This window comes from Erpetoichthys calabaricus, chromosome 13 (genome assembly GCF_900747795.2).
Source record: "Erpetoichthys calabaricus chromosome 13, fErpCal1.3, whole genome shotgun sequence".
In the NCBI taxonomy this organism is placed as follows: Eukaryota; Metazoa; Chordata; class Cladistia; order Polypteriformes; family Polypteridae; genus Erpetoichthys; species Erpetoichthys calabaricus.
In genome coordinates, this window is record NC_041406.2 from 83,610,553 (window position 1) to 83,673,278 (window position 62,726).

At 37.9% G+C, this 62,726-nt stretch overlaps 1 protein-coding gene across 3 annotated transcripts; it reads right to left on the reverse strand.

Moving 5' to 3' along the window:
- Positions 1–5,133: 5,133 nt before the first annotated feature.
- On the reverse strand, positions 5,134–41,462 carry adnp2b (ADNP homeobox 2b). Of its 3 annotated transcripts, none has more exons than XM_028817180.2 (4): positions 41,127–41,462; positions 33,764–33,880; positions 17,012–17,104; positions 5,134–8,497 (listed from the first exon to the last, which is right to left on the reverse strand). In XM_028817180.2, exons 2-4 carry the CDS (start codon positions 33,869–33,871, stop codon positions 5,516–5,518), a joined length of 3,183 nt encoding a protein of 1,060 aa, XP_028673013.1. In that variant the 5' UTR covers positions 33,872–33,880; positions 41,127–41,462; the 3' UTR covers positions 5,134–5,515. The 3 variants fall into 3 exon arrangements, with proteins under 3 accessions (XP_028673013.1, XP_028673015.1, XP_028673016.1); XM_028817182.2 differs by having other exon boundaries at positions 41,383–41,456; XM_028817183.2 differs by having other exon boundaries at positions 41,394–41,453.
- Between the last annotated feature and the right edge of the window lie 21,264 nt (positions 41,463–62,726).

Below are 62,726 nucleotides of genomic sequence, written 5' to 3' on the forward strand. Positions count from 1 at the left end.
TTTTCAAAGTATTAATTGGTGGAGATTTTACATTTTTGCTAAAGACATATGTAAAAATTCTTGGCTACATCTGAACTAGACAGACAGAACAAACTTATTTTTTGTCCCCTGAAGGGAATTTGGCTTTTTACAGAGGATCTTTAGAAAAAATAAATAGGCAGTTAAGTAAATAAATAGCAGATAACTGTGGCATTTTGCTAATAGTGTCAAGAGAAATACTCGGTCGTTATAATGAGCTGATAATGAAGCTATGAGATTATTTTTAGTGAAATTCTGATTATAAGTTTAGTTACTGCAGCATAAAAAGCCATACTGCCATATTTCATACAATTCAACCTATTTTTGTTTTTTAATGGATATCATCATGTCACTTACCCGCTACCAATTCAAAGAGCAGGGGATTTGAGTAGCTGCAACTGAAGTTCATGCAAGATGCTGCATGGCCACAGAGTCAAGGGTGAGATGAGACGAAGGCAGGCTATTAGCATAAAGTGAGACCTGCTGCTTCATTAGTACAGCAAGGAACAGTGATGAATAAGCAATTACTTCCATATTGAATAAAGAATATCATTATTAGTAAATTGAATAAATACATATCTAACACCATACCTTTCTAATATAATACTAGGTAGGTCATCTAACCCCACCTAGATCTGCCTCTTCCCCCATTATGTGCACTGCCGCGAGATGCACTTACTTCAGCTTGCACAACTGCAGATATTTCATTGTTTTTCTGTCAGAAGCATCTGTTGAACGAGTAAAAGAAAAAATATAAAAAGTTATTTCAACTGTTTAACCATTTTCAAGATAGAAATGAAACAGTAAAATAAGTCACACAATGTTTCTCTGTTTGAAGACAGAAGGGTTAGCAAGTTCGCCATTGCTTTTCAAAGGGAGATTTTGACATTTTAAAAATGGGGTTATTTATTAGAGATATTTCAATGAAAACTGAACAGCAAATTTCAACAAAAATTAATCCACAGTTAGTTGAGTTTTTCCATACAGACAGATAGGACTATTACAGCAGCATTTCTCCCCTAAAAATGGACAGACGGGCCCTACTTGAGAAGGATGCTATTAAACATGTGCCTCTATCATAGCAATGGGCATTTTGATCCACTTTACTGATTACAGGAGATGAATTCATTTGAACTACCTGTTTAAGTGAATCGGGCCCAGCGTATATTAGAAATCTGGAAGGTTGGGTTTGGTAGTTCCCTCTGATCACATCACAAATATATAATAATTTTTACATTAACTTGATGTACGTGTGTATATAAATATTTATTAATTTATATAATTACACAATTAACTCACAGTATACCATTGTCTTCTTTTTTTACACAAAGCAAAACACATTTGGTGCATAATTAAAGCAACATGTTTCGTTACAGAAACATGAATGAATGAGAATTGTGCAACTTGTAATGATTTAAACAAATAAAAATCAGACAGGTTCTCAGGTAGTGACTCATTTCCGAATCAAATGAATGAGAATCATTAGGCCAGATTTTGGGGTGACTCCACACTACTCTATCAGTCACATATTTGACAAGGCCCTCTGCTTACACTGAACTGATCGAATATTTAACTTACAAATCAGATCTCTGTGTCTTTACAAGAGTTTCATCCTTTTATTACTTCCATGTAAATTGAAGTTTGGTGACAAGGTCTACAATTCGCTACTGTGCTAAAGTCTGCCTCTGATTCTACAATGTTCATCATATCTTACAATTGCAATATTTGTCAGAAAATTGGTGTGTTCTTTGCCACTGCGTGGATCACCTGGATGACTACATCCTAGCAAAGGTAAATTAAAATTTAGAATGAGTTGTTTCCGAGATATCAATCCTGAACTACTGAAGCAGTCGGAAGTTTTAAATTATACCATGATATTGATTTTTGGCCATACCACTCATTCCTACATCTATCCACTTTCTAATCCAGGTTATTGGTGTAGGGAGAAGATACTAACACTCGAGTACAGTAAAGGAACCAACCCTAGACGAGATGTTAGTCCACATTTCCCACACACACTGGGTACAATTTGCTTTAATAATTAATACATGTATATTTTTTTAGATATGAGAGGGAAAAAAAAAATCCAAACACACAGAAATTGCCAACACTTGGAGTGACTACACTACCACCCCAGCCCTTCCTCGATATCACTGGACAACAAATAATTTGCTTTTGTGTGCATCTCATGGATTTTGGCCTGCTGATAACAAGTGTCACCTTTAATGTTCCTATTACATACCATTTAACTGCAGTCACCTATTTTTGTTGATTTCCTCTCATTTTTAGTATACATATATAGTACAACAACTAAAACTGGAACATCTGTGGTAATGGAAAAACAGTTGCACTGCCACGAGGAATTCAACTTGAAATCAAAGTACTATTTTTTTACTTGTGAATGGGACAGCCATGCTAAAGAGTTACATTAAAAAGAACTGGCCGCTCAGTGAGCATTTGGTCAAAGGGCCAAAAAATGTAGCACATAAACCACTTGTCGATCTAACAAAGATATTTTTGCTTCATCTTCATAAAACAGACTGAAGAAACATTGTGAAACCAATGAACAAAGTGAAGTGTTTTGATATATGAGACAAATGTTTCCGTAACAACTGATGGCAAGATTAAGGAAGACATTTTTGTTTGTTTATAAAAAAAATCATACACATCCCTGACTAATGGTTTAAAGACCTTAGTACGGCCAGGGAAAAACCAGATGGAAAGCATTCAAGGATGTTTTTGAGAATTGTGTTGAAAACTACAGAGCACCAAACTGGTTGAAGATACACTTCAAGTACACACAACCATGAAGTGCAACATGTTGCTAAAATTAATTTTCTGCATTCACACTTTGACTTGTTCCTCCTAATCTCTGTGCATTCAGTGATGAATATAGAGTAAGAGTCACCAGGAGATTGCTATTATGAAAAAGTAATGTCAGGGCAAATGGAATCTATCAATGCTGGCTGACTATTGTTGGTCACTGAAATGAGAAGCATCATTGGGAATGAATTAAAAAAATCAGCAAAAAACATCTGTAGCTCAACTCACAATATAGGTTACATTTCATATTTCTTCAAACCCCTGCATGCTACACTCCACATGAAATTACATTCCTTTTCAACAGTACCCAAAGTGTTTTGAGAAGCAAAAATGTGTTGTCCAGTGTTAATGATTCATTATAACATGCTAATTGGTAAAGCATAAATAGCATTTCTTAAAAGCAAAAACTGCTCTCCGCTTTAAAGCAACCGATTTAAAGTGTATATGACCCACTTGCCTAATAGGGTATACATACCAATTAATAGCTCGTAATTTGAGAAAGAAACAAATAGGACTTCAGTTTCAAAAGCAAAAAAAAATCTAGTTAAGATTTTAATAGTAAAATTAAGGTAAAAACAACAAGTCATTTAATGTACTTTAATGAAAAATCAGGACAAGCATTTGACTTAACTGCAAATGACCTACAAAAATTTTATTTAAACTGCATCAGCAGCAATATATTGCATTTAACTGAGGAGTAAACAAAACAAGTAACATAGTCTTAAAACATCTGTATAATCAAGATTTACCATATAAATACAGCAAATACTTATTTTGTTTAAGATGTATTTATTAAGCAATTACAACACAATGGCATGAATGAGATATACAGAACGGCAGACTGATTGAAACAGTCAAACAATTGATGCAGAAATTAACGATAAACAGATAAACATTTTAGTGTACAACGTGTTCAACTTTAAACCTACAACTGCGTCCTAACATGGTCCAAGTATATGCAGAAGGAAAACAAATACTGGTGGAGTGTTACAAACTACTATTTTGTTAATGGCAATACAGAAGAAAGCCAATACTAAATCTGTATTTTCAACAACACTCTTGCTACCAGCTGCTTTCCAAGGAGAAAAAAAACCCACTATCATGGGCTGAAATGTCTGAAATATTATAACAGGTTATTTCCTAAATAAAAGCATCTTCACCATCTACAAAGGACGTTTACCATTCACATAAATAAAAAAAAATCTGTACAATGGTTATGTGACAAATGATTTCTGAGAAATCAACTCTGTCCTACTACAGCAAAAATAATGTTCAGCCTCTACATAATGTAATATAAATAATATTGGTTCTATGCATTCATAAAGCCATAAGCAAATGTATTCTAATACTTCAGTTTTTCTTAAGCTTTAATCTTTCAGCGAAGTATATGTTGTAAGGCCTTCAATGGTTAAAATGGAGGAAAGGAGCAGGACATATAAACCAAATACAAAATCCTCTCTCTCTTCTACTCAACGCACTGAAACACAAATATCCAGAGAAGTGGAAAGTGAGGCACACATATTTTAAAGACAAGCAAGTTGTCTTTTGGAGAGTCCAGGAGGGGCAAAATCCAATGCACAGAAATACAATTCAGTGAGACAGGCAAGGCCTCCAACAAGGGATTCGGGACTTTCAAAAAAATGAAAATGCACGGCAGTGCAAACAACTGCACACCCACATTGTAGTATAACAATGGTCCACACACTGAACAAATTTACAGATTGGCAATTTTCCCCCCACTAACTAACACCCTGCAAACCTGAAAAAGTGCAACTCCAAAAACTGGTCACACTCTTCAAAGAACAGTCTTAAATTATCTGTTCATAGTATAGTTACTATTTATTTTTTATAGTTATATATATATTTTTCCCAATCATCTAAGTATTTCCTGTCAAAAATAGAATTAGGGATATTTTACTATAATCAAGAAACCATTTGAAAAACTTTAAAACTAACAGGTTAAAAAAATTTTACTAGTTCTAATACAAAATAAATTTAAAATCCACATTGTAACTTTAAATATAGCCTGTTTAACAATACTCAAAAAAAAGAAACAAGTCAAACATTGGCACACCAATGAACATCTCTAGACAAGACCATGTAGAAACAGAGCACCCTTTCTAGAGAACCTTTCCCTTCTCACTTGAAAACTAATTATAGAAAAGAAAAAAAAAACAATACAGGAAAAACAATTGCTGCAGTTTACACCAACATATGTGTTAAAGCAAAACATGGGGCAGTGATTTATAACTTGCATTAGTCAATAATAAATATGCAATGAACCACAAAGTGTTTAATTTTTTTTTTTTTTAAAGAAAATTCTAAAGGACAGCTTGCTCTATTTTTAGTTAGTAGTTTTTGTTTTTTTTTTTTTCTTGTGCAATGTAACTGCTGTGAAACAAAACGCTTATAGAGCAAGGACAAGCACTTAAGAGCTTAAGCAAAATTTTAACAGTCAACTTTTGAGTTTGCCCTCATGTTCTCACACACACACACACACACACATATATATATTGGTCTTCAGTGGCGCTACGGAAAACATCTCTGCAGCTTGACTTTGGGTAATTTCTTTCTATACAGTGGATATGTAATTAGAAATAGTACCTAGCATAGTTTATCATCTTAATTTGGAAGAGATAATATTTAACACATAATTACAGTTTTTTTATTCTTTTCAGTCAATTGTGACTTCACTGATTTCCATGTTATGTTTTATTTTTTTCAGTTCAGACATATTAAAGCCTAAGAGTACAGCTGCTTGCTTTTTCTGCATTGCTTTCATGCATCTGGTACGCTTTGAGCCAAAATGGCAAGCAACATCAGGTTTGTTGAGCCACAAACGTGATGCTAGCACTTCAATTTCTTTTTTGGAGAGGTATGGCTTTTTGTTGAAATAAGCATTGAGAAACTCCTTACGGGCTTCATTTGAACGCACCGACACACTGGTAGGATCTAGTGCTAGAATGACTTGGGGTTTTTCTACAGCAGAGCTTACGGGGTCATTTTCAGAATCAATTTTTCGTTTTTTTGCAGCAAGAAATTCTTTTTCACTGTTACTGGATTCTAAGCTTCTCATTATACTTTCAATCCTTAAAGTATTCTGAATAATTGGATTGACAGTCTGTGAGTTGATAACTACTGGGGGATTATGTGGGTTAGCTGGTAGCATGGTGAACTTCGGAGGTCCACCATTCACTGACATGAGTGTGGAAATACTGCTGTCCGGATATATAGTTTTCTCCATTTCCTTGTTGTTCCTGGGAGCACATCTGCAGCGCTGTACGTGAACAGATATCGCTTTTGCTGTTGTCTTGCCTGTGTATACTCCACAGCAATAGATGCATTTGAAAGCTGGCATTTTTAAAATTGCATGAATTGTAGGCATAATATAATGCTTGCTCTTCAAGTGCAGCTCATAATCATGGACACTCTCAAACTTTTCAAGGCAAAAAGGGCAATCCTTAGACGGGAACCTTGGAGTTACCTTGCAAATCGTTTGACCAATTGCAAGATGCACTTTAATATAAATCAATTCAAGAGATCCAGTCACTAGTGCCAAATTAATTTCTCTATCGCCAACTTGTTCTTTGGGTGCAGCTGTATTCATATCAAAATAAGGGAAAATTATTTCCCCTTGGTCATCAGTGTATAGACGATATTCTCGTTCCATAAATGCTGAATTCACTTTCTGCCTAGGGCTATGTTCCATAGTTGTGTGTTCAAGCAGCTGTTTAATAGAACTAAACATTGCTGGACAAAATAAGCAGTTCAAACCATGTAACAAATGTTCACACAGACCTTTTTCAGAAAGTAACACTTTGCACGCTAAACATTTGATGGTCTTTTCCTTAATCTTCTTCAAAAATGGGGCTCTGGCAGCCAGTCCTCGCACCACATTTGTGGGCTTAGGAGGGGCCTGCTTATGAGCTACTTCAATATGAACTTGATACACATTGGAAGGGAAAAGCTCATTGCAGACAGGGCACGAAATCCACTGCTTGGCCTGTTTTGATCCATCAGAAGAATCAAGGCTAGGAGGGACCACAGATAATGCACTGGGTTTAACTGGTACTTGTTGGGCAATTTGTGTAACAGGATTTCCTTGTGGGATCTGCACTGGTACTGGTAAAGTGGGAAGGCTTTGAACATTTCCAGAATGGACAGGCAATGCCACTTGAACTGGTGCCAGTGTGTATGTTGGTAATCCATTTACTTTATTTCCTGTTGGAATCAGTTGACTTAACACAGACTGTGACGCTAACATAGCACCTTTAGAAGCATTTACAGCAGACACAGGCTGATTAAGTGGAAGTCTTTGAGAAACCAAGAGTGACTGAGGGGCCGCAGCTCGAAGTCCTACTTTATTTTGGAAATTAAGAGTTGTTTGCATCAAGGTTAGGCCCTGCTGTTGCTGCTGTGGTAGAGGTGGCAGCAGCTGCTGCTGCTGGTGCTGTAGTGGGAGTCGAAGAGACCCTGGCATTTGCTTAGGAGCATTATTAGTTATTGTTGGCACTGAAATATTCATTGGGCCCTTCTGCTGGCCCCCAACAACAACACCACCATGGATCAAAGTGGTTGCAACAGTGGTAGCAGCAGGCAGAGCAGATGGTGTCACTCTAGAGGGCTGAGAACTGATTAGTGAAGTCACTGGTGATGTGGGAGGAAGAGAGTTTCTAGGAGTGGTTGGGGACATTTGTACAAGAGAAGGAGATGGCCCTTGTGGGAGAAATCCTTGATTGCTGCAAGGGGCTCGTACTATAGGAGGCATACATCCTGGAGCTCCGTGCATGACAGCAGGTGGTACCAATGATGGGCGCATGTGATTTAGTGATGGAACCGGAGGACTCATAAGCCGAGGTCCTGAAGAAGTGGCTGTAGTCCTTGGCACATTGGGGGCCATGATTGGACTATTAATAGGAGAACATTCAGGGGGTCTTGGTGGTCCCATTAGTCCATGTGTAATATTCTGAGGAAGTGGAACCATATTCATTGGTTGCTGTCCATTAGTACCAGGCAACATGGGTACATTTAAAATTTGAGAAGATGCTTTAACCTTTGGTGCAATGCTTGCGAGTTTTGCCAGCTGATTTCTTTTTCCCTGTTTTCCATGTTCATAGATTAAGGCTTTTAAGTGAACCTCGAGTTCTCTGTGCTTATCAGATGTCAGGATGTGATATAGTAAATGGTCAGAACTCTCAGCAGGTAAATTGCACATCTTACAGTAAAACCGAAGTGGAGAAAATCCAGTTTCCTGACATGAAGTAAGTTCAGATTCCGCTCGTTGGCCAAAATAACTGCTCAAAAGCGATGGATAATGCATAACCAAAATGTGCTTCTTCATGCAGTAATACAAGGAATCCTGATAGAAGCATTTTCGACAGGAAAACCTATCAGAAGAAGACATGGCAGCTGGAGCAGACCCAACAATGGCATGTGAGGAAGAAAGCTGACTTTTCCGTGGCATAGTATGAAAAAACTTAAAGTGCTGATTGATGACTTTAGGGTGAGCAGTGAATGGACAGACAGGACACCCAGAAATTGTCTCAATATCTTGTTCCTCTTCATGGCACCTCTGAACATGCAGCCGGAAGGAATAAATAGTCTTAGTAGAAAACTTGCACAGACTGCAGCAGAAAGTCTTGGTGCGGTACAGAGGCTGAAAGATTAAAAAAAGAAACAAAAATAAGAATACATAGCATTTAAAAAATATATTTTAAAAGTGTAGTTATATCCCTTTACATGAACAAGTCAGTGTTATGTTAACTTCTTACAACAATGTACACACAGAAATAAAATATGTTAAAGATTTAACTTTCCTGTTTTTATATTTATTTCTGAATACCTTTTTTAAATTATGGCCTGCATCAAATTTTAATTAAATGTACTACTGTAGGACTAATTTTTCTCATTTTAGTTTGTTTTTGATAAAAATCACATGGATCTTTGGGGATGTGAGAAGTACTAAATTTATGAACTTGAAATTTCTTTTATTTTTTATTTATTTTTTATATATATATATATATATATATATATATATATATATATATATATATATATATATATATGTTCCGCATATGACTAAAACTTGTGCTAATAATATTAGGCTTCAGAAGCATATATAAAAATCCCAAGTATTACTAATATAACAATTGGATTTATGGTGTACAAAACATATAAACTGCATAGACAATACAATGTATACCACAAATATGTTACTAACTTTGAAAAAATTATGTCAGTAAATGGGGATATTTAATTAAGTTCCTATTCAACATTTTACAAGAAAAAGTATCAGACAAAAATCAAGTTGTGTTAAACAAAGATGGCAATAGTTGGGTGTGCAGTGGGGATCACAGAGGGATATACCCATACTACCCATTAGTAGTGTGACGAGATCTCATGGTACGAGATCTCGCGAGATCAGATTTGTCTTGTGAGATGCGTCTGGTCTCACGAGAACGTGACGATATCCTTGCGTTATTGGCATGATGGAGTGTGAGGGAGAAGTAAGGATAGAAGATGTGCCCGCGACATTTAAATCGTTGGTGTGGCAACATTTTGGATTCCTTGTGGAAATAAGAAACGGCGAAAAAATGACAGACAAGACAAAGACAATTTGCAAACACTGTAAGAAATTAATACCATATACCTCTGCTAACACAAGCACTATGCAAAAGCATTTAGAAAACAACCACAGCTCGTTACTAAAAGCTGCGCCTGTGAAGAAAACGGAAAGCAATTCAGTTCGCATGAAAGGGCAAACAACCATAACAAATGCCTTTGCAGCTAAACTTCCACCATCCAATGCAAGAGCCACGGCAATAACAAGAGACATCGGCGTTTTCATTGCAGCCGATATGAGACCATTTTCTGTGGTGGAAAATCTGGGATTTCGGCGACTCATCCACACACTGGAACCAAAGTATGCCATCCCGTCACGCGCACATTTTACTCGCACGGTGGTCCCGACCCTCTACAGGGAGTGCAAGGTAAACGTTGTACAGGCTCTGAAAGAGGCAGAAACCATCGCCATAACAACTGACGGTTGGACTTCTAGGTGTACACAGAGCTATATCACAATTTCAGCCCACATTATCAACAGTAATTGGGAAATGGTACATTTTGTACAGCAGACGCGCCCACTTTTTGAATCACACAGGGGCAAACGTCGCTGAAGTTTTACAAGAAGCTGTCACACAGTGGGGTCTTAAAAAGCCAAACCATTGCATCGCTATTGTAACAGACAATGCGCGTAATATGGATGTGGCTCTGCGCAAGGCAGGATTTGAGCCGCACATCAAATGCTTCGCGCACACAATAAATCTCGCTACACAGGCTGGCCTCGGTGTTGCGCGTGTCGCTCGGGCGGGTGAGACGTGTAACTGCTTTTTTTCACCGGAGTTCGACAGCTGCCGCGGTACTGACGTCTAAGCAGAAGCTGCTACGACTGCCACCGCACAAATTAATAATGGACGTCACCACGCGATGGAATTCATCATTGGATATGCTGGTTCGTTACCTGGAGCAGCAGGCTGCTATAGCAGCAGCGCTCACCAGCCCAGAAATAAGACAAAATGCCTGAAACATTGACACACTGGATACCTGCGACATTTCTTGTGAAAAAATGTAGACATGCTTATATTCTTAAAAAAAGAACATGACCATATCTTAGGCTGTTCTGTATAGGTCATTACCTCATTACCTTGGTCTTAGCTCTTTTTCCATGCTTAAGAAAATTTTGTTCATTGTTTTACACTCCGAGTTTTAAGACAGCACTACTTTGATAGTTACACTAATTATGGTTAATTGCACGTAAAGGGATATTTGTGTTTTTATTATTTATTTTTATTTATACTATTTAATTTTATTGTGCAATTAATTGCCTGTCAGTTTGTGGCAAAATATTTTGCAGTGTTTACATGTTATTACTGCATATCATTCATCAAAATAGAAGTTTTATTTCATAAAGTTGATTTCAAAATGGACATGCATTTTTTGCATTTTCTGTTTTTCAGTTAAATAAAAGGCTATTTTTGCTATGTATTTAAACATTGAGGATTTCTTTAAAAAAAATGTCTAAAAGTCTTGTCTCGTTCTCGTGAACCCAGTCTCGTGTCTTGTCTCGTCTTGTGGGAAAAGCATCTCGTCACACCCCTACTACCCATATATTACCTCTAATCCATATTCCCTTCCTAAAAACACTAAGCATCCAAGCGTGAAAAGTTATGTAATATAAGAACGTGGGGAAAACCAATCACAATTGCTGCCCTGGATATGTGACTTGAAAGAACAAAGTTAAAATACGGCATTTTATTTTTAGTCAATAGGATGATTAAAAAGGAAAGAAAAACACAGCTATTCAAATCAAACAACTGAAACATAAGTTCCAAACATAATCAAATATTGACCTGGTAATTTCTTCCATTTTGCCCTATAATAATACATGGCTTAAAAAAAATCTTCTGATTTTAGGAATAGCTAAAAATATGTTTGAACAGGGTAATCAAAACAATAATATTACACCACTTAATCCAATCCAAATCACGGCGAATCAGACCCTAACAGTTTTATACATAGCTACAGGAAAGAAACTGCCTAGGACAGGGCATTAGTTCATCATTTTGTAAGAGAAATAGTCATAGCTGTACCTTTTCGGAATTAATAGAATGAACAAAGGGACCGCAGGCAAAATTAACAGTTTTATTAATGCCTTAGCATCCCACAGCATGACAAGCAGAAACACAAGCTTTTCTCATATGTGCATCTAAGGTTCTATATAAGGTATTCAAATAAAAAAAATCAATGGCTTCTTCCACCTGCCACCATGATCTCCTATTTATAAGTCCAAGTATAGAGGTGGACATTCAGATGCAATGCTAAGTTCTACTCTCTGAGATCATGCTTTACTCATAACTCTGATTTGACCTGCAGAATACTCCCAGCACGCCTCTATACAAATTCTAGAACTGGTTAGGCCCAGTCAACTGCTTTACGGAAGCCAGAAGTAGGAGTGTGACATATGCATCATCTACGACAATATCTTAATTGTTGTGTTAACGATGTGCAAGCTAAAATCATCTTGTATGTCACTTACTTTGCAAAAAAATAATCAAAAACACACCTTGAGTCCACACATTCACTGTCTTGTAACCCAACAGAGTACTGTGCATGCATGCATGGTTAGCGCACCATAAGTGAGGCAGTGTGGCTGCCTAAAACTGAGTAGGCAAACAGCGCCAGGGCATAAACAGCCTCAAAATCTACGTCATTAAATTAAACTGCAAGACAGATCATGCTCACTCGCATGGATGTGATTCGGCTTTTAAAAAAACTGATATTAGATGGCAATCTGCAAACTATGCTGGAAATTGTTTGACGTTAAAGACAGCTTGACAACTAAATTGTTTCACCATCTGTGAAGTGAGATTGATCTAGTATGGAGCCCAGTAGGTGTCAGGCAAAAAAAAAAAAAAAAAATTGAAACAAATTATGTAATTCGTTTGAACGGATTATTTTTATTTCCTTTAAGAGGCAAATGCCTATTGGGCGCGTTTTATTTCACAAGCCGTCTTGGTTGGGGGTCCTTGATTCCAAAGCACGTTTTTTTATCCTTTCATTATTTAAAAACACTCATACAGATCCCTACCTCCTCACCCTGCTCCATCCTGCCCCTACGGCTGCAGAAGTTGGAGTAGGTGATGACATACAGTGGTGTGAAAAACTATTTGCCCCCTTCCTGATTTCTTATTCTTTTGCAAGTTTGTCACACAAAATGTTTCTGATCATCAAACACATTTAACCATTAGTCAAATATAACACAAGTAAACACAAAATGCAGTTTGTAAATGGTGGTTTTTATTATTTAGGGAGAAAAAAAAATCCAAACCTACATGGCCCTGTGTGAAAAAGTAATTGCCCCCTAAACCTAATAACTGGTTGGGCCACCCTTAGCAGCAATAACTGCAATCAAGCGTTTGCGATAACTTGCAATGAGTCTATTACAGCGCTCTGGAGGAATTTTGGCCCACTCATCTTTGCAAAATTGTTGTAATTCAGCTTTATTTGAGGGTTTTCTAGAATGAACCGCCTTTTTAAGGTCATGCCATAGCATCTCAATTGAATTCAGGTCAGGACTTTGACTAGGCCACTCCAAAGTCTTCATTTTGTTTTTCTTCAGCATTCAGAGGTGGATTTGCTGGTGTGTTTTGGGTCATTGTCCTGTTGCAGCACCCAAGATCGCTTCAGCTTGAGTTGACGAACAGATGGCCGGACATTCTCCTTCAGGATTTTTTGGTAGACAGTAGAATTCATGGTTCCATCTATCACAGCAAGCCTTCCAGGTCCTGAAGCAGCAAAACAACCCCAGACCATCACACTACCACCACCATATTTTACTGTTGGTATGATGTTCTTTTTCTGAAATGCTGTGTTCCTTTTACGCCAGATGTAACGGGACATTTGCCTTCCAAAAAGTTCAACTTTTGTCTCATCAGTCCACAAGGTATTTTCCCAAAAGTCTTGGCAATCATTGAGATGTTTCTTAGCAAAATTGAGACGAGCCCTAATGTTCTTTTTGCTTAACAGTGGTTTGCGTCTTGGAAATCTGCCATGCAGGCCGTTTTTGCCCAGTCTCTTTCTTATGGTGGAGTCGTGAACACTGACCTTAATTGAGGCAAGTGAGGACTGCAGTTCTTTAGACGTTGTCCTGGGGTCTTTTGTGACCTCTCGGATGAGTCGTCTCTGCGCTCTTGGGGTAATTTTGGTCGGCCGGCCACTCCTGGGAAGGTTCACCACTGTTCCATGTTTTTGCCATTTGTGGATAATGGCTCTCACTGTGGTTCGCTGGAGTCCCAAAGCTTTAGAAATGGCTTTATAACCTTTACCAGACTGATAGATCTCAATTACTTCTGTTCTCATTTGTTCCTGAATTTCTTTGGATCTTGGCATGATGTCTAGCTTTTGAGGTGCTTTTGGTCTACTTCTCTGTGTCAGGCAGTTCCTATTTAAGTGATTTCTTGATTGAAACAGGTGTGGCAGTAATCAGGCCTGGGGGTGGCTACGGAAATTGAACTCAGGTGTGATACACCACAGTTAGGTTATTTTTTAACAAGGGGGCAATTACTTTTTCACACAGGGCCATGTAGGTTTGGATTTTTTTTCTCCCTAAATAATAAAAACCATCATTTAAAAACTGCATTTTGTGTTTACTTGTGTTATATTTGACTAATGGTTAAATGTGTTTGATGATCAGAAACATTTTGTGTGACAAACATGCAAAAGAATAAGAAATCAGGAAGGGGGCAAATAGTTTTTCACACCACTGTAAGGGAGGAAACAAAAAAAAGAAAAAAAAAAAAGCCTTTTAGCAGTTATTTAAAAAACACACAGGAATTTAAAGAAGGCGAGTCTCTGCACAGTGCCATTGAAAGAGAGATCAAGAGCTACTTGATACCGGAGGTGGACAGTGAAGAAAATTTGAGTGGTGGAAAACAAAACAAGTAAATTTCCCCAAATTTGGGGGGGGGGGGGGGAGACAAAAAAAAACCTGTGCATCCCTGCCTCAAGCAGCACTTCTGACAGGGCTTTCAGCATCAGAGGAAATGTTGCAACATAAAACCGTGCTCTGAAGTCTGATGCTGTGGACAGACTGGTGTTTGTCACACTACTTGAGGTTTTCTCAGTATAACTTTACAATTGCTTTATATATCCCCCCCCCCCCCGGATATCTTTGTGCAATATTGGAGAGAACTTAAAGTTAGTAACTTGTTTAAAAATGTTACAGGTTTGGTTATTTTTTGTATCTTTGTGCAACATATGAAAGGACTTGTTTACAAATGCTATTGTTTTTTTTCCATTGCAGTATTTGACAGAACTTTGGATTGTTACACTACAATACGTTAGATTTTTTTGTTCTTGCTTGCATGCTGCACAGTCCACCTTACAGCAGAGCAGTTTGTTTTTCCAGACTAACATTTATGCCCTGCACTTCAATTATACAGTAATCCCTCCTCGATCTCGGGGGTTGCGTTCCAGAACCCCCGGCGAAAGGTGAAAACCTGCAAAGTAGAAACCATATGTTTATATGGTTATTTTTATACTGGCATGCTTGGGACACAGATTTACACAGAAAGTTGTAGAGCGACAGGAACGTTATTCAAACACTGCAAACAAACATTTGTCTCTTTTTCAAAAGTTTAAACTGTGCTCCATGACAAGACTGAGATGACAGTTCTGTCTCACAATTAAAAGAATGCAAACATATCGTCCTCTTCAAAGGAGTGCGCGTCAGGAGCAGAGAATGACAGAGAGAGAGAGAGAGAGAGAGAGAGAGAGAGAGAGAGAGAGAGAGAGAGAGAGAGAGAGAGAGAGAGAGAGAGAGAGAGAGAGAGAGAGAGAGAGAGAGAGAGAGAGAGAGAGAGAGAGAGAGAGAGAGAGAGAGAGAGAGGAGAGAGAGAGAGAGAGAGAGAGAGAGAGAGAGAGAGAGAGAGAGAGAGAGAGAGAGAGAGAGAAGCAAACAATCAAAAATCAATATGTTGTTCAAGCTTTGAAGTATGCGAAGCACCGTGCGGAAAGCATGTCGCTTGACAAAGCCGGAAGGAAGCAATTTGAAGATAATCTTTCAGCATTTTTAGACGAGCGTCCATATTGTCTAGGGGTGCGAACAGCCCCCCTGCTCACACCCCCTCCGTCAGGAGCAGAGAATGTCAGAGCAAGAGAGAGAGAAAAGTAAACAATCAAAAATCAATACGTGCTGTTTGATCTTTTAAGTATGCGAAGCACCATGCAGGAAGCATATCGCTTGACAAAGCAGCCACATAAGCCCAGGAAGGATGACAGCAATGTGAAGGTAATCTTTCAGCGTTTTTTGAGCAGCAGCCGTATCCTCTAAGGGTGCAAACAGCCCCCGTGCTCACAATATATTTGAGGAGTTTTTTTAATACGTAATACGCGCTCTGTTTGGGTAGCTTCTCAGCCATCTGCCAATAGCGTCCCTTGTATGAAATCAACTGGGCAAACCAACTGAGGAAGCATGTACCAGAAATTAAAAGGCCCATTGTTCGCAGAAATCCGCGAACCAACAAAATATCCGCGATATATATTTAAATATGCTTACATATTAAATCCGCGATAGAGTGAAGCCGCGAAAGTCGAAGCGCGATATAGCGAGGGATTGCTGTAATTCAAATTTTATTCCCTGTGGATTCATATCTTGTTTACATTGAGAGTCTGTTTAAAATGCTCTCATAATAGTTTTGTTGGTCTTATTGTAATTTTTTGTGTAAATCCTGTAGGACACTTTAAACGAATTACTCACACTTGCACTGCTTCATCTCAGTAATACTTTGATTGGTGATTTTAACGTTTGTGTTATTTTACTTCAGTTTTAAGTAAATAAATAAAACCTCTTTTCCTTAATTATTGCTTCCATTAATCTTATTAGTAAGCTACAATTAACATTTGATTATCAAGGCCGACCTACATCAATTAAGACTTTACAAACCCGTTTTTAAAGGAGGCAAAATATTGTCTAACTATTGTTGTCATTGAAGTCCCCAAAAATATTGAGACAATTTTTTGCCAGTATTGCACACCTAGTTAGAAGTCATAAAATTCAAAACAGTGCACTCACAACATACTGTATGTAAACCATGGTTTTTTGATTCTGGCTAAAGTATAATGCAATGAAACTTGATATCCATACCACCAACCCTCATTTAAACATTTTAGAATTACCAAGACATTCTTTTCTTTCTAAAATTACATTTCTTTCAGGTCAGTTTATTTATGATAGGCAGAGAAAGGCTCAATCACTGTAAAAGGCATACTCTAAACAACTTCACATTATTTTTATCTTTTTACACTACATTTATCACATTTTTCTGATTAATTCTCTCTCTCATTGTCAGCATTCAGCCAGATTGGCTGGTTGCTCCCCTAAAAGGAGATAATGGAAAAGAAATTTTTATAGCTGAATGTCCTTCCTAATGTCAACTATTGACACATGGACAGGAGAAAACAGTGACCTTATTCTAACTCCAGGTAGGTTAGAGATGCTTTCTGATTAAATAAGAACCATTATAAATTACCGATTTATGCTTTAATTGAAACTTCACAGCTTTGTTGTTCACTTCTAATGAGGTGAAACATTTAAAAACTGTAGGAAACATACCTTTTTTTTCCTTCTATACGAATCCCATTCACAAACATCTGACCATTCCGTATTATAGAAATACTTATCTCCAGCATCGAAGCTCTTGAGCTCCTGGTGAACACAAAGCATAAAATAAATAAACCTGTCATATACCTTAACTCTTACTTTACATTTAACCAGTAAGTCTAAACAGATATATTGTACTGAAGTTATGTCTCCAGGCACTGTAGATGTATAAAGCTATAAAACTCACAATAACCATGGACAATCTAAACGATAAACACAGAGTGCTTGATTTTGCAATAATGTAGGAAATGCATTTGTAATAATTCATTCAACTGATTTTAAGCACCATACTTCATTTTATTACATTAATTTCAAAGCAAACAATAGCATATTTCAAAAGCAACAAGACCAAATTTGTTTATCTAACTACTTAAACTCAGGATGTTAAAGAGAAAATCCCACAGACAACCTTTGCTGCCATGCTAATAAATTTATCTCTGATAAATTTAACCTACCAGAAACCTCTGGTTGATATGTCCTTTTTATTATACAGAACACAATTTAACTTGAATGATAATCAGAAAGTTTGAACTAAGAGTATGGCCCATTCTTTTTAAAAAAACAAGTCACATTTTTTAAGTCAGTTATTTTCCACAATACATTCAATTACAGCTTAAGTTCATTCGCAGATTATGTACAGTATGTTTTCCATCAGCTTACAATTGTGGGGAATAGTGCTCCAAAAGAAACAAAAACCTTAAAAAGTAACAAATATGTTACATTAGCATTAGACAATCTACATATGGACAGACTTAGATAACCTTCGGGATTACAATGGATTTAGGAATCAACAATTCTACCAAATACTAGGGGGCTCTGCCCCCTGCTCGCTTCGCTCGCCAACCCCTGGTGTTGTGAATTTACAAAGAGCGTGATGTATGAATGAGATATAGCATAGTGTGAAGGTGTAGATGACGCATATAGGAAGCAAATAAAGTTGTCCATGTCCAAAAACGGGCTCAGAGAGGTAGATGCTAACTTTGTCTATGGTTTGTCCTTGTGTTTTTTTGATGGTCATGGTCAAGGCAGGTCTAATGGGGAACTGTCGCCGTTTAAGTGTAAAAGGTAATTCCAGGTCAGAAGTTGTAAGGTAATTGTAGGAATTAGAACAGTATTGTTAGCATGTGATTCTGTAAGAAGTTTTGCTTTAATAACATTGTGTGGCATGGTGTTGACGACTAAACGTGTACCATTGCATAAACCTTGTTTAGTGTTAAGGTTTCTTAATAGCATGATTATTGTTCCATTTTAAGGCTAAGATTGTGTTGTGGTAATCCGGCTGGGTTAATAGTGTTCAAATATTCTAAGGGGAAATTAAGATGGTCATTGTCGTCATCAGAGTGAACTTTGTCAGAGCTTTGAAAGAGCTGTGCCACTCGAGGAAGTAATGAAATGACCTGGTTATTAATGTGATCAACATTAATATTTTTTGGACAGAATATAGTTTGTTGTGTTAAAAGGGGTATTTGGTGTAATGAGATTGTTGTTCCAAATATCTCCGTAACTCTTTTGAAAGCAATGCCAATTGTCTGCGTATTTTAAGGTGGACTGAAGAATAGCCGAGCGCATGACATGTGAAACAATAGCTAAGCAGTGTGTAAAATCTCCTCCTAATAAAAGTACCTTTCCTCCAAAGGGAATATTATTAATCATCAACGTTTGTAGAAGTTTATCAATGGTGATGAGTAAGTGAGTGGATGCCATTAGATGCAAAAGCAAATGAACTATTGTAGGATGTAATGCAGTTCATAAAGTTTTTACTTTCAGGTACCTCGTCAGTTAGAAGCTTCTGTAGATATGTAGGATATGAATGTAAAGGAGGCAGTCAAATTTGACCCTTTTGACAATAACGTGTAAATTCATTACTTGTATTGCCAGTTGTTTCTTCAGGGAAGTTAAGTGAATGACAATGATTGCAAATGACATTCATTAATCCCAATGAATTTTCATGAATAGTGGACTCATTATTGAACGCGTTGTCAGCAAACTGGCGCAATCGTTTAGCAGGTGTCTGTTGTTGATGTCCTTGATGTGAATGTTTTGTCTGTGCCGTTTGAGAGGCGTGTCGTTGTATGTGCAGGAATTGGGACGTGCTATTCTGGAGCCGTAATCGATTTGCCTGTACTGTGTGAGAAGCCCATTGCAGTTTTTACGGCGGTCATTGTTTGTATTGAGCCTTGCCTGTTTTTGTATGTTGGTTAGTCGTCCGACATGTATTGTTTTTTTTCATGCGGGTTCATGTGTTTGGTCCCGTCACTCGAGCCATATCGTTTTGTACCCGTGAGCATGAATTCATGACTTGTTTGTTCTTCAGCGTTAGAAATATGGATAAGTAATAAGGAGGATCGTACTCACTGTTAATATTGAGCCTTTTCTGTGGTTGAACGGTTAATAGTGCATCAGTGTAATGAGATCGACATATGCTGCATAATTTGAATGTGTTCCGATGACGTATATTTAATACGGACGGTTCGTTCAGTAATGGTGCTTTGTGTCTCATTTCTTATTTATGTTAGTGTGGTCGTGGGTCCGAGCTGTGCCACTCCAGGAAGTAATGAAATGACCTGGTTATTAATGTGATCAACATTAATATTTTTTGGACAGAATATAGTTCGTTGTGTTAAAAGGGGTATTTGGTGTAATGAGATTGTTGTTCCAAATATCACCGTAACTGTTTTGAAAGCAATGCCAATTGTCTGCATATTTTAAGGTGGACTGAAGAATAGCCGAGCGCATGGCATGTGAAACAATAGCTAAGCACTGTGTCAAATCTCCTCCTAATAATATTCCCTTTGGAGGCAAGGTACTTTTATTAATCATTAACGTTTGTAGAAGTTTATCAATGGTGTTGAGTGAGTGGATGCCATTAGATGCAAAAGCAAATGAACTATTGTAGGATGTAATGCAGTTCATAAAGTTTTTACTTTCAGGTACTTCGTCAGTTAGAAGCTTCTGTAGATATGCAGGATATGAATGTAAAGGAGGCAGTCAAATTTGACCCTTTTGACAATAACGTGTAAATTCATTCCTTGTATTGCCAGTTGTTTCTTCAGGGAAGTTAAGTGAATGACAATGATTGCAAATGACATTCATTAATCCCAATGAATTTTCATGAATAGTGGACTCATTATTGAACGCGTTGTCAGCTAACTGGCGCAATCGTTTAGCAGGTGTCTGTTGTTGATGTCCTTGATGTGAATGTTTTGTCTGTGCCATTTGAGAGGCGCGTCGTTGTATGTGCAGGAATTGGGACGTGCTATTCTGGAGCCGTAATCGATTTGCCTGTGCTGTGTGAGAAGCCCGTTGCAGTTTACGGCGGTCATTGTTTGTATTGAGCCTTGCCCGTTTTTGTATGTCGGTTAGTCGACCGACATGTATTGTTTTTTTCATGCGGGTTCGTGTTTGGTCCCGTCACTCGAGCCGTATCATTTTGTACCCGTGAGCGTGAATTCATGACTTGTTTGTTCTTCAGCGTTATAAATATGGATAAGTAATAAGGAGGATCGCACTCACTGTTAATATGGAGCCTTTTCTGTGGTTGAACGGTTAATAGTGCATCAGTGTAATGAGATCGACCTATGCTGCATAATTTGAATGTGTTCAGATGACGTATATTTAATACGGACGGTTCGTTTAGTAATGGTGCTTTGTGTCTCATTTCTTATTTATGTTAATGTGGTCATGGGTCCGAATCCTGCTTTTTGTGTATGTTTCATGTGCTATGTCCGTAGTCTGTCCCGTTTTGTGTCCAATGGGTTTGTGTGGCGCTCGCGTCTGACTTCTTTTTTTTTTGTGCTAGGGGGCGTTGCCTCATTTGTGTGTCGTGGGTCTCAATTCTCTTCTTTGTGTGTGTTTCGTTTCGCGTCTGTCTCCTTTTTTCTGTGTGCTATGGGCGCCTCATTTCTTATTTTATGTTGCTTTGCATCCGGTTTCCGTTGCTTGGAAGGGGGATTTTGTGGGGGCGCTTGCGCAGTACGTCTTTTGCAGCTACGGCCCATGGCCGGATGTCCCTGCGTCCATCCGGTTTACCATTCTCGGTTAGTAATATGGATATGTTAGTACTCAGAAAGTTCTAACTATGTTAGGTTCAAAAAATACAAATGATCAACACAAGAATAACTGTTGAAATGTATAGTTACCATTAACATTTACTTATTTGGTTGTCGCCACACTGTTTTGACGCTTAAAAGTGTATCAACTTTATAAGCACAAATGGTTTCAGGTTTATAAAATGCATTAAGGTTCTCCTTCACAAAAGAAACAATCCAAAAAACAGTTTACAAAAGCCTAATCCTAACCTTCTCATATTTGAAAAGTTTTGTTTAATTTGAACAAAGCAAGGCAACACTTGTCAATCTTTTTGTGTAGTATTCCTCTTTAGTGCCCTATTTACATTAAAATTATGAAATGCTCCTCATGATACATTATTCACTGACAGGTAATAATGCAATCTAACTCTTGATAGAGGTTCCTTAATTGAAATATTTTATGAAAAGATCTTCATGTATGATGTGTTAGTTATTTCTTGGGAGTCTCATGAGCAAAGTGATAGCACAAGCACTTCTGCAGAATGAATCCTCACAAAAGAAAACTCAGCTTACATGAGTACCAAATTTTTAACAAACTCACAATTGAAATACAGGCTGCGATTTTTTTTTTTTTTTTTTTTTTTTTTTTTGAGAGTGCTCTCTCTAGGTTTTCATTTTTGACAGCTTCTTCAGATGGTTGGATAGGAGATAAAGGTTTTTGTCTGACTACCTGCTAATAACTATGATTCTGTCATTACCAGATATTGTGCTGCTTCTTATAGCAGGTTATCCCAAGAATCAAATTTCATATCCAAGACAGATCTTCAAGTTTGGTTGAACTTGTGTAGTGTTAATATTTGGAGTTCAAACGCTATTTGTTAATTGGTCGATAAAACATATGCTCTACCAAAAAGGCACTTCTTTATTATGTGATGCTGCCATTAACAAGCAAATGTTATGCTAAGGTTAAAATACTGAATTTCACGGACACAATGTTTGCAAGACTTTTAAGATACAGTAGCTCAGTCAAATAATTTTAAATGTAGTAAATGGAGACATGTTAATTTATATCTGTTTTATCATTTAATTTTCCAGTATGGTCAGGTAATGAAGCAAACAAAATGTAGTTCTTATCGAAATGTTTTTATTGTACAAGACACTTCAGTTCATATGATCAGTTTTTTGTTTGCATCGATTACACCAGAAATTAATAGAACTATAAAAATGTATACTTTCAAATAGGTAAATATCATGTGGGCAGGCTTTGTAACTGAAGAGTTGTGTGATTTCAAATGCCAACAGAACTGCCTGTTTCTGTGCATCATTCCTTTACCCACCAAAACATTCTTCCATTCAAAGCAGTTTCATTACTCAAATTTCAAGAAATAACATATCACCTAACCCCGGCCCCTCATGTGCAGCTAGTTGCTTAAAAAAATTATTGTACATTTCTGTCTCTCTCTGTATGTATATGTAGATGTGTGTATAATAATGGAGGGGGGGGGTTAAATTAATGTCATAATATGATGCATCCCATCCTTGCAATGGCAGACAACAGTATTTAAGTGTATCTGCAATTTAATTATTTCAATTATTTACAGAAAAGCAACTCAGAGTTTTGGTCTGGTCTAATACATAATGCAAAGTATCAATTTGAATCAAAAGATACATTTCACAGGTACCAAAAGGAAATATTTTCAAACAGGAAAGCAACTTGCTTACATAAATGTAACCCTAGTGATTTTAAAATTTAATTTGCCACATTAACTATTGTGGAAAAAACTAAAACAAATCCATACCAAAAATTAGCATTTCCCTCAAATATATTGCTGATAACCTGCAGTGTTACATGAGACAACCCCCAAATCCACCCATAAAGAATTTTCCAGTAGTAGTTTTAAACAATGAAATGATAAATTGGTAGATTGCACCCCACTGCTTAACAGCTTGATTCAAATAATTAAAAAAAAAAATATGTATATTCAATTACTAATAAGACAAAAACTGAACTAATTTTCAAATTGTTTTACTACATCAAAATTTGTGAATATAATACATCTAATTATTCTACACATTGCTATGCAACCATTTGGATTTTTTAGAACAACATTTTATCAGGAGCAGTCTATTCATATCTATGGGTTGGGTAGCCTCTATTATCTTCAATGTAACAAAAGGGTTACTGTCCAGGAGACCTAAGCCACCCTTTCCTTTTCAAAAACAGGCTTCTCTGAAACAGGAGTTTCTTTTTTCTTTTTTTCTAGTTTCTGCCATTCGCTATAACCAGGTACAATGCTCACTTGAATCAAAGAAAGTACATGAATGCACGAAAGCTTCTTTATCATTTCTGCCACAAGTGCTACTTCAGAAAGGATATTCAGCACTGGTGGTAATATTGTGACATGCCAGAGATCACCACTGAAGCCAGGTACAGTGTACATAACGTAATTCTTGACTAGAACTTGTGATTCATTCTTTTACATCTATCTATGCAATATCATGACCTTCACAGTCTTTGGCATGTTTTTACTTCTGATAGATTTTTCTTTTAAATTATGGCGAATTGTTTACTACTGGCTTCAAAAATAAATAAATAAATAAAATAATCAGGTGCTCAGGTTTTAAACAATACTGGAAAATGTATCTATTAAAAAGGTACAGTTTCTCAGAATACAGAGACTTGGTAGTATTCTTAAAGAGGTTTATGGGATACAGCCAAAATGAGAAATATGGATCAACAGTCTGAATATACTTACATAATACGTGCATAAACAGCTCAAACGCCTCTTCAAAATAACAGCACAAATTCACATATTTAAGGGATGCTCTATTGTATAACATACTACACATTGCATCATGTTTCACTGCCTCACACCCAAAATATTTCTCTCATTAGATTACACTTTATTAAACCCATAGGGAAAGTTAGATGCAGAACAGCAGCAGAAACATAAAAAATGACAATATTTGTCAAACAGTTAATTAATACATTCATTGATTAAAAAAATACATGAATTTGCAGAGGTATTTCAAAATTAATTACGAGTACTTTGGAAGGAAGCACAGAACTGCCAGATAACAGTGGGCAGAAAATACCCCCAGAGACATTTCCTAGCGCACTGTGGTAGATTGAGCCTGTAGCCAAAAGAGCTCCAACAGAATGCAGGCGGAGTGTTGGCTCTGAGGCTAAGGATCTGCGCTGGTATCCCGAAGGTTGCCGGTTCGAATCCCTGTCACTGGCCAAAAGAGATCCTACTCTGCTGGGGCCCTTGAGCAAGGCCTTAACCTTGTAATTGCTCCAGGGAGCGCTGTACAATGGCTGACCCTGCGCTCTGACCCCCAAGGGTATGCGAAAAAACTAACAAACATTGTTGTAAGTCGCTCTGGATAAGTGCGTCTGCTAAATGAAGGTAAATGTAAATGCCTCCTCAGGGGTATGGAGAGGATTTTTTTACATGATGGCCTCCTATTGGGGATGGAGGGGATTTTCTTGATGGCATCCATTTTACCACCATCCTCTTTTCCAAAACAGTTTCCAGTGTGTCCAGGGTTTGCCCGGTGATGGAGCAGGCTTTCCTGAGACGTTTGTTCAGGCATTGTGCAGCTTTGGAGATCAGGTTGCTTCACCAGGAGACTGTAGCGTAGAACAAAACACTGGCTACTATGGAGTGATACAACATCCCCAGCAGCTTGCTGCATATATCATAAGACTTGAGTCTCCTTAGGAACTACAGTCTACTCTGCTCCAATGCATAATTTACAGCAGAATGCAGCCATATGTAAATAAAAACAAATCTGTAAATATGATGTGTATGCAAATATCTGTACCGATCTTTATTAAAAAAAAAAAAAAAAAAAATGCTTATTCATGATGAAAATGAAGTGATGGTATTACATTCTACAATAGCCACTGGAACGTGTGAACAAATATATTTTAAGACATTTTCTGCAATAAAAAATTTTTTTTTTTTTTTACAAGGAACAAATTTCATACTACAAGCATAAACAGCTGAATAAATGTTTATAATTCTGAAGCTATTCGATAGTTTAAAAACAAACTTAATACTATAATATCCCTTATCACAACAGATTTCTAATAAAGTTTTTATAATCATGCCAATGAGCACCATCTTAATCCTTTAGTCAATACACTGCACAACAACGTTTGAACACTGTTGGGTATTTCTTATAGATTTTTGGGTGCCGATCACGAATATCACATCATAATTTACCCATCACGTACCATTTCAGAGAAATCTTCAGTTTTGTCATGATTTTTTCTTATATTTGTATCCAAACATTTTTGCTCCTGTAAGTGACTTATCAACAAAGGTTTGTGCAGCCTGGGCATGTCCAGGCATAGAATTGGGGCAAGTTGGAAGCTGTTCTGTAGAAGTCGACATCCTGGGCAGGTCTAAACGAGCTTGACGCTGTCTCAGCATGCTATAAAGGTGGCTTGCATGCACTGATCCTGCTCATTTGGTTAATATAGATAGTCGGTGTGTATGTATAGTATCAGCATAGTATCTGTAGCAATATAACAGTAAGCAAGCTTGATGCTACAGACGTTTTGGTGTTGGGCAATATGTCTCGTCAATGTCGTAACAACGGCAATACATTCTGCTATATCTGTGGCGAATATACACTTGCGCCTCAGAGACGTTGGATGACTGCTCTTGTGAAGAAAGCTTATCTGTATTTCGGCTGCAAAATTGGTGATCAAGACAAAGAATGGGCGCCTCACATTTGCTGTGCGACATGTGCTGTCAGTCTGAGAGCCTGGCTCAGAGGCACTTGAAAGACTATGCCATTTGCTGTTCCGATGATATGGCGAGAACAGAAAGACTATGTGATGGACTGTTGTGTATGTTTGACTAATGTGTCTGGTTTCTCTAACAAAAACAAGTAGTCAACTGATATCCTAATCTGCCTTCAGCAATGAGACCCGTGCCACATGACGATAAGTCTTCCAATTCAAAACCACCAGAGGATTGGACCTTAGACAAACCAGATGAAGAAACTGCAATGCAGGGTACTGACAGTGACATTGATCTGGATTTTGAACCGTGCTCATCAGGCGATCCACATCTGATAACACAGTCGGAATTGAACAATTTGGGTCTGTCAAAAGCAAAAGCTGAGCTGCTGGGTTCGAGTATGCAGGAATGGTGTTTGCTGTCACCAGGTATGAAAATTTCTGTGTTTCGAAGCAGACATCATGATATAACCAAATTTTTTGCACAAGTCGACAGTCTCTGTATCTGTTGTGACATTGAAGGATTGTTCTTGGCCTTGGGTTGTGATCACAACCCGGTAGAGTGGCATCTCTTCATTGATTCATCAATGTTAAGCCTGAAAACTGTTCTGCCTACACAATGGCAATGTTTATCCTTCAGTACCTGTTGGCTATGCAGCACACATGAAAGAAACGTATGAGAATATGGAACTGCTGCTGAAGCACGTCCAGTATAGCAGGTACAACTGGAATATCTGGAGGTATTAAAGTCGTTGCTCTGTTACTAGGCTATACAAAGTACTGTTTCATCTGTGAATGGAACAGCTGTGCCAAAAAAGTCGCACTAATCCTGACAGAACTGGCCACTCCGTAAAAAGTTAGTTCCAGGACAGAAAAATGTGGCACATGAATCGCTTGTCGACCACAGCAAAGATATCTTTGCCTCCTCTTCACATAAAACTGGGACTCATGAAGAATTTTGTGAAAGCACTGAACAAGGAAGGCGAAGGTTTTCGTTATTTAAGACGGATGTTCCAAAGAATAACTGACGTCAAGATCAAAGAGGGCATTTTTGTTGGCCCCCAGATCAGACCGGTTATGAGTGACAAGCGGTTTGAAGAAACTGTTAGTTGGGCCGGAACAAACTGCCTGGAAAGCCTTTAAAGACTTTGCTGACAATTTATGGGCAATTACAGAGCCCCAAACTACAGTCAGATAGTAGACAAACTTCTCAAAGCATACAAGACAATGAAGTGCAACATGTCACTCAAGATTCATTTCCTCCATTCACACTTGGACTTCTTCCCCCGCAAATCTCAGTGCTATCAGTGACGAACACGGTGAAAGGTTTCACCAAGACATTGCTACAATGGAGAAACGATACCAGGGCAACTGAAATCCGTCAATGCTTGCTGACTACTGTTGGACACTGTAACGTGATGCACCAGACATTGAATACAAAAGATAACCAGGAGCAAAACACTTAATTCTGTTGAATTTAATAGCTTATACGAAACATAAACATGACTAAATACGGTGTCAGTAAAAGTTCCTACGTGATGCAGTAAAACCAAAACAAAATATATGTGCATACCCAGTAGGGTACCTGTCACAATCAGCAAAAAACTTTCAGGAAGCAAGACTTTTCAAAAAAAAATAAATAAATTGTTGTGCAGTGTAACAAAAGAAATGGCAGGTCAACATAAAACACACAGTAACATTTAAACAAAATGTCAGTAAACTACTAACATTAAGCACATTTACCACTCAGTAACTGGCACTGCTTCCTTACAGCTTCAGGAAGAAGGGAGACATCCTCCTCTGACCTATTTGGTGTTTTTTCCCACATTCCAAAGACAGGTTAGATACAGCATGAGCAAGTATAGCTAATTAACAGCTCACCGTTGCAATCTTACAAGACTAACAATTATGGATTTGTCTTAGTTCACATTAGTCTTGACAAAGATTAAAACAAATTAAAAAATATTGCTGTACCTTGAAAACAATCATCATGGATTTTTAAAAATTCAATGTTCGATCATGCTCGTTTTACAAAGATGTAATTTTAGCTTCCCAGAGAGTTTTCAAGTGTTTTTCCGATTGCTGTGTATATTTCTGCTCAAGCCACCACTACTAATGCACAGAACATTATTTACACCCCAATGGATTATTTATTCCCCAGAAAATAAACACAAAATTGCACTGTGGAAGAAGGAATTAAATCAAATAATTTAGAAGACTGACTCTTAAGCATTTTCCTTGCTCCAGCCTGTACATTTTTTGGTTACTGATTGTTTCATCCAATTCGTTTCCACTGTTAAATCCTGATAGTAGGGAGTGTTTGTAAACTGGGTAAACATTTGAATTGCATGCGACAATAATGACCCTACAAACCTGTTGTTGCAGGGAAATTCAACAAACCAAATTTAAGAGTATTTATCATAAATGTCATCAGCACGTCACCTGGTCCACAAGGGATCCTGACAACACCTGACAAAAGAAGCTTTACTATCAGTTGCTGTGTCCCCAACTTCGAAAGTCTGAGAACGTGCCAATCATGCTGCTAACTTACAAACAGAACTGGAACATGACGGATTAAATAAGCAAAGGGAAAACCGTAGGACTACTGATTGTGCACACTGGGAAACGTTTTGATACTACTCATCAGATCTAGACACCTATGCAAAATGGAGTAAAAAGATTTATTTGGAAAAAAAGTATGTCTGCGCTTACAAAAGCAATCCAAGAAACCACACATAACTCAGTGACACCAGCAATACATTTCAGGATGATATGAAAAAATAAGGAATACAGACATAAGGTCAAAGATATACAAGGTGGTTAAATATCTGCCTGGTATAAACTGGAGACCAATTACCACAGCAGTAAGGATTTGCACAAACTTTGGTTTAGAGACCCATATGGATTTCACAGTGAAGACTAATCCAATTTCATTTTCAATTTCTCTCCCCAGTGAATTTAAGGCCTTCTACTTGCAGTAAGGAGATCATGGGTTTGCATGTGGTGCTCTTTGAGCAGAGTGAAAAGCACTACATAAATGTAACAAAGTTATTATATGCGATTTGATTATGAGAACGTTTAGCATGCCATGTGTTCAGCACCATTTGATTCACGTGTCTCCATTGCTGTGTACGACGTAAGGAGCATTTTAAATAAGTAAATGTCCTTGGGCATCCAGTCCAGAAATACCAAATTATGTTTTAAAATCGTTTGACAATCTACTAGCCGACAACTTTAATGACAAATTTAATATACTGCTGAGAAAATCCGTGGTCCCTGCCTGCTTCAAAAGGACAATTACTACTGGGCATAAAGTTCATGTCACATTAGAAGACAATTTTCAGTTTTAACAATCATTTAATAATCTTAGCAAATAATGGACAGTCGCGGCGACAGTCAATCATGTAGTGCGCCATTTCTGGCAACTTAGTCATAGGGTTCTGCAAGTAGGTAAGCAGTCACAGGGGCAGGCTCTTGGGTGGGAGAGTTGACAAGCAATAAAAGGTCAGCTGAAAGTGCAATATATACAATAAGGAAAAGATGGAAAAAGGAATTTCTGGGGTGCAGAAACCACCTCTAGTTTGTATATTGTCAGAAGTGGTCCAAAGAGGATGCCATATTCCTTGTACTTTATAAAATACTGGAACATTCGGACAGTAAAAACTATGCCAGAGTACTATTTATAAACAATAGTACTGCATTCAACATTATTGTAATATCAAAGATGCTCACTAAACCTCTAGACTTGTGACTTAGATCCAAGTGGCTGCAATTGGATTTTTTACTTCCTAACTAGCACACCTCTGCAATGGCCGCATCACATCCTCCACATCGATTCCCAAAACAGGCACTCTAGAGAGTACTGTCCTGAGCCCCTTACTGTATTCCACATTCACCTATGACTGCGAGGTCAAACAGCTCTAAACCCTATCATTAAACTCGTAGAGGACTCCTCTATAAAAGGGCCGATCATCAGTCTCACCCAAAATAGTCAAAGACTTCAACAAGCTGAATGCAGACCACGCTTCCATCTACTTTGGGAGTGATGCTGTTGAGAAGGTGAGCAGCTGTAAACTGTGGCCATCACCGATAAATGAATGAGCGAACACATCGTGGCTCTCGTCAGAAGATTCACCCATGCATCTACATCCTCAGATGTCAATGGAAATTCTCTACCTATTCTCACTAGCTTCCATTGGAGCACAAGTAGATTCATCCTAACTGACAACATAAGATTTTGGTATGGCACCTCATCGACTCAAAATCCAGGGGGTGTTGAGGTGAAACAGAATATAATTGGCACCCAGCTACTTTCTTCTAATACTAATTGCCTTACAAAAGCAAGATGTATTATTACTGAAGACCTCAACTATCCTAAAACAGTCCCTTTTATCACTCCTAGTTTCTGGCAACAGGTACAGGACCATTCATACCTGGACCTGTGGATTCAGAGACACTTTCCGTGCACAGCTTGCAAGGTTACTGAATACTGTGTGCTGTTGCCATAAAAACAACATAATAGCATACATGTTCTTATATATATATATATATATATATAGATATATATATATATATATATATATATAATATATATACACATATATGAAGTCCTGTGTCTCTCCACTAGTCTCCCCCCCCCCCCCCCAAAAAAAAGACAGCAGTTCTTCAAGTTGTATACTCAAGCAACTAAATCCAGTTGGAGACTATAAAGTGTGTCCTACTCTGACAGACTAGAAAAAGTACCTCTTCATACAAATAGTCAGGAAAATCTGGAACAAACTCCTGATCCATGAAGTGTAAAGCTTGACAATTTTTGAAGTGTATTTGGATGATATTTCTTTCTGTGAAAGCCGACAGTAAAATTTATTTAGAAGTTGCCACAAATCACCACTATTCAAAGAGTGGTCAGTTTTATTTTCAGTCAGACCAGAATGCATACTGTGCTCTATTAACAAATTCTTGTCAACAAAGAAATATGTAAATGCATAAGCACAAGAAAACAATGATTTGGTTCTTGACACACAAGAAATATGTATGACAATGTTTGAAAAGTAGTTATCCACTTTCTAAATAGTATACAACAAATAATGTACACTTACATAAGAGGTACCTAATTAAGCCAAGTATAGTCCAACACAGAATATTAAAAAAGCTCATTCACTCATGGGTATACTGGTTCGGACTCCATCTATTAATTTCATTAATGAACTCTTTCTAAACAGGGTGCACAGCTTGCTAAATGTTTTTTTCCAGGCAGTGGCTCACCCTGGAACTATCCACATTGTCATGTGTGAAAAATCCTAGCACTTTTCACAATACATTAAACCCAAAACCTGCTCTGTTCAAAGCCAATCAAATCTCCAGTCTTTCACATTCTACTTCGGAACTGTCAATACTGTACAACACAACCTATTTACACAAAATCAGCTATTAAACTATTATTTGAATATATGAAGCTGCTACCAAGTGAAAAATAAGAATTAGGACTAAGACCAAAATTTTTTGAGAATAGTACAAATGAATACAAACAAGAACTACCGCAGAAATCCAACCATAAATTTCATTGTAGTGTTTTTCTTTAGTGACATTTTGTAACTAACAGAAGAAAACTTCACCTGTATTGAAGGTGGAAAGTTTTGAGTTGGAAAGGATCAGGTGCTTAACTCATGTTAAAGACGCACACAAGGTGCCACAGAAAATTCACTTCAAAATTAAACAATTTACTCAAAGTTTCCCACCTCAATCACGTCCATATTATATAATTCAAAATGAAAGGCCAGTAGGAGGGCTCCCCTTCAAAAGCAGGGGGCATAACCAGCTTAAAAGCAGCAGAGTTAACAAAATCTCTGTTAATCTTTACAAATACCTGAAAATCAAAACTGGTTCACACATGCACCCCTACTACCAACCTGTATTCCTTTTATAAAGCAAATCTCAGTTCATGAGTTCAGCCAGTTGACTTTCTTCAGTTTGTCTTTTTTTCTTTACTAAAGTAGAGGCAGTACTAGTGCAATAGAAACTACGACTGTACAAATTACTAGAAACAAAGAGCAATGATATATTGAAAACCTATATTGTGAACATAAAATCCAGATACAAGCTGTACTCTGATAGTGGGGGAACTGACTGGAACAATCCTTTTGCAAGATATCTACCCCTGGCTCATCCTATCTGTATGTGTTGATGCACAACACTAATACCCTGTAGCCCAACTGAGACTGCAGTATTGTTTTAGTAATTAAGCATTATTAATGAAACAGAAGCAAAAGAATTGCCAAAAAGCCACATACCTACTTATTCAATCATAATGTTATGTAAAATTTCAATTAAAATAAATTGGTAAGCAACAATTAACTTCATTCCTTCTAATATCAGGATAAAGTGAAGTATACATTTAGTAATCCCAACTTTGCTATTAATAAACAGATCATTTGTCAGAGTGCGCAAAATGGATGTGCTTAAAAATACTATGCGAGTCATCTTTTTCTGAACAGAAAAGAATTTTTTTTCTTAATTAAATACTTATACTATGAAATATTATTAAAATGGCACTTAATTATTGAGGAACCTTAAAAATAAAAACATGGAATGTTATTCTATTTAAAATAAGCTTCGTCTTGGAATAATTTGTAGCAAACAAGTCTTTGCATAGGCATTTAACATTATCTGAACAAAGGAAAAACTTAATACAGCTTAACAACCTTATGCTTAAATACCGTTGTATTCCACTTAATCACATCATACTGGGTTGTCGTTAATTTTACCTAAATGTAAAGCATCACACATCCATTTAATCCTTAAAACAATGAACCTGGCTGCTTAAAATTTGTTGCCTTTGTCTACCTCACCACTTTTTTTTTTTTTTTAAATTAGAATGAATAACATTGTGTCATGTACATTTTCAGAAATATACAAATCTTCATATCTGAAACAACAAAACATAAGCCCATACAGTATGAACACAGGAGATGTTGTGTTGCTAAGCATGTTATGCTGGTATGAAATAGTATTTAAGACAATGATGGACTTCCTATCATGCCGACCCTAGTTACAGCTTTACAGATGCTCACAGCACTTTTTTTTTTTTACCATTAATACAGAAATAAAAAGAAGGCATCACCAAAAACAAGCTATTGTACTTCTGACTTGCACAAAAAAAGGAAAACATGGAAAGCAAGCATTCTGCAAACATTGCAATAGAGTTGTATAATTTCTCATATATAGGATTATAATGCCTTTAAAATTGTAAACTTTTCCCAGGGAACACAAACTGCAATGTAAATGACAAAAATGACTCTTTGTATTTTATTCAGGTTAAGTTACTGTACCTTTAAGACATTTTGTGAAAGCTACTTCTTAGCCCACATTACCACAGCTACTAGGAACTCTGTCTCCTCCCACTACTTCCCTGACTGGCTTTGGTAACAATGATGTAAGTGCAAGCCAATCAAAGCAGATATGCCGCAGCCCATTTCTCTTGCCTGTCTGTACAATATATTAGTCTGTAGACATGGAACAAAAAACTGAGGCAAACAAAGAACTTAATTTTAACACAACCCCAGTCTCTGCCACAGTAACCCCAATTTGAAAGTTGTGACTTGTAAATTATGAGCCATGGGTATTTTTTTTAGACATTTACTGTTTAAGGTTTTAATAATGCTCCACCCATTAAGACTGAGAAGGTGGAGCTAGCACAAAAGAGCTGATCACTCATGTTTCTAAGCCTCCATTATCTGGAAACTGGAATGACAAAGGTACATAAAAAACACAACATGAACTCTTTAAAAATAGCCTTAAATCCTATTCTGTTGCTATACTATATACCACATTTAACTTATCAGAAGGAACCAAGAATATCTGGAGCTAAATTTTTAAAATAAAGAAAGCCATCAGTCCTAAAAAATAAAGAGAAACACTTACCCCTACCAGCTCCTTACAACTCTGGAGGCCAATGTCACATAAAATTCCTTTAACTCTCTTTCTAGATTTTCGGATTTTTTCCAGGTTAAACACAGGAAGCTGAAACATCTTTCTTTCCTATAAAGTGAAATAACCTTTTATTAATACCTTCCTACGTCAAATTGCACAGTAATGAAAAACAAAGGTTGCGTTGTTTTACAATCTGAAAATCAGATACTTAAGACAGTATGAAAAGTAAAATTTTACTTAAATCTACGAGTTAACTTGCTGTATAATCCATGCTTTCCAAACTGGTAAAGAAATATCAACATACTGCATTTAAAGTGTACTAAATGCGTCACTATTAGCCACATAAGAAGTCATTTCCTCCTCTTTAATCAATTATAATTAATAACTATTTTGAACATCTGGAAACATTCTCTAAGAAAATCAGCCAGTATATACAGTATTTTCTCATTATTAAATCTGAATTACCTTCAATGTTACTTTCTTAGAATCAAACTATTCTGCATTTCTATATTGTAAGTATACAAAAAACAAATTAATCGATTTTATTTATAATCAAACAAAATGCACAATTTTAACTTATTTTAGTGTTATTTATAGAAATTACTCAGTTCCACGACCTACAAATAACAAAAATTAAATACTAAATTATAACAAAAAAAAAAAAAAAAAACAACATCTCTTTCTACACAAATTCAGGCAGTTGCACTGCAATCAAAATCAAAATCTAGATTAACAAGGCACAGAAGAAAACAGAATTGAGGGGAAAAGTTGAATTAAAAAAAATGGTAAGTTCAAATACTACATAACACTAAAAACAAGTAGCTGCCTTACAGGCTTAATGTACGTCTTACTGTGCAACCACACCTTCATGACAGAAGAAGCAGGTAGAACCAGGCAGGAATAAGTAACAGAACAAAACACACCGAAGAAATACTAAAATGCAAACCTATAATAAATAGGCGTAGCAACAAGCGACGCTTAAATGTAGTTTTAGATTAAACGATCTCCTAAAACAAACTTCATTAGGCAAGTGACAAAAAATTACACAAGGGATACAAATTTCAAATCAGCATCTCTAGAAATGTAACATCTATCACTGAAATCTTAAACTGCATTGTAATCTTGAGGATATGGCTTGGACATTCTAGGAAAAAAAGGAAAACTTAAAATCACGAAATTCATTAATTTACCCAAATTTCAAATAAAATTTGTTTTCAAATAATAAATATTCTAATTTTGTGTAATAGCCAAACAATAATCATCAAAAAATGTTAGTTTTTCTATCTGACACACTTTGGTCTGAATGACTACAACCATGACGTTTTTTTTTTGTTGTCTCTACGTTATCACTGTAATTAAACAGAAGCATATTAGCAAAATTCTAACCACAATAATTATGCTGAATAATGTTCTTAGCACTGATATCCCTGTTCCAGTGCTTGTTTCTGCTTGCATCTAATGCTGAAGTAGATACCAGTTCCCCACTATCATTTAATGGGAAAGGTATTTTCATAAAATGGACTGACGCTTACAATGGAATGTGGTCATTGAGCTCGAGAGGAGCAACTTACATTTATAACTCTAGAAACATGCACTGAACTATGGTGCTGTCATAGAACGCTGCCCACTCCCCGATGCTTATGGTTCCCTAAAGACAGGACATTAACAAATTAGGCTCGCATAATGTTCCTCTTTCAAAATGTTGCCACTACATGTCATTTAGTATTACAGTGTAACAGTGCTTGAATTTACCTTTGTCTTTCTTATAAATTGATGTATACCGGTATATTTTTAATAACACAACTTGTAAGAGAAAAAAAAAAAAAAAAAAAAGATGTTGCAACGTAGTAGATATTCAGTAAAAGGTTAACTGTTCAGCAAAAATTGCTCTAAATAGTGAACGCAGATTGTACCATAAAGATTGAATAAGGAATTATCCAAGCATGACAACTAACCCTTCTTGTGCTTCAAGTGTACAGACAGCACATTAAAGATATTCATGCAGAACACCTGCATCTTTTCTTAGCATGCCTCTTCCAACATTGTAGTTTAAATGTTACCCTTAAATTGTAAATATTAAAACTATCAGAAAAATAATTTTTTATTTACAAATGGGTCAAATCTATGGATTTACTTTACACTGAAACAACTGCCTTAAAATCAGCCTATTGTGCATAAAGCATCATCACAATCCAATTACACCTGAAAACTCGCACTCTCCAACATTTTAAACCAGCTGGACTTGTGTTCATTTTTTTATTACATGACCATTATGTATTAATCCTTACTTTGCTATTTATCATATTTCACAATCTACTTCTAATATATTCGCTTAACCCCAACCTCTATATTTGAGTGTTTATAGGCATATTAGGCTGCAATGCAAAAGGTTGCTAGTTTAGTCCTCATTTTGACTCAATGTGTGAACCTGAAGCAGATAGATAAACTGTCTGTTTTCCAACAGTAGAAACTGTAAACAGCTGTATTATGCATCTGTTCAATATGGTAATGTGCTATATAAAAATAAAAGGTATTTTATTTTATTTGGCTAATTTTTCTACTGAAACTTTGTAGTCAGCTTTCAGGCTGTGTAGCATAGTGGACTGCAAATGAAAAGACTGCTGGTTCATTTCTCACTTTTGACTCCTTGCATGATCACAGGTACAATATTTAAACTGTGTCCATATTTCAACTGTAAAAAGTAAGCACTTGTATTATGCATCTGTACTGAAAGTGCCTTACAATAACGTTTGTTAAGAAAAGATTACACCCGGTTAATTTTCCTCACAAAACTCTGCAGTCTATTTTTAGGCAACATAGCATAACTTACAAGTTTGCATCTCAAAATGAAGCGACTCCAATTGGGAATTTACTATACAGCAGCACACAACTCAGGTGGGCTGATAGTCTGACTGGAACTGTTACATCTGAGCATCAAACAAATATCCACTGAATGGCCAATGTCCTTCCAGCATCTTGCTATAAAACTAATAACGAAATATGGTATTATCCTATTCAGTGTTCGTTAGCCTTGTGGGTGACAGTAACACCTACTGTTATATCCCTACATGTAACCATATACAAATGGTGTTATTTGTTCATGGCTTTTTTTCTAAGCTGGTTTGTTTCTTAATCTATTTCTAAACTTGGCCATTTATGTATTATTTGGTATTTAATGTTTAGTATTAGTTTCTATACTGTGCTAGGTCATCTTTGCTTTTATTCCTATTGCATTGCCTTGAACATTGGTGAAGCGCTTTGATTGTGGATAAGGCACTATATAAATACAATGTACTATTATCATACTGGACTCCAAACTACAAGATTGTTGGTTCAGTCTTCCCCTTTGACTTGTTGCGCGAACACAGGTAAGATACTTAAACTGTCTGTACTCCAACTGTAAAAATTAAACAGTTGTACTATGCATTTGAACTTAAAGTGCCTTATGAAGGTTTGCTTTATGGAAAGACACTATATAAAAAAGGTCTATATATCTGGTTAACTTTCCCCAGAACCTTGTAGCTTCTTTCTAAGGCAGTGTAGCATAACAGACTCTGAACTACAACGATGTTGGATCAATTCTTGCTTTTGACTCACAATGTGAGCTGAGAAATAATCTTAATCATAAACAGTTAAACACACCTCACCCATTTTTAGCACAATTACATTGGTTTTTGGTGTCCTTTAAAACACTACGAATGGTTTCTAAAGTTCTAAATCTTGCTCCTTCCTATATTTGAGTGTCTACCCATCTACATTTCCAATTGTAACCTTAGACCTAGTAGTAATAATAATTCTTTGCATTTATATAGTGCTTTACTCACTACTCAAAGCGCTCAGCAATTGCAGGTTAATGGCCTTGCTCAAGGGCCCAACAGAGCAGTTCCTATTGGCATTGTACGGGATTCGAACCGGCAACCTTCCAATTGCCAGTGCAGATCCCTAGCATCAGAGCCACCACCCTGCCATAATAGTGGTTTGCTTATTATTCCAAGAGCCAAGTATGAATACTTTTGGCATACTTTACCAACAGAGATACACCAGGCAAATACCATGAAACATTTTACAAACATTCTAAAATTCACGTTTTTTTTTAATTTGGCTTTTTCACAGCTGCATTTTAGTTCTACTTCTGCTAGACTAAAACTGCAAAGAAATCACACTCTTCAAGGATTTCCACCCATTATTAACTTCTACTTTTCTCTGCTTTCTTTACTGGTTTCTGCCTGATCAAACACTGTGCTGCCACCTGTGATGTTGGGACAGAAGCAGATACTCCAACTGCTGATAAGACCCACTGCATGAAACCTTTGAGAACAAAGCATTACTTAAGCGCATTTATATTAGCTAGGTGGTCTTTTTGGCCTTGGAACCCCCCCCCGCCCCCCCCAGCAACACACACACCGTAGTTTTATTCTTTCTATTCTCCCCAGTCATCTGGCCTTAAAATCAGACTTATCTTTTGAGACTTAAAAACAAATAAATAAGAATGCTACTTGTTCTATTACTTGTATACATCTATGTTAAATAATTAAATATTGATCTATTCTTATCTATTGTTTTGGTATGTCATTCATTCATTCTTATTTTTTCTTTTCTTGTAACTTTGACATCTTGTAAAGCACTTTGAGCTACATCATATGCATGAAAATGTGATATAGAAATAAATGTTATGCATCTGTTCACTACAGAAAGGCACTATATAAAATAAAGGTCTAGATATCTAGTTAGTTTTCCCCCAAAAAAACAGTGTAGTCTCTTTCATGATAGTGTAACATAGTACACTCCAAACTACAAGGTTGTTGGTTCAGTCCATACTTTTAACTCTGTGATATTTAAACTGTCTGTTTTACAACTGTAAAAAATAAACAGCTGTGCAATGCATTTGTAATCAAAGCACCCTAGAATGGTGTTCACTGTGGAAAGGTCCCATACAAAATGTCATTATTTCTGGTTAACCCCTAACCCCCCCCCACCAAAAAAACAAACACTCTAGTCTCCTTCTAGTGTAACATAGTGGAGTCCAAAACTATAAGACTGTTGGTTCAGTCCACAACTCTAACTCACTGGGAGCAGGTAAGATACTTAAGATGTCTGTTTTCTAACTGTAAAAAATGTAACTGCTGTACTGTGTATATGTACTCAGAATGTCATTAGAATGCAGTCATTACGGAAAGGAGCTATATAAAATAAAGATGTATATTTCTGGTGAATTTCAAGCCCCCCCCCCCCCCCCCCCCCCCCCAAGCCTTTGTAGTCTCTTTCTATGCAGCATAGAACAAATAGTGAACACCAAACAAGGTTGTTGGTTCAATCCTCACCATTCTGTGTGAGAACTGGTAAGATATACAAAATGTGTTCCAACTATAAAAACCAGTTGTGCTATGCATCTCCACTCAAAGTGCCTTAGGATGGTGTTAATTATGGAATGGCACCACACAAAATAAAGGACTATATATTTGGTTGATCAAAAAAAACAAAAACTTTGCAGTCTCTTTCTAGGCAGTGCATCACTGTGGACTACAAGACTGTTGGTTCAGTCCTACTTTAGCCCACTATGAGAGAACAGGTAAGAAAGTTATGCTGTCTGTTTTCCAACTGTAAAATAAAATAAAGCAGTTGTACTACAAATTTGTACTCAAAATACCTTAAGATGGTGTTCACTGTGGAAAGGCACTACATAAAGGTCTATATATCCGGTTACAAAAACAAAACTGTAGTCTCTCTGTAGGCATTGTAGTGCAACAGCCTCCAAAACTACAAGATTGCTGGTTCAGTCCTCACCTTTGACTCACAGTATGTGAACAGGTAAGATGCTGGAGCTGTTTTCCAACTGTAAAAATGATTGTACTAAACATCTGTACTCAAAATACCTTAAGATGGTGTTCCTTATGGAAAAGCACTACATAATTTAAAGGTCTATTTATATATCTGTTTAAATTCTCTCCAAAAACTTTGTACTTTCTGTCTAGGCAGTGTATTATAGTGGACTCCTCAACTACAAAGGATTGTCAGTTCAGTCTTCACCTTTGATTCCGTGTGAACACAGGTAAGATACTTCAACAGTTTTACTGTACAGTTAAGATATACAAAGTGTGTTCCAGTAAACATTAGTGCTATACCTTACGATGGTGTTCATTATGGAAAGGCACTCTATAAGACTACGGTTGCTTGTTCCTATTTTGTTTCTTTAAGTTCTGTGCAAAGCTTCGAGAGGTTACCCATTAACTGCTACTCAATACAAAAGTTATTCAGAAACACTGAACGCACTCCAGCATCAAAACAAGCTCACTATTCCATCAGATATCAAAATGGTTATTAAATATATCCCCAGCATTAGCAGGTTTGTAACCCGTTTATGGCAACTGGATACAAGGCTGGCTTATAACAAAATGCACCTCCATACTGGCTCTCGACGAGCATCACGGCCAAGTGCATTTCACTAAGGTGCCTTTCTCCTGATCTCAGCTGCTCCCGTGTCTTTTCTGCAGGGTAAACACCAAGTTCGGGGGGGAAGTCCTGCTCCTCGGTCTCTCCGCGCTCTAGAATTTTGCGTCACCGTCGTTCCGAGCGGCAAGAAGTCGTCTGCCATGTGAGTGGCACCGATTTGAATTTGCTTTAACATTTCGCACTATTTACAAAAAACACACACACGGCTCTTCAGGAAACAAAACTAAATGTAATCTGCTGACATCCAAAGTGCAATTTTTTGTTTCGTTCTAGACATTTTCTATCGCCTGGCAGCACCTAAACCTAAAATAAAATCAGCGTCGTTGACACCCTATTTTAAGCATTGGTTCCCAAAAAAAAATTAGAAAAGAAAAAAAAAAAAACTTAAGCATCACCTAAAATTAACAAAAAAAACGGGAGCACCGAGCGTGTAGCTTCGCGTATGGACCCACGGGTGCGCGCTCATTGTTCATCCTGTACATCCTAACCCCAAATCTGCCAGAGGGATCTTCATAAAGAAAAAAAAAATCTTTCCATGCATCGCCACCATTTCGTTTCCACCACCACCACCACCACCCCCTCCTCCGCTACCACCCCTCTCCAAGTTCAACCCTTCGCCGTTTAAAAATAATGAAGCGTGCTTCGTTGATTTCTCCGCGCCGACCCGGTGCTGCCAGCGCTCAAGACTTTTTGCGCTCCGGAGGTTGCGAGTCGCGACACGCGGGTGGGAAGAAGAAGAAGACGCGACGACTGCGAGCCCGCCAAACGAAATGACAACGCGACGCGGATTTCATAAATCGCACGAACAATAGTTAAGTGTGAGCGGCCAGCCCGCCCCTCGCTAGTTTATGCTGTGCTGTTACAATAGCCGTCACCGCCGCTAACCGAATATTCCTGTACCTACCCGTCAGTCCTGGAAGAGGGAGCTCTCTCTCGTTCTCTCTCTTTCACACACACACACGCACACACACACACTCCTCCTGCCGTGTTTGTGCGTGCGCGTGTGTGTGAGCGTGCAAGAGAGGTCTCCCGATATTGTACACAGCCCCCGCACACCGCTCCGCTGTTGCTGTTATCCCGCGCAGTCGGCGTTCAACTTCACGCTAGTTATCTGCTCGTCAACATCCGCGTAGGATTCGGCAACAATAAATATTACGGGCCTTTTTTCCACCTTATTCGTCACTGAATGTGAGCTGCATCACCCTCCTCCTGAAAGGAAAAATGGCGCTTGCCTCAATCAGGAAGTGACGTCGGACTCTCATTTACATATTCACACTCTGACCAATAAGAGAGAAGGTAACCCAAACTCCAAATAGCACCGTTTTGCAGCTTCTCATTTTGGGTGGCATTGGTGTTGAATGGGAAGGGTGATGGTGCCTTGGCTTGATGACATCAAGTCTATGACCAAGTCCAAGCCCATGGACTTTAATGTCCTCCTTCAGTTGCTCTCCTGAGAATTGAGCTAATCATTACAAGGGGGCGTGTCCACAATGGAATCACATGACTGAAAATCTTTGGAAGAGGTTTTAACAAGAGGGCGGGTCCTAAGCCACTTCTCATTTTCAAGATGTCCTCCAGTTTAAGTTCCAACTCTGAGGATAAGATCACCCAAGAAGGGTTTGTCACTTGAAGAAGCAGAAAAATATCAGTTGAGTTCATCTGGATTGAAGACTACGAATGAATATCATGGCCGCACCATCCATTTCTGCCTTGCATGATCGTGTCTTTGACCAAAATCTGGTTGGGTCTGTACTCCATTGTCCTTCCACGATAGTCGAAGGCTTGGTATTAAAAAAATAAAAGCTGATCAAATTAAAAGAAATTGTCCACACAAAATTTGACTTTGATGTGGTCAGGCAATACCTTAGCTGGTCAACATCAGTCAAAAAATAATAAATCATTTAAGAGTTTCTGGTTTTAACTCCAACTCTGACTTAGCTAATGGGTTTAAAGAATGAGAACAACTTGAGATTTGAGCAAACGTAATGCTTAAAGCAGATGGTTTACGATAAACGAGAAGTATTTTTTGTTCAAAAGAATACAGAGCTCTCTTTTAGAAAATTAAAAAATAAAAGTCCTGGACAAGACCATCTTAGTGGAAGGATACTGAAATCCTGTGCAGAGTTGCTCAGCTCCATTTTTTTTGTTTTATTTATAGGTTGTCATTAGAATTGCAGAAGTTCCAAAACCTATGGAAACAAACGACAGTAATTCCTGTAGCTAAAAACAAAAACCCTAAAACCTTACATTTTACATTTACATTTGGTTGCTTAGCAGACACTTATATCCACTCCGACTTACAAGAAAGGTCAACAAAATCAAGTAAACATCAATGTGGTGGACTGTTTAGGAAAAAGTGTTGCAGGAGAAGGTTACAAAATTGATCACCACAAGTGAAGATCTCAAAACAAAATGCAATCTAGTTACAAATCCTAGATAATAAAAACCTAACAGCTAATATCAATTAGACAGAAATTCACCAAGCAAGAGTCTTCAAATGCTTCTTAAACACATCGAGGGGAACAGAATTCTGAATGGAGGTGGGCAGCTTTTTCCATCAACTAGGAGCTACACATGAAAACAGTCTGGGTTGAGAATTAAAATTAAGAGACAGCATCACTAGATGCCATTCATCAGCAGATCTGAATGGTCGAGAATGTGCATAGGACCTCACAAGTGTCTTCATATATAGATGCTGATCCATCAGCTACTCTGTAGGCAAGCATCAAGGATTTGAACTTAATGTGTTCTGCTACAGGGAACTAATTTACTGATCTTAAGGGAGGAGTGACATGTGCCTGCCTTTAGTTGATTGAACACCAGACATGCCACTGTATTTTGAATCATCAGCAGTGGCTTGGTGATACATGCCTGTATTACCGCCAACAGAAAGCTGCAGTTGTCCAGACGAGGCAGAACCAAAGTCTGAACCAGGAGTTGTTCTGCATACTCTTGTATAGAGCTGTATAGAGTGAATCTGCAAGACCAAGAGACCATAGCAACATGGACACTGAAGGACGTTTGGTCATCGATCACCATTTGAGGGGGGGGGGGGGGGGTGGCTGGTACAGCTGTGTATCATCAACATAGCACTGATAATAGAAATCATGGAATTGGACAATAGGGCCCACTGGGAAAGTACATAGGGAGAAGGCACACATAGGCTTTGTCTTATGCACCCTTGACATTTTTCCATGCCAGGTCACATAAGAGGATCTGCCCAAGAGGTAGGACTCAAACCACCTGAATGCAGTCCTAGTGATGCGGAGGTCAGAGAGGGCAGCAAGAAGTGTCTGGTGTTTGACCATGTTAAAGGCAGAGGAGAGATCTTGGAGGGTGAAGACAAATGACATGTTGGAAGCTCTAGCATGTTGTAAAGTCCTGACAACAGTAAGTAGAGCTGTCTTGGTCAAACGTTTCTTCTTGAAGTCCAACTGATTAGGACTGAGTAGTTTGTTCTTTAAAAAGGAAAAGACATAGTTTGAGACAGAACTTTCAATGTTTTAGAAATGAGAGAAGAAAGACTGATCTGTAATTACTTTCTTCATGTTGGTTGACAGTGGGCCTCTTGAGAAGAGGAGTTATTGGGGCCTGTTTGAACAATGTTGGGAAAGCCCCTGTACTAAGATGTTCACAATGTCTGTAATTGCAGAAATGAGTGAGTGATACCATGGAGGAGATGTGAGGGAATGGGGTCAAGTGGACAAGTAGGGGGACAACTAGAGAAGAGGTGACTAGAGAAATTACTTCAGAGCAGTGTCTCTGACATCATAGGTTATGTAATCATTTGGAAAAATTATAAAGAGGAAGGCAACCACTAAAACTCAGGGTTTATTAGATCCATTTGCATTTGCCAACCAGTCTAAAAGAGGTATAGAGGACGCCATTGTCACTTTGCTTCATCTGTTATATAACCACTTGTAGGGCATCAAGACTCACACAAGGCTTCTGTAGACTTTTCTTCAGCTTGAATACCATCCAGCCCCATCTTCTTGCAGAGAGACTTACAAAAGGTTGTAGACTTTTCTTCAGCTTGAATACCATCCAGCCCCATCTTCTTGCAGAGAGACTTACAAAAGGTTTTAATTTTACTTCAGTTTGGTAGGGTGGCTGGGTGACTTTTTAAAAGGCTAGACTCAAAAGAGTGGAAGTCAGTAGTTGTCTGTCTGTCTGACATGCTGTCCTTAACCACAGGGTCCCATCAGGGGTTTCTTTCACCTTCTTTGTATATCCTCTACACTAATGGTTGTTGCAATAAATGTGAAAAACTAGTTCATCTAAAAAGGCCATTGAATGAGAATGAATCCAGTCATGGTCCAACTTTAGATGATTTTGTTATCTGGTGTGATGGGTCTTTTCTACACCTTACAAACTAAGGAACATATAACTGATTTCTGAAGAAACACTTTTCACCCACAAGAACCAATCATCAAAGACCAGGTAGTGGAGATTGTTGACAGTTACAAACATCTGGGGACAATCATAAATTCAAAACTGACTTTTAATGGAAAATACTGAAGCCATCTGCAAAAAAGGACAGCAGCACATTTACGGTTTAAGGAAGTGGAGTCCTTCTAGTGTGAGCCCTACCATTGTTTCACTCTTTCGTAATTCTTTTAATGAGTCTGTCTCTATTTATGTTTTTCTGGCCTTATCAACAACAAAAATAGAATAAACTGTTAAAATGGAACAAAACAATAACAGGGTCTCAACAGTCCAATCTCACAGTTCTAATAATAATAATAATTCTTTGCATTTCTATTCAACAAGCAAGTATTACGGAAAGCAGAGTGTATTTTCTCCGACAGGACTCACCCACTACAGTCTCAATTTCAGTTGTTGCCATCAGGTCTTAGGTTTAAGGTTCTAATGATAAAAGGCAGCCGGTTCAAATACTCTTTAATTCCAACTGCTACTAATCTTCTAAGTTAGCACTTGCAGCAGTCAAGTCTGAATGTTGTCTTAATTTTTATGCCAAATATATTTGATGTGTTTCACAATAAGTATTAGGCTCACTGCTATATTTTATGTATTTGTACAAAATTTATTTGATGGCTGTGTTCTTCATTGTTGAGTTTTTAATTTTATGTTGTAGTCTTTTTGTAAAATCTGCTGACAAACCAAATTTCCCCTTTGGGACAATAAAATTAAATGAAACTGAATTCTAAATGAAACCAAAAGGACTGACATGTTCATTCAATTAATTTCATTCTGATCAGATCTGTTCTCAGGATGTGAGAAGTTTGTTTTTCTGCCCCTGTTCCCAACCATTAACTATATATTTTTTTCCTTTCTCCCTCTCCATGAAATGCATTTCCTCTTTATATGCCCACCATTATTATATCTGTCTTAGTCACTCAGAGATAGATCATTGACCTATCCCTGTTAACTCCATTGTGTTGGAACACAGCTTTGAAAAACATTCAAAAATTCTTCCAGAAACTCTAATTATCAACTGTCACACACAAATGGCCTTGGGGACAGCTTAAAGGCTCTGGTGGTGGAAATTAAATGCCGATCCACAAGATGGTAGTGAATGCTAACGCCTCTTCTCTTCCTCCCTCTACAGACCGGATGATTGACAATTCCTCCACCGCTGATGTCACTTCCAGTATGTGTATGTGTGTGTGTGTGTGTGTGTGTGTGTGTGTGTGTGTGTGTGTGTGTGTGTGTCCCTCTTGATCCGCCTCTTCCTGCCTGGCCTGTACTAAACAGGAAGTGTTGCCATCTTAGCCAGTCTAATCTGAGACTTGTGTCCTTAGGGACATTCCTTTAGCTGAAAAGCCTAAAATATTTTGCCTTAATAATATACGGGGTCGCAATGGGTTCAGCTCCTTACCCAATCTTTCACCAGTGTTCCCTTAATGCACCGGTTACTTTTATCCGCACTGCGATGGAATGGCAACATGTCTGAGGTTTGTTCCTGCCTTGTGCCCTATGCTAGCTGGACAACCAGCTGGACAGAGTTTGGTGCTCTGTAGTTGCCAATAGAATTCTACAACAACATCCTTGAATGCCTTGATAAGGTTCAGCTCTTTCAATCTTTCCTCATAATTCATATCCTGTAGTCTTAAAATCAGCCTAATTTTTCTGGCACTACTATGTGTTTTTGTAGATATGAGACCAAAACTGAATACTGTACTCCAAGTAAGGCCTCACTAGTGCTTTATAAAGCTTAAGCATAACCTCCTTGAACTTGGACTCTACACAGTGCTCTATATAACTTAAAATTCTGTTAGCCTTCCTAATGGCTTCTAAACACTGTCTGAAAGTTAATACTGATCAGTCCACTATGACCCCTAAATCCTTTTCATAGGGATTTTACCTAATTTAACATAATTACATTAGTTACCCATGTCTTTTAGAATTTACTTTAAAATACTACTAATGGTATATAAAGCTTTACATAATCTTGCTCCTTCCTTAGATCTTCTAACAGTATTCTGATTATTATTCCAAGAGCCAAGAATAAAAGAAGTGGTGAGGCAGCCTTCTGCTGTTATGCACCAAAAATCTGGAATACTGTACTGATTCACCAGGCTAACACTATGGATTATTTAAAAACAAGCAAACAAAAAAAACCTCCAAAAAACTCACTTAATTTGGCCTTCTTGTAAATATAATTTAGTTCTGCCCTTAATAAACTAAATATGCATACTCTCAAGCATACTTGTCAATGAATCTACAATCTTTATTAATCTTTTCTCTCTTTTCTTTTCCAGTTCTTCTATGGTGGCTTTCTACGTCACCACCCCCTGAACAAAGTTGTGTGCAGTCATCTGCGATGTTTGAATGAAAGCAGATACCCCAACCTGCCACAAGACCCACTGTGTCGATTCCTCTAAGACGAAGCCTTAAAAAAAAAAAAAAAAGAAAGAATGACTTAAGAACATTAATAATAACCAGAATGGCCAAAGAGGGCTGGCCGGTCTTTTGCTCCTCGCACAACACCTATATATTTATTTTATGTTTTCAGCTTCACTGAAGGCTTTTTTTTCTCCTTTTCTGCCAATTGACCGTATCATTGGACCATCATTTAGGGCAGGGGTGCCCAGCTCCAGTCCTGGAGGGCTGCAGTAGCTGCAGGTTTTCATTCTAACCCTTTTCTTAATTATTGACCTGTTTTTTACTGCTAATTAACTTCTTTTGAAATCATTTTATTTGACTTGCCCTTGAAGACTCAGACCCCTTAATTGTTTCCTTTTCTTTAATTAGCAGCCAAACAATAATGAGATATAAAATGAGCCAAAACAGGTGAAGGTCTCAACAAGGTGAAGGTCTCAGGAATGCTGATCTGCTCTTAGAAAAGAGAAAGTCCACAATTTCGGAAATGTCTGCTATCACACAATGAGAGCAGCAACAAGCTACGGAATTAAAGAACGGGTTTAATTAATGACAAGACTCTGCACCTCATTAAGCAAGTGGTTGGAGTGAAATTGGTTGGAGTTTGAGGCCCTGACTTATTTGATCTTCTGTTGGCTCCCTCACTTCACATTTCACTTCTGTTTGAGTGCCATTTAAGGAAAGAAATGAAGCAATTCAGAGGAACGATGAAGAAATTCAGGGAAACAAATCTTAAAAACCAAGTCAATTAAAATGAATTCAAAAGAAGTCAATTAGCAGCAAAAATAGGTCACTAATTAAGAAAAGGGTTAGAATGAAAACCTGCAGCCACTGGGGCCCTCCAGGACCGGAGTTGGGCACCCCTGATTTAGGGACTTAGAAAAAACAATTCTGTATTTAATGACTCTGTTTCTCTTAATTATATAACTGTCCTATGTAGGTGTATATTATTTATTTTTGTATACTATTTATGCATTCTTTCTTATATAATTTTAATTTGTGTTTCTTTGCATGTAATTATTTCTTTGACATCTTGCAAAGCACTTTGAGCTACATCGTTTATATCGAAAAAGGGGTATATAAATAAATATTGGTGTTGTTGTAGGTGGTACTTTCAATTTTCAAATCTCCTATTGTCTATTCAAAATCTTAACAGTTTTACTTCCTTCATGTAATACCTTCACTACACATAATATTTACCAGCTTTTTACATGTTTATTCTTGCATCCTATTTGCATTTATTTGCCAGTTTGTATAGTCAGCATTCTTTTTAATTTAGAGGTGTCACTGATAGAGGGAATTCTTACTCACACTTTTTTTGTACCTTTCTCTCTCATTACCATAGCATTTCCTTGCTGATCCACCACTGCATTTATATGTTTTTAATTTAAATGTGTTTAGCAGTTCTTTTCAAGATAATCACATGGTACTTCATATACTCATTGACAGGAAAACAAATATATCTGGCAGCTTCAATGATGTGCAATAATTTCAGTGCATCATGCAATTTATTAGAAGCACAGTCATCTCCACTTTCCATTACAGACCTTAAAATGCAAATTTAAAATCTAAATGTTTACCGAAAAGTCTGAAAATTGAGTGTTACTAAATTCTCTATGGAATCGCCTGGATGAAAAGAGTAATTGCTTGTATTGAATTGTTCTCATTCTAACTCTTAGAAAGAAACAACATAACACAACATTCTCAGTTCTGCTTAATCCAGTTCAGGAACACAATTGTAGGAATGTATCCTATCAGCATTGGACACAGGGATGGGGTCATTCCTGGTCATGAACACTTATATCATAATTGTGTCAACTGGTTCCCTGGTCAATTCTATCTTGGAAACCGTGTTATTTGACCAAAGACAAACTGGAACAGTTAGGAAGGGATCAAAGTACCAATATCTACCGTTTGTCCACTGTAACAAGAATGAGTTGGAGACATCATAAAGAGTTGGGGCAGCCACCCGTATAATATGTTCTCGGCTGCAAAATTGCTTTTTTTTAGTAGCACAATGTGCTTTGAAGGTCAGAGTCCAGAACAGAACTGCCTGTACTGAGGCAAGATGGCAGTTTTAAAGGCCTGGAAGGGAAATGACATCATTGGTGCAGGAACTGGGAGTGGCATCCTCGTGCCCGGAAGTGACGTCTTCCTTGGTGGCGGCATCAGGCGGGATTTCCCAGGAAAGGTCTGCAAGGGACTGAGAGAGATAGTCAGTACACTCCGCCGCCCCCTGGCCTAAACTAGTGTTTAGGCCCTTCAGCTGTTTCCCATGCGCACGTGTGTGACACCACATTGCATTTTATTATTTTTTCATTATGTTTAAAATTATGAGTTAGAATTATTAAGTTATTACAAAATGACTTCTACATACATGTGCAGATTTTATAACCTAGTAAAATTAATACTATGCTGACAATTCATTATTCCTTAAAGTACGAGGTAATCAGAAGCCTAAACCTGAAAGGGTATACCATGGTGTCAATTTTGTAACCTGTGTTTTTTATCATGTATGTTTCTTTTTTAGAACCTTGTCAATAAATATACTGAAACCACAAAATCAAGTATTGTGATATTATTGAATTTCTAATGCTAGAGAGCATTCCATCAGAGATTCCTTGTTGCCTAGTTAGCATGTAACAGGACTAGTCCACTTTACACGGTACAGTGAACAGATGGGTTCTGTACTGTCTGCATAAAGCAGCAGGCCGTGTTGACTAGAGTTGTAATTAGAAGATGAATCATTAAAAAGGAACTAGCCAAAGTGAAAACTGATAATACAATTTATTAGCACAGCCTAGGACATTAGACAAAAATCATAAATAGATAATCGCACCGGTAATATCAGAAACAAAAAATGATGAATAGAGCCAAAGCCAAAACATTAAGATGTAAATCTTAGTTGAGGGGCAGAAAGGAGTTTAAAACCAGAGATTCCTTTAAACGCTAGGTATTAGGGTGTATCCAGAAACTTGGAGGATGATCACTCCATATTTTGGGCTAATGAGTCATCAGGCTGATGATGTCACTCACCATGACTTCCTAGAGATGTTACCCAGCAACCTGTGAACTTGTCCATAAATACAAATATTCAAGATAGCAGTAACAATACCAAAATGAAGATGGTGTCGTGGGACAACATGATTACTTTTACACATTAAAAATAAAATGAAAAATATGTCAAATTTAAAAAAAACAACGTGATGACCACATTCCTTGACCTCTAAAACCTTAAGAAATAAAGTTCCAATTATTTTTAATGTCCAAGGAGAAATTGAATCTCTATTATAAAAAAAAAAAAATCTTGGAAAGCTTGGAAGGAGTCGGGACGTGATTTTCTCAGAGACACTTTAACTTCCTGCTGGACAAGGCAGTGAGACAAAAGGACAGCTGCTGTACAGGCTTTTAAAAGTTCTAAGCGCAACGCGACAAGCAGATCACGAGGCTCGGTGACAGCAGCAGGAATCAAACAAGCAGCTGATTGAGAAAATAGGAGGTATAAAAAAATGTGTTTGTTTCCCATTGTATCACCGTTTAAGAGGGGGTTTTGGAGGAGCGTGTGCGTTCAGCCCCCCTCTTCACAACGCGAGCTGCAGAGACGTGAAGTGGCAAATATGGCAAATATCAAGTCAAGTCAAGTTGGGGAGCATGTACTGGTACAGCTCGTTGCTGCACCCACTACACAACGAAACAATTCGGGATACTGGTTTGCAACCCCCCAGGCAGACACACGGTCCAGTCCCACCCTCCAGAAATGACCCTCTATCTGCCGCAGCCAGGTGTTACGTGGGTGACCTCATGGCCTGGTCCAGCCACTCGGGTCCCCAACAATGAGGATCTTATGAGCTGGATCACCCTCGGGGAAACGAACCACATGGCCATAGTACCATAACTGACGCTCCCTCACAATGCAGGTAATGTGCCTCATTTGGGACTCCATGAGCAACACAAAGTCAAACCAACAGGACCAAAGGATTTTCCAGAGAGACATAGTACCAAAGGAGTCCAGTCTTCATCTCAGGTCACTGGATAGCATTCATGTCTCGCAACCATAGAGGAAGACAGGAAGCACCAGGACTCTGAGGACTCGGACCTTCGTCCTTTTGCATAGATATCGGGAGCGCCACACACCTCTTTCCAGCGACCTCATGACCCTCCCATGCTCTCCCAATCCATCTATTGACTTCATAAGAAGAGTCACCAGAGACATGAATGTCACTACCAAGGTCAGTAAACCTCTCAACAAGGTTGACACTCTCTCCTCAGACAGACACATTGCTGATGGCCGTGCCCAAGAGGTCATTAAAGGCCTGGCTGTTGGTTTTTATCCAGGACACTTGCAAGCTCAGACACTCAGACTCCTCGCTCAGTCTTTCGAGCTCCCCGATCAGAGCCTCCACTGACTCCGCGAAGATCACAGCATCATCAGCAAAATCAAGATCCATGAACCTTTCTATATCAAGAAATAAAAAATTAATGAAAATGAATGAAACGAAAATAACAATCTCTTAAAATTGTAAATCCAGTTAACCAAACCCGGGGGTGGGCGAGCGAAGTGAGCAGGGGGTGGAGCCCCCCAGTAGGAATTCGCCAGGCTAATACAGTAGAGCACTTCAAAAAACTGCTGAAAACACATTACTTTAACATGGCCTTCTCATAACTTCACTGTAATTTAAATCCTGATACTCTGTATATCCAGTTCATTATAATAAGTATTCATTCAAAATCTGTACTAACCCCTACTCTCTCTTCTGTTTCCTTTTCCGGTGTCCGGTGTACCCAAAGCACCATGATGTTCCAACAATGATGGATGGATTAAAAGCCAGAAGTCTGTATGACCATCATCATCAAGTGACTCCGTGAGAACCCTAACTACAAAGAGGACTACAGTATTTCATTTATGTTAGGTAGAATGCCCAGAGGGGACTGGGTGGTCTCGTGGCCTGGAACCCCTACAGATTTTATTTTTTTCTCCAGCTTTCTGGAGTTTTTTCTTGTTTTTTCTGTCCACCCTGGCCATCGGACCTTACTCCTTTTCTATGTTAACTAATGTTGTCTTATTTTAATTTTGTATTTTGTCTTTTATTTTTCTTTTCTTCATTATGTAAAGCACTTTGAGCTACTTTTTGTATGAAAATGTGCTATATAAATAAATGTTGTTGTTGTTGTTGTAGTAAACAAATAAAAATAAACACTAGATCATGGTCAGTTCCAGAATTCCACTATGGCTGGACATCTAAAGTTAAACAAAGGTTTGGGCAGACTTTGACTTAAATTCCGAAAAAGAAAATGTTGCCAATATATAGTGAATCACAATGGGCAATTGAAGCACGATAGTACGTCACAAAACAGGGATTAGTAAAGAGTCAGCTGAATCCATTTTTCATGAACACTTAATACATTGCAAAACAAGTCTGAGCAGTTTGAATGTTGACTCCTGAAATGCAGCATCGCCATATTATCTTTTCCAAGAAGAATCTCTTGCTAATGAACTCAGACTGAGAGAAATTTAAGAAGTAATTCATACCTGGAGAAGAAGCTTCAATATTTCACTAAAACTTAAGAGTTGTAGCATGCGGCTGGGGCTCTTGCCTGGCTGGGACGCCTCCATGCTGGGAGGACTGGGAGAGCAAGTGTGGCCAGAGTGCTACCTCCCCCGGGACGCTAGATGGCAACCCCCCTGGTGCCTTGCACTCCCGCAGGTCTTCATGGGAGCTGGAGTGTGCTGCAGCATTATGGGGATCCACAGGCGCCGCCAGGGGGTGCTGCAGCAGGAGCTGCTTAGCCCTTATGGGCAGTTTTTCCACCACACCTGGAAGTGCTGCCAGAAACGAGTAATCAAGCACCTGGAGCACTTCTGGTTGTGTTATAAAAGGAGCCACCACCACTACTAGGGGAATCAGAGACGGGAGGAGAAGCAACGAAGCTTGACCTGAGGAGCAAAGGAGGAGAAGGAAAAGAGTAAAGGAAGGGATTAATTGTTTGTGCTGTGCTTGAGCTGGGACTGTGTTATACTTGTGGGGAACGGGGAAGGTGTTTCCCACAAGGGAAAAAGAAAATAAAATCAAGAGTGTGCATTGAACTTGTGTCCCATGCGTGTCTGTGTCGGGTTCAGCTGGTGGTGCCAGCCTGGTGGGCCACAGAGTCCAAACATCACTTTAACAATTGAAATATGGTGAAACTCCAATACCAAAGAAATTCAAGGTCCAAAGCAGAGCCAGTAAGTTAATGAGCACAAATTTTAAGGATGTTGAGGGTGTAGTCAATATTGGTTACATGCCTTAAAGGCCTAGATAAGAAACCAACATTAAGCTTATTTGTTCCAGCATTTGTGGCTGTCACTTGGGCAAAAACTGCAAAAAATTTGCCACCCATCTCTTTCTGCATGGGTTACAAAAGCTACATGGCAAAACTGTAGATTCAAAAAAATGCAGTACATACAATAAATACAGATAGTACGTTGTTTGCCCTATAGGAAAATAAAGCTTTTTACAGAAGCTCAAGAAATATAGAAATATTGTAACAAACAACAACAATAAATTGTGTTCTGTTCTCCATTCCTAGCTCTATGTGACCAATGCTAGCTCTCCAATCTGGGAGGCTTCCACTGTTGGGCACTCCATGGGTGATACCAATGATGAAAACACCAGAAGAGCTCCAGCAGAAGGATTACACAAGCAAGACAACACATTCAGTTGAGTGACCTTAAAAAGCTTTGTAAACATGTGCGTTTTGTTCGTGGGAATTGTACAGGAGTAACTCTTCTTAACAGGTCAGGCTTAAAACTTCAGAAAGGAAGACAAAATGCGTTGGTGTTCATGAGGACAATGCAGGTGTAACTCTTCTTAATAGGTGAGGTTTATACCTCAGGAAGGGACACAAAATTGATCCAGGTAATTACAGACTAGTAAGTCTTACTTCTGTACCATGCAAAATTATGGAAACTATAATAAGAAATAAATTAGAAAAGTACCTATATGAAGATAATATATTAAATAACTAGGATGGGTTAGATAACTAGGATGAGTTTACGGGAGGAAGATCCTGCCAAACTAATCTTTTGGATTTTTTTGAACAGGCAACTGCTATAGTTGAGAAAAGCACAGCATACAATATAGTTTAATGAGACTATAAAAAAGTCTGATACAACCTTCATCAAAACTGGAAGCTGTAGGCATCTGAGGTATCCTACAAAACTAGATCTCAGGTTAACCAGCAGGACAAAAATAGTGCAGATCACAGTAGCATTCTTCATGTGGATTATGGTCATCAGTGGAGTTTTTCAGGGGTCTGTCCTTGGGCCGTTAATTTTTTCTGATTTATATTAATGATATAATCTTCGGTATAGTTAGTTAACTTGTGAAATTCACAGATGATGCTAAAATTGGAGAAATAGCAGACACTGAGGGGACAGCAATATCTCACATGCCAATAGCTACTAGGATTGTTTTTTATTTAGCTTTGAAATTCAAAAAATATTTACAATTTTCTAACAGTTGGGTGCAGGAAACTCTATGAATTCCTCACATTGTTAATTATTTCAGTTTGGTGCCATTGAAGTTTCATTTTTTCCTTTTAGACCTTAATCACCAGACAATTACCACAAGGACTGTGGTTTGATAATCGTCTCTATTACAGTGCACCGTGTGTTAGTATTTCTCAGGAAAATAAAATAGCACACTAGATGGAGTTTCTAATGTGACAGAATGAAACAAGGATCAAGTCATCAAATTAAATTACATGCTCCATTGACAGCAATAACTGGCTTCTAATTAAGAGAATGTTACAAGTAAAAATCTGCAGCCACTGTGGCTTTCACAGATAAGAATTGCCTACTCCTTCCCTGGATGTGTTTTCATTTCTGTGTGAGCAATATTCTTAGGAAAGACGTCACAAATACTGGGGTTGATAAGGTAGCCCTAATCCACTGATCTCAAGCTTGGAGTTATGCAGCAGAAAATAGATGTCTAGTAAGCTGGTCCATGGCAAATAGGTTGTTCTTTTTCTTCCCGTATTTGGCTTCCTGTGTAGTTTAGTTTGTATACACCTCTGGAGTTACTACATTATATTCTTGTTGCTAAATAGATAGATAGATAGATAGATAGATATTAATTTTAGTATAGTAGGTAGGATAGATAGATAGATAGATAGATAGATAGATAGATAGATAGATAGATACTTTATTAATCCTAAGGGGAAATTCACAGAAATAAAGGACCATGGCTTGTTTCTGTCATTTAACAATTTGTCTGATATTCAAATTTTTGCTTTTAGTGGTGAGTGGACATTTTTTTTTTGTCAACAATTATAAATACGGTGTCATTGAATTGAGGTATGAATTTAAAGAAAAGATGAGGAGAACATGTAAGCTGCATGTAGAGAGTAATTTAACAGAGAATCAAGCACAGTGCAAACTGTGGCACCTAGTAATAATAATTATGAGTGTAATAAACCTCAGCGTACAACCTTGAATTTGATATCTGAAACCAAAAAGGCTACATTCACAATGCAGCTCAATTCCAATTTTTTCACTCATAGTCTCTATGTAACAAAGATCTGATATTTTTTTGAGAAATCTCATAGTCATTAGGGACAAATATCTGATTTTGTTAGAGAGATATGATTAGCAATAAAAAAGTCATTGAATCAAAACTTTCCAGAAAGTATTTGCGCTGCTCTCCTAACGACTGTTTTGCATCCAAACCGGCCACATCGCCCTCACCAGTCCTACCTCCTGTCATTTGGGCCATTCGTTTCTGTGTACAAAACACAGATAAATGCATTCAAACCAACAGCTCCGATCGTTTGTTTCTTGATTTGTCTTCCTTGCCATCTTGAGATGACAAATTCACACTTGGAGTGATGCAACTTAGAGCTACAACCACACTTTTTAGTTTAATGTACATCTATCAGACGACATGGATTTATTCGTTTTGTGCATGCATTGGAGACAGACATATTTGGATTAGTCACAAAATTCACCTGAGCAGTCAAGGGAAAAATCATGATCGAGTCAATTTAAGGGTAAGACTCGCGTTTCTTCAGAGAAGAGCTTTTGTATGTGAACAACAGCATCCAAAAACACGTGAAAGTGTGAAAATGTTAAATCTGGGAAATTTAATTCGAGATTCTATTGTATTTTTATTATTATTTTAGGGATGAGCCTGTTCATATCCGTTAATGCCGTGGCCGATACGAATTCTCCCTCTCTCCAGTGCGGCCGGCATGCTGAATGTCTTGAATGGCGCCGTTTGCACTGCGCAGTCTCTTTAATACTGGAGGAGCGCGCGCAAAAGCTGTTCACGAGCCCGGCTGATTGACGGCAGCCGACTTCCTCTGAATGACGTCACAACTAAACGAGCCTTTTTCTTATCATTTTACGCATCGCATGGATTTGACCCTAATTTCTTCTTTTCAACACTTCACCTCTAATGAAACAGCAGGGTGTGTACACTCGGGTTTATTGCAACCGTGAGACAAATCACAGAGGAGCAGTTAATATAGTCTGGAACTTAAAAGGCGCGAATGCTTGCAGGTCAGTTAATTCTTTCGTGTGGAATCTTTAGCACTAGGGTGTTGTACCGTGTTAGCCATTATGAATATAGAGGAAAGGCAATTTAAAATGACACCTTTTATTGGCTAACTAAAAAGATTACAATATGCAAGCTTTCGAGGCAACTCAGGCCCCATATTCCGGCAAGATGTAATCAATGGTATCTTAAATGCGATTTTATTCGTGCATTCAACCGATACTGATAATTGAGTAATAAGGTATGTTATGATTAGGCTATTTTGGTTACATTTTGTCTGTAGCAAACCTTTGGAAAAACGTGTATTTAAAATCGAAAGTTTGGTTTAGTCAAGATGGAAAGAAGCTAGGCAATATTGTTTTATGGGATGTCATCGTGGCCATTCCTTTAAGTCAGTGTTTTGCTTTCAAGTAAACCGGTATGTGCGTTACATGAGAACAGCTGATTACATTTGACGAAGGAACTTAAATCTGATATCTGAAGGCAGTAATAATGCGCGATTCGCGAATTATTCGTTGTTCGACCCTTTACAGTGAATCGTTTGAATTTATTCGTGAGTACCAAGTGCCGCGCGACAAGAGTGCTAAAGCGCATGCGTGATCTGCGTGACGTCATCGGCGCTAGATTTTTACGCAAGGACCACCTCAAGGAGATAGAACGAGAATAAGTCTAATGATTAATATTCGTTTTATTTGTGACTGCATTGTTACAAATTGTACGATTCTCATGGACTTGTGATTCTGTAACGAAAGATGTTTATATCATGTAAAAAAGCAGACGTCTTCTCAAACTGTCTTCAGTGTTCTTTAGTAGCCTTCCCAGTCACTTGATTAGGTTCAATGGAACAGCTTTGGGATGTGACAGAACAGGAGATTTTTTCAGCATAAATGTGCAGCTGGCAAATCTGTAGAAACTGCGTGATGCAATCATGTCAACATGGAGCAGAATCTCAAAGGCATGTTTACAACATCTTGGGGAATCCATGCGATGAAGAATTGAGGCTGTCTTGAGAGCAAAATGAGGCCCTGCCCAGTAATAGTATGGTGTTCATAAGAATTTGCTCATTGAGTGTATATAACATATGTAATTGTAGTATTTTCAATATAATGTATAATTGTTTTATTCACTTTTAATTTTGTAAAATTCCTTACTAAAAGATAACCCAGCATTGTCAGTTACAAGGCTGTAGACAGCCCTGCAGGGAATATCAGTATATTGCAGGACACGCTCAAGCAAATTCCTGCATTTGGGTATCGTGGGTCTGTTTCTTAGATTCATAACCTACAAAGGTTTAAATGCCAGAGGAAATAAGGAGTACCTAAAGAAAATAAATGTGAACATGCAAATTCCTAACCAATCGTCGCCAAATACGGATTGAAATCCAAACACCTGAAGCAGTGAGGTTAGCAGCATGCCATTCCCAAACATTATCAAGCAAGAAAATGTATACTTTGGCAACTGCTTGGAAAAATTGTTAAAGATGTATTTTTAAGTGTTATATTTGAGCAGTTTATCATATTTAATATTTCAGAACACAAAGATGCACTTACCCAAACCTACAGGACCAATTTACCGTGGAACTGTCAATAAACTTAATTCAGATGTTGTATTTCTTATTAGTGACGTAACCTTTGGAATAAAGGTAATAGAACACACTCAAAAATATCTCTTACCTACTACGCCATTATTTAGTATCTGTCAATCTGTCTTGGCTGGGGTTTCCTCTCTCAGTTGCGTTCCAGTAAAGCCTGCTTCTCAGACTCTGTCATTTTGAGGAGTGTTGGTGTCCTCCCGTTTCACCTTTTGACTACCACCAGTGGTAGATGGGCCTCCCTTACCCGCTGTGAAAATATTTGTATTTTTGCAGAAACGTCCCATGTTTGAAAATGACTTGTGGTGTTCCTCTTCCTCTCACTTCCTTGCCTGGTGCTTTCTGTCTCGATTGTATTTGACTGAGCAACCAAAGCAAAAGTGATCAAATCGACCAAATCCAAGCTGACTAATGGGATTACATGGAGAGACCGGACACACGTACACACACACGCACACACACACACAGATAAAGCATTTTAATTATATAGTAGATACATTGGAAGGAGCTGACTGAATAGATACATTCTCCAGCAGTGGAATATTATGTGTGTGATACAGTCTTAATCTGCTTATTATGTACGCTACATCTCAGATATATCTTACCCATAAGCATCCTACTGCAAAGCCCACAGTCTGCATTAGCTGGGCTAACATATGTGGGAATGGTCACTTAGAACTATCTTACTTCAAGATGTGTGTTGTAAAGTTATATTCATAATTGCTAGGATTACGAGTAATCTGGCTGTATATACCAGAGCAACTCCTCCTTAGCAAAGGCCTTAATTCTTTGACAGTTGGAGTAATCCTGCCTCTTATTTTCTGAGAACCTGTCCAGAGGTAATGAAAATGCCAAAAAGAAAGCCTCTAATGGAGAAGAAAGAACACACAATTCCTAATTCACTGAATTAACATTCTGAATAATATTTCTGAAATACCTGTACTTCAGATACAGTAACACAGGGCCATATTTACCAGAGAACTTTTTCATATTCACATCCTTAAAAATGTAAATTTTTATTTTCCTTAGAGAGGACGCAGGTCAGTGAGCCTACTGCTGGGGGCAATTTTTTCCCTCTGGATACAGATAAACTTTAAAGTTGTCATCTAATGATCTATGGCATTTATAATTAGACTATATAAAGTATATTGTACTTTTGATTTTTCATGGTTATATTTAGTCATATCTTTTAATTGCATCACACACAACTGATTAAAAATTTGGTGAGTCATTTGTACTTATTCCAGCATTGATATAGTTTACATTTAGGCAATCATTGGAAGCTTTGCACTTGCAAAAAGTGTCCTGAACTGCAAGTGTGAAAATAAAATATGAAAACAAATCCAGGTGGTGAGACATTGTTGGCCAGCCCCCTTTTAAATGCCAGCCATGAAAAAAGTTGTTAATGTACAGTCATTAAGCTGTCTATAGCATTATTGTGCTTCCCTCAGCAGGCCGTTTGTATTTACCATACAAAGTGCTTGGGCATGGGGCATTTTTATACAGCAGGGAAGCCATCTGATCTACTTGATAAATGAAACACACCCTTATACTGTAAAAATTAATGCAAATTATATCAATTTATATATGGACTGCATTCTCAGGAGAAACATGTGGAGGAGAATAAGGTGTAAGTAACAGTTTGATAAGCTTAGTAATGTGCTTCCTATCTCTCTACAGTATATAAGACAGCATTGCTACTAGGCCACAATGACTTTCACAAAAATGTAAAAGTAAAGTCACATCATTAGCTGTCAATTAGCGTTTTTAAGATGATCATTTCTAACCACACTATCACACTGGCGATACCTACTTTGAAAACAGCATTTGCATAAAAATCTGACATCACTTTTTATGTAAACTGGACGACAAATACTATTTAGACATTGAATAATAAATACTACAGTACAGATTGAGCACAGCTCCAGCCTATTGCTAAAATTGTAATAATGTTTGGAATAAATAAACAGCCTTAATTTATATAGCATCTTAATCTTAAAGTAATACACAAAAAATTATATATTATTTTATAAGTTACTTAACCCATGAAGTTTGTAGTGGTGGCTGAGAAAAGTTTTTAATACCATGTTTTTGTGGAGAATGTGTATAAGAGGGGTGGCACAGTGGCGCAGCGGGTAGCGCTGCTGCCTTGCAGTCAGGAGACCCGAGTTCGTGTCCCGGGTACTCACTGCGTGGAGTTTGCATGTTCTGCCCGTGTCGGCGTGGGTTTCCTCTGGGTGCTCCGATTTCCTCCCACAATCCAAAGACATGCAGGTTAGGTGGACTGGTCCCTAGTGTGTGCTTGGTGTGTGTGTGTATGTATGTGCCCTGCGGTTGGCTGGCGCCCTGCCTGGGGTTTGTTTCCTGCCTTGCACCCTGTGTTGGCTCCAGCAGACCCCCGTCACCCTGTAGTTAGGATATAGCGGGTTGGATAATGGATGGATGTGTATAAGAGGAGAGACCCAAAAGTTTCTGGAATTGCTTAAAAAAACATACAGCAATTTCCATTTATTCACTGTCAAAATTCCACTCCACTTGAGAAGCAATGCTTTTGTGCCAGTGCTTCTTTCATTATAGTAGCATTTCCTGTGCTCCTTTTTTGTTAGTGTCTAGAGCGTCCTGTGATTAGCCCCGCTCAAAACCCCCACCCAGGATTTCTGACACTGTAGCAAACCGTCTTCCCTTCTGTCTCAGTTTAAAAAAAAAAAAGTCAAAGGGAGTGAGATCTGGCGAATTTGGGGGTGCAAAGCAACACCCACATTTTTGGTCAAACTCTTTGAATGACACTGCAGTGTGTGTAGATGCTCTGTCATGGTGCATTAGTGAGTACTGGTATAGTGTCATGAGGCAAAATGCAGTTTTATGTGTGCCATTGCTCCAGACATTTTTTTCCCTGATGCTTTCCCACAAACACCTTAAGAGTTCAGTGTAATGTTGCTGATGAACAGTCTGTTGATGAGAAACAAACTCTATTAGTCTGTTGATGTCTAAAAATGCAATCATCATGCTTGTAGAAATAAAATGCTGAAGTCACGCACACAATTGTTGAATAAATGTCAGAAATACACATCTTGACTAAGTCAGCAGAGTGTCACTCACTGGAAGGATTAATAAGACTGTAGACTTGTGGTACCTAGTGGCATAGTTGATAACCACACCCTACTCCCGTGCTGTTGATCGATTCTGGGAATTTTTTTGGTCACCCCTCATAACAAAGTTATTTATAGAAAGGATCTTATAGCGACCAACACTGGACAACAGTAAATGATGTGAAAAACGTTCATGGGGAAAATAGCTTTAAAAAAAAAATGTTGCATTACTCAGGTCTAATAATCTGCACATCAAGTCATCCATTCGTATGCTCACAAGGTACTGTACAAATCGTGTGTGTTTCTTGCTAATACATTTAATTCCAGGAAACGAATGTAGTGCGCAAACCCTCACATGAGGTCACATTCTTGAATTGAAGACGTTACTCCGGTCTAGTAATCTGCACCTCAGGTAATCCATTCGTATGCTCACAAGGTACAAATCGCGTGTGTTTCTTGCTAATGCATTTAATTCCAGGAAATTATTGTAGTGCACCAACAAGGGTGCACCTTCACATGGGGTCACATTTTTGAATTGAAGACCCGCCTCTCCCCCTCATTCATTGGTCAAGAGTCCTCTTTTCATTCAAAAGTGCAAACCCATGTGAAGTGATTTCCTGTTTGCATACTGCTTTTATTTTTCAGAGTTATTTATTTAACAATATTTTAGCAAAAAATACTTGTGCTTCACATGTTGTAAGCATACGAATGGATGACTTGATGAGTATTAGACATGGATAACATAAGATTTTTTCATTAATGTATTTCTGATGTTGCTTGCTGTTATCCAGTGTTAGTCAATATTGAGTTCCATCCTATCAGAAACTTTATATGTCCTTTCTACACAAAAACATGAGATTAATATTTTTTCTTTTATTTAAAGATATTATAAGTCCCTTTACACATTTGAATGCAATGAAGGGAGATGCCCCTGTGATGCTGCTCAAGGTAAGTAGGTTTCGGAAAACAGATGAATGAGTACCGGTACTGAAGCAAATAACCTTCCACCCTGTCTCACTCCACACAACTGCAGACCTCCCCTGTTCCCTTTTTTAGTATTCTGGGACATCTCTTTGGAGTACAGTCCCATGGAACCTGAAGCCTACCAAAGAATGGGTTTGACAGCCCCACATGAAGTCTCCAGTGTGTTTAAGAGCGGAAGAACAAAATGCTGGTCACAAGGTCTATTAAACCTCCCATTTCCTTCCAGTACCGAAAATACCAAATTGCTGATACTGTACTGTTTTAAAAATGTGTTTGTTTATGTAATTTTTAGTACCTGTATATTGTACAATCCTAGCCCGGATTTTATAAAATACTGTCTCTTAAGGTAACCCCATTAACGCAAGCTAAGTTTCAGGAAGCTAAAGCTGACAACATTTTACCAAAAACTCTATACCAGGCATCAACAGAAGTTAATGGGAAACCAATGTCTTATATTCTTTTAA

Excerpts from the sequence above, each read along its gene's own strand:
- adnp2b (XM_028817180.2), bottom strand. The coding sequence starts at position 33,871 with ATGTTTCAGCTTCCTGTGTTTAACCTGGAAAAAATCCGAAAATCTAGA. Across the intron at positions 17,105-33,763 it reads GTTGTAAGGAGCTGGTAGGG|GAGCTCAAGAGCTTCGATGC; the intron begins GTAAGTGTTTCT and ends TGTGTTCACCAG. Across the intron at positions 8,498-17,011 it reads CGTATAGAAGGAAAAAAAAG|CCTCTGTACCGCACCAAGAC; the intron begins GTATGTTTCCTA and ends TTAATCTTTCAG.